General features: G+C 55.0%; 2 protein-coding genes and 1 long non-coding RNA gene across 3 annotated transcripts; 2 read left to right on the top strand and 1 right to left on the bottom strand.

The window, feature by feature from the left end:
• Nucleotides 1-42,228: 42,228 nt before the first annotated feature.
• On the top strand, nt 42,229-54,762 carry LOC136992132 (maestro heat-like repeat-containing protein family member 2B). The gene is made up of 28 exons (XM_067296990.1): nt 42,229-42,253; nt 44,089-44,231; nt 44,437-44,559; nt 44,824-44,989; nt 45,439-45,537; nt 45,638-45,792; nt 46,230-46,373; nt 46,913-47,005; nt 47,486-47,555; nt 47,669-47,782; nt 48,121-48,191; nt 48,469-48,588; nt 48,952-49,059; nt 49,251-49,410; nt 49,675-49,715; nt 49,856-49,997; nt 50,604-50,656; nt 50,917-51,024; nt 51,328-51,447; nt 51,651-51,773; nt 51,955-52,107; nt 52,519-52,545; nt 52,898-53,020; nt 53,370-53,449; nt 53,547-53,682; nt 53,815-53,910; nt 54,198-54,302; nt 54,529-54,762. Exons 1-28 carry the CDS (start codon nt 42,229-42,231, stop codon nt 54,760-54,762), a joined length of 3,132 nt encoding a protein of 1,043 aa, XP_067153091.1.
• Nucleotides 54,763-55,322: 560 nt separating this feature from the next.
• Nucleotides 55,323-60,754, top strand: LOC136992131 (maestro heat-like repeat-containing protein family member 2B). The gene is made up of 13 exons (XM_067296988.1): nt 55,323-55,331; nt 55,614-55,768; nt 56,010-56,172; nt 56,473-56,666; nt 57,098-57,235; nt 57,429-57,540; nt 58,158-58,304; nt 58,609-58,791; nt 59,060-59,215; nt 59,709-59,831; nt 60,071-60,173; nt 60,381-60,446; nt 60,632-60,754. The coding sequence occupies exons 2-13, from the start codon at nt 55,647-55,649 to the stop codon at nt 60,730-60,732; spliced, it is 1,608 nt and encodes a 535-aa protein (XP_067153089.1). The 5' UTR covers nt 55,323-55,331; nt 55,614-55,646; the 3' UTR covers nt 60,733-60,754.
• Nucleotides 60,755-62,859: 2,105 nt separating this feature from the next.
• On the bottom strand, nt 62,860-64,480 carry LOC136992167 (uncharacterized). The gene is made up of 2 exons (XR_010884231.1): nt 64,319-64,480; nt 62,860-63,622 (listed from the first exon to the last, which is right to left on the bottom strand). It is a non-coding gene; the product is annotated as an uncharacterized lncRNA (long non-coding RNA).
• Nucleotides 64,481-68,067: the final 3,587 nt, after the last annotated feature.

Genomic DNA, 68,067 nt, shown 5'->3' with positions numbered 1-68,067 from the left:
TGTCTTGGTCTCTTCTGCATCATGTGCACAAGTGCAATTCAGGACTCAGAATCTGCACTGCTGTATGGAATACCATTGTGAAAAGCCCATTGCGCTGTAAGTTTATTTGTATATAATTCAAGTTAAGGAATACAATTGCTTTATAAACAACAGACACTCTACAGATGCACACATCTAATTGCTGATTGCATGAAACGTGTCCTACTGCTACTTCTGCCTTTAAATATACATAAATATTTATAAATAAAATGGAAAACATTCAAAACCATTTTACAAAAAAAGGAACAAGCTGCTTTTGATTATGATCACATATGAAACACACACACACACACACACACACACACACAAATATATATAATGCTCAGTGCTCATCTGAACCATGGAAAGAAAAATCTACCCTTTGATATTGCTAAATGGTAGTTATTAGCTACAAGTGTACAGTCTGGAACACAAGCTTTTGCTCCACAATCTGCTCTCTCTTTTCACTCTCTATGGCCATCATCATTTTGCACAGGCTTTACTGGCTGCAAGTTTCCAAAAGAGTTTACAAGCAGGCAGGGAAACGAAACCAGCAAAACATGCTAGTGTCTTCCTCAAAGGGCTCAGTCCGGTTGTCATTCAGTTCAATGGAAAATCTTCTACTGCCTTTACTGGACTGAATGTCGTACAAAATATTGAAATTGATTTGCAGTCAAAGTGATGGCCATTCAGCAGTAAAAAATAACTGTAAACATGGAACAAATCAATTAGTCCACACAGGGTATCAAATCAGTTAAAGAATCTCCTTAGCTTGCTCCTTAGGATTATCTTATGGGAACATATTGTCAGTCTTCTGCCAGAAACTGCATCAAATTACTCTTTTACTGCAGCATATTCAGAGGCTTATCAAACACAGGTTATTTCAATGTGGAACAAATTCAAAAAAAAAAAAAAAAGAAAAAAAGGCAGCAGGCCTCCCTTGCTGTTCATGAAGGGAGTCCAGGCTGAGGGCCCAGGGCCGCCTCATTAAAGGCAAAGTGAGGCTTGGCACTGACCTCAGCGAGCAAAGGATCAAGTTCCTTCTCTCACCAGAACTGGGGAAAGAGCCACTCCCTAAGGCAGTCCATCCCTAGCCCAGCTGGGATGAGGCATGGCCAGCACCTTACCAGGCTCGCGGCAGGCGTGGGTATCCAAACCCTGAGCACACATTACAAGCTTCCCGGAAGGCTTCCCATCCAGCACGTGAAATGCAGTGTGCTTCAGTAGCTAAAGGATTTTTAGATCAGAACTTGTCTTAGTGAGAGCTGAAACAAGTCCTAGCAGGGGTTATAGATGCATTGAGCCCATGAGCCCAGCATGTCCATCAGAGACAGACTGGCAGTTCAGATGCCCGGGGCTATCTGAGGTAGCTAAGCAGGTATGGCACAAAACCTACAAGAGGCATAGCTCTTTACAGAGCGCCGGATGAAGGCCCTGTGCGATGATACTTCTAGGACATCTTAGTAGAATACTAGAGGCCTATGCTTTGGTAACTGAACTGGACTGTAAGGCTCCACTGACTACGTCAGGAGCTGAGCCATCCACATCTATCTAAACCTAGGTATCTTAACCCGATAAGTAAGTTAACCCTGAACCCGACAATGTAGTCACCAATGTGTACTATTTCACTCTCCAGTTTTACTGCACTGTTCCTCTCCTACGGCTGATCCAGCAGACGTGACAACATACACAAACCAGTTTACAAGGGTTCTCTAGGTTCTGCAAGTCACACTCTGTATGTCTTGCCAACCTGGGGACAAAGACTTGGCATGGACAAAATCGGCTTCTTTGCTGGCCTTGGACCATTAGAGCCGCTTACTCAGGGCAAACAAGGAGAATATTTCCGTCAAGATTCTCGCTGAGAGACCCGTCAGTAGGGAAGAAAGCCAGGCAAACTGATACCAAAAGGATGCTCTGTGTCAGGTTTCAGGTCATAAAGTTGCATAAAAGCTGCATTCCTGGCACAGTACTTTTAAACTGCTTGTGCAGTTGGGTTGTCTGGAGATCAGACCAGTGAAGAATAAGGGGGGGGGGGAAAAGGAAGAGTTGCATTTCAGTTAGCTTCATCATGATTTGGATTGCATTTTCAGTGCAGAGTGCTATACGGATTTTTTTGAAATGCTTTATTCTTAGTCTGCTGCTTTTGAGTTAGGTTTAAAAAAAAAATCTCAAAAAAACCTCCTCAAGAACCATGCAAAGGAGAATGACTATTTATCCTTCTCAGAATAACCAATTCCCAATAACCAATTTCTGTCAAGCTGTGGGTGGGAAAATTAATGTAGTTAGGCAAATAGTGCCTCTAGTGACGAAAATGAAAAATAAATCAGGAGATAGTGGGGATGGGGGACATTCATAGGAGGAAATCTGTGTGTTTGGCAGTGTTAGCGCTAATATTCAGCTGCTCTTTGAGGGCATGTGGCAGACCTGCCTGGACGTGCACGGGAAGGACGGTGTTTCCCCATCAGTTCACCATTGGAGGAGCTGGCCTCCTTGGCCTGCCTGGGCAGCCGCGTCTCCTCCGCCCAGGAGGGCTGGCACGGTCCCTCCTCGGCCCTCTGTGGAACAAGCAGCTTCGAGGCTCTTTGAGGAACTGTGGAAGCCACCGCCGTGACCTGCACGTGCCCCCTCGCGGCGGTGGCGCCAGCCGCGATGCAGCCGGCGCTGTCAGGAGGCAGGGGCGCCGGGCAGGAGGCGGCCGGAGCGGCGCTTGAGGGGGGAGCCCGGCCCCGGCCCCGGCCCCGGCCCCGGCCCCGGCCCCTCACAGGCGGCCGTTGGGCGCGGCGAGAATGCGGGAGAGCAGCCTCGTGCGCGGCCGTTGCGCCCAGCAGGGGGCGGTGTCGCGCGCGGCCGTTGGGCGGGGCTGGGGGGCGGTGTCGCGCGCGGCCGTTGGGGTGGGCGGGGCGGCGGGCGCGCGGCTGCCGTTGTACAGCGGCGCCGGGGCGGGGCGGCGTGTGTGAGGGCTGGGCGTGCGGTGGCGGCGCTTGGTGAGGAGCCCGTGCGGCCGCGGAGGCTGGAGGGCGGCGCCCGGGGGTGTCTGGGCAGTGTGCTGTGCCCTGCTGGCAGGGCCGCGCTCTGCCCTAGCTGCCGCGGCTGATGGCGTGTGCGAGGGGGTGCGGAGGGCAGCGGCGGCGGAGCGGGGAGGGAGGGTGTTTGGTGTGCAGCAAGGCGCCCAGTAGTCCGCCCTGGCTGGGTGCCCGTGGCCGTGTGCTCAGCAGCGCTGAGAGCTGTGCCCGGCGCCTTCAGGCCTCGGAGGTGCCCCGAGGCCTTGCGGTGCCCGAGCCTCGGCTGTCGCAGCCGCCTGAGGGAGCGGCACCAGCGGGGCCTGAAGACTGCCCGCGGGTGAGCGTGGGCTTTAGGGTGGGGGGTCCGGCTTCTGCCGCCGGGGTGTGGGGAGGCTGGGGGGGCTGCTCCCCACCTCACACAAATAATAACTGTGCATGGCAGGGCAGCTCTTTGTTCCTCTGGAGCGTGGTGGGGAGCAGCTAGGAGAACAGGTGGGCTTCGGCCTGCAGAAGCTGGAGCTGACAGTGTTTTATCTGGGCTCTGCAAAGGCCGTGACATTTTAGGCAGCAGGCTCCCTATGGCTGCCGCTTGGCGGAGGAGCATGCTGCGCACAGCGATGCGGGTAACCATGAGGTGGCTGCCAGTGGGCTGTGGTGCCATTGGAGAAGCATTGGTGAGGAATAATTCTCTTTCCCAAGCTGGTGACAAATGGAGTTCTCTCCCTGATTGGTTTTCAGCTTAGGGTGCTTCTGGCTACTTGAAAACCTCCCAGTGAGATGTGCTTTGTGTGGAGAGATGGCAGATCTGTAATGCAGAAGATCTCAAGAACAAAACATGTTTAGGAGTGTGCTGCCCCAGAAACTCTCTCCCCACCTTGTTGTGTCATGCTGTGTTACCTGCTGGCCCTTCAGCTGACTGTGGCAAATGGTTCACTCCAGTGTGTTCTGAGACATGATTTTAGAAAGTCCATGTGTTTAGGAATGGAGAGATTTGTACAAGGTTTGAGAGCGCCTTTTGCCTTAGTGGTATTGACACCTATCTGGCCTAGGCCTGTTGTGTTTGAAAGGCCTTCCCTGGTGCGTGGTTGGGTCTGTATAGCAAATGCTTTAGCTCCTGCTGTCTTTTGCCAGCACCGTGACTTCCTTCCTAGGTCATATGACCATTTCTGTTTGCCCATTTAAATCTGTCCCGATAGTTTTTGTGGGAGAGTGAAGCGTGTGAATCTGGAGAGAAGGCGGCCGGAGGGGAAACAAGAGGTGGTCCGTATGCTGCAGCTTTTTGGAAACGATCTTTCTGTCTTTGTGTCCTTGCAGAACGTGTGGCTGGGACCCATGATGTGGTGTAACTCTTGAAGGCTTTCAGGAATAAATTCTCCCTTTGAGCAGTATATCTTATCCCTTCTTATGCCGAGTTTCTTCGACTACCCACGGAAACATCTTGTCCCAGTTTGTCTTGATCAGGGTGCGGTTAGGTCAGATGACCGTAGCCTTCTTTGTGCAAGAGTTGTTAACGTTTGCCCTCAGAAGGAGCTGTGGTTCTTCCAAGCCCCGCGTGCGGTTCTTGGGACAGGCTGGGAATAGGGTGTTGTCAGCGAGGCTGCTGGGAGGGGAGGAGTGTCCAGCTAGAAGAGCAGTGGAGCCCAACCAGCTGGTCCAGAATGGGCTGCTTCTTTTGAGGCCCTTTGCCTCTAGAAGTTCCAGTGGTGAGAAGAGGTGTATGTGCTCCCTGAGGTGGGGGAAAGCCCTCTCTGCAGCCAAGCTGCTGAGGCAGCCTCTCCTGCCCTGTTATGGGTGGTGTCTGAGCTGCTGGGACACCAATGGAGGCTCTGGAGCTGGCAGTTGCTGTACTGCCAGGACAGGGAGGCGGCAGAGCGTTTCTCTGCAGCCCTGTGTCTTGGGGGGAAGGTGGTGGTGGGGTGCTCATGTCTGTAAGGAGCAGGCTGCTCTGTCAGAGGGGAGGTCACCTCTGTGAGAGCAGGGGGGTGAGGAATGCCTCCAGGCAAGTGAAGAGTTACACTGGCATGAAGTGAAAAGCTGACTCCATCCAAAGCAGCCAGGCTCCCAAAGGCAGCTGGCTTCAGTTTGTGTTAGTGTCAGTAGCCACCAAGTTACAGAGCCCTTCAGTTTTTATGGGTTCTGGCTCAGGTTATGCCCCTTTAGGTAGCTGGTCTGATGTATGTAAAAAAAAAAAAAAAAAACATTAATTTCCAGAATTACTTGCGTGGCCCAAGCAGAACAGTGCCCAGCTGGTGTAAATGTTTGTGTGCTTTTTGTTGTGAGACCGTTAGTGAAAAGACATGAACTGCCCCAGCGCTGGTCAGCCTCTCCCAGTTTTCCTATGAGCATTTTGCAGTGCTGAAGGTCTTCCTGCCGAGGGTGTCTCTAATTCCATTTCACAAGCTCAATGCCTTCGTTCAGCTATGCCATGCGCTGTCCAAGAATCTGCAGTGGAAATGCCAACCGCTATGGAAGGCCTGTGGAATGGAGCTGAAGGGTGTTTTGAGGGCTAAAGTAAGGTGAGAGAGTTGGTCATTTGGACAGGCAGCTGGTTAAAGAGGTGATGGGTGATAACAAAAAGAAGGCAAAAGGGAGCTCAGGTGAGAGGAAGGAATAGCAGGAGGGTTCTGGAGCTGGGTGAAGGTGGCAGTGCCTGCAGAGCAGGCTGAAAGACCTAAGCTGTTGCAGCAAAGGGTTTGTAGTGTGTGAATTAGCAACCCGGTTACAGGGCAACTGTCCAGTGTGAGGGGTCTTTTGGCTGTTGCCAGCTCTATCTGGTAGCAGACCCTGGCAGTATTAAAGGCTCAGAGTTTTAAATGTACAAGGATATTCTAAAGCCAGGGATTAGACCGTGGTTCTGGTGTGTGCACGTGCTGAGAGTTAATAGGGAATGAAAAGTTAAGGCTGTGCCAAATTTGTAGCGTTTGCACTAGCCCTTGGTGAGGCAGAAGCTGCTCATCGGGCCAGACTCCTGCGCAGGAAGCCAGATATCAGTGAGATGGGAGAGACGCACTGGCCTTATGGGGACAGGGAAAGGCAGGGTAAAAGCAGAAACGTCACCGCAGAGATGTGTGAAATGCAACTCTGTATCTACAAGTGGAAGTTATTTAGCATCAGACTTAGCCATGTGGTGTGACCCTTGTGCCCCTAGTCACAGCCTGTGCTTTCCAAATACAGGTCTCATACCGTGTGTTCTTGTAAAGGGTCACCTCACCTTCTTGCCCGCCCTTATTTTGGCCCAGTGTCTCAGTGCCCCTCAACCTGTGGAAGAGCGATAGAGGAAGAAGTGTGCAAAAGTTTGTTCCAGGCTTTTCAGATTGTGTGGCTCTAAGTCTAGATCCAAATGTTCTTGTCTGATCCTCTTCTGAGATCAAATAAGATGCCCTGTTGCATGCTACTTAAAAAACAACAGAAGGAGGTGACTTGTTTGTTTTATTTCCTGATTTGAGGGAAAAAAGAGAGACAAAATACTAGGAAGACAAGAAGAAGGTTTGTAATATTCCTGACATAATCAGGAAGCCAAAGCACTTGTAATGAGTGCAAGTGTTTTCAGGGGAATCCCAGTTCAATTTTGCCAACCCAAGTGCTTGTCATGGTGAATATAAGCATTTAGATCAGAATTTGGGTTTGTGAGCCTTTGAAATTCATTAGTCAGGAGGCTGCTTTTTGGCTAGTGTTGCTCCTGGTAATTCTGGAGAGCCTTCTGACTGTTTCTTGGTTTGATTTTGCCGCCCCAGCTCTGTTCCCATGACTTAATAGTTCAGGAGAGGGTGGTTTATTCCTCTTGCTACCAACTGTGAAGTTCAAATGTACATGTGAGCGTCGGGGGCCTTTGGCCAGTTTTCATCTTCTAATAGGCATGCAAGCACTTCTGACAGTTAATGAGAAGATTCCTGTATTAAGGACGCTTGTGTATTAACCAAAGTGTGCAACATTCCCTGTGGTAGGAAAGAAGGAAGTGCTGCCCAATTCCAGAGCACTAGCCCTGTATACGCAGGAAATGGCTGGCTTACTATTTTCAAGATCTTTGGCGACTTGTTGGTCACTTCTGGTGGTAGCTTTTGTTCTTAAAAGAAAATGGCCAAGGGCTTAGGGAGAAAAATGGCATTCGCATGTCCATGTGTTTGGAGGAAATGGAAGAGCCTGAAACCACTTCTTCTGGTAAATGTGTAAGCATGTGAGCATGCATGAAGCTCATTGCTGTAACGTTCTGGTACCAATCATGAATATTTTTGAATTATTTAAAAGGCATGTCTGTTTTTCCTGTAAGGAAAATATGATGGTATTTGCTACAGTATCTATCTGATTGCTGATTTGTCACGTAGTTGAATTCCACTTCCCTTTTTCACTTTTTTCTAGATGGATGATGGGACTTGTCTTCAGAGCAAGAGAAGGTCACGATCTCCAATGCTGGTGCTGCTTTACTGCTTACCTGTGGTAAGTTACTTAAATGCTGCCATGCACTTCTTGAGTCTGTTAAAATGGGGTTGTGAACCTCGCACTGAAACAAGTTCATGAGCTGTAGGGCTGTTCCAGCACAAAACAGTTCATGTTGGAGGCTTCCTGGTCTTGTGGAATTATATTTCTGCCCCTTCAAAACTCTCACAATAGATGGATCTATAAAATAAACTTAACCTAGTTTTTGTTTTGTTTTTTTATTAGGGCCCTATGGAGATTTTAGGCCCTCGTTTTCAGATATCTCCTTTACAACTTTTATAATTCATGGAAGATATATTTTTTTTCAGTTTGTCCGGCTCCTAAAGTGCTGTGGTAATACAATGTTTTCATACATCTGTGGCATTTCCCAAGGGGATCTTAAACCCAACCCAGACCACCTTATATATGGTTATATATGAGGGTCAGGTGCAAGGATGTTCCCCATGTCCTTTAAGTTAAAAATCATTGTAAGAGGTACACTTGAAGAACAGATTTACAATGAACTTGCAGTAAAACAAAGGTATCATGCACAGCTGTGAAACACGTGCAGCCACTTTTCTCCTCCTTGAAGCATATGGGAAGTGGTCTCTGCCTTTCCCAGTGTACATCAGAGCCTGCACAGAAATGCGTGCAGAGCCTGAGCTTCTCCCTGCTTCCTGAAGTTAATGGCAAAGCTCTCCAAGTGACTTCCACAGTGGGGGACCAGAGGCTGATGTGGAAGGATATTGGGAAAGATTGTTTACTTGAGGAGAAGTCTGTACAGAGCTGATAGCATCCCTCTCTTACTCCTGTCTAATCGCTCTGATCTGCTTAATGTCCCAGGTGCCATTTCTCAGCCCAGATTTTTGTGCAGTGTGACTATTTGTCAATGAAGCAGCAGATAATGTAGGTAGCAGTAATTGAAATCAGTTTGGGGTTAATGTTATGTCTTGTAGGATGATCTGTTATGATGTTTCCAAGGTAAATTTACTGAAAAAAGAAAGTTGCATCTAGAAAAAGGCAGGACCTGAAACCTTGATAGAAGATGCACAAAACTGCTGCAAACCATATATAGGTGTTAATCCACTCCTAATCCCCAATTTTCATAATACTCAGCCGTTGTAGCATTGATGCTGTATAGCAGAAACATGAACTGAGGGGCAAATGCAAAAAATAGTAGTTTAGCAACCAGCCAGACCCATTTCAGAGCACAGATTGTGGCGGATGAATGGCACGGACGCAGGGGGGTTTGCGTCCTGAGACCTTTATTATTTATTTCTGAGCATATTTAAAAAGTTAGCTGCTTCAGTGGTTTCACAGACACACTTTGCTAAGCCAATCATCATACAGATTATGTCACAGGTAGCCAATCATTGCACCGATCACGCACGCAGCGGTCATGCCTTGTACTCTGCTACTTGTTTGGAAAGGCTGTCTTGCCCTTAACCTTGGTTCCCACTGGCTTCTGCTAGTTCATCTGTACTTTCCCAGGATGTATCATTCCCACCTGCACCGGTGTCCTTGAGTATGTTTGTCTGAGGCTCCTGTTGCTTGCTACTTGCAACTTTCCACCAGTTCAACCCTGTCATGACCCTCCACACAGATGTGGGTTGTCAAGGCAGAAATTGCTGCCTTTGTCTGCCAGTGCAGAATGTAAGACTCAAGCGCTTGCAAAATATATCTGTGAGCTGCTGGCGTCATGTGCTGCTTTTCAAATGGGGTGAAGCTGAGAGCACGACTGAATTATCTTCCACATGCTAAACAGCATGGCGAAAAACAAAGCAAAACCAAGAAAAGCAGAAAGTTCATGCCAGCTCTGGTTAAAAAAAGAAAAAAAATCTACTTTGGTGTTTTTCAGTAGGTTATGATGCAGGTTGCTTCTGCAGTTTCCATTTTCTTACATGTCTGAGTGACACAACTTAACATTGGTGCTGAGGCAGTTTTCTCATTGCAAATGTCCTGTGCTGTCCATTGCTTGTGGGTTTTGCTGCATAGCTGTACTAGGAGTGCTGTGTGATGTGGGGAGAGTGGAACTTGCATTTTAGAAGAGCTGCTTTGTCCCTGAAGTGTTGGGAGCATCTCGCCTCGGTTCAGGTAGTTCCTGGTGCTGGCGGTGTCATGCTTCTCCTAAGGGTAAGGAGAGAGTTTGACTTTCTAGGGCTGTCTAAATAGCGCCTTCTGTCAACACTAAAGGGTGCAAAATGAGTGAATATCTCTGCGAGAATGCATTCTAGCCTGCCTCGCTCTAGGAGAGCATGTGAGAAATCCCCGAAGAGTCTGCTGTGACTACAACGCTTGGAACTGGAACTAATGATGTCTTTAGCAGAGAACAGAGAGGTTCTTCTGAATGATCTCCTATGCCCTCATGTAGGACATGTTCTATGGTGCTTTTGTTGGGCTATTGAGACTCCTTCCTGCAGCAGATGTTAGAAAATGAAACCCTTTGCAGATAAACTGCGTCCTGATTAGTTGTCATTGTGCTAAGGAAGTTGTCCTCTGATAAAACAGCTGTCCTTGTTGCCTCTGGTCTTCCCTGTTCACAGACCACAGGAGCTGACTTGGCAGAATTTGCTTCTGGGAACCACAGTAAAAGTACCAGCTTCATATCTGAAAGATGGAATTTGCTCACAGAAGTCTTTGAAATCAACAGTCAAATGTGGGAAGACAAAAAAAAAAAAAAAAAAAAAAAAGAGAGGTGACCAAAGAAAACCCAGAGAGTGATGGGAATGAAGAATCATGGTCAATTTATTCCTGAGGAATTCCTTTGGTATTGCTGCTTTATGATCTGCTCTGGACTCATCTGGCCACGATCTGTCTGATCAAAAAGACAGGTATGTTTTTAAATGTTTGAAAATACCCGGATTACCCGGAATTGCTAGAAATACATGTTACAGAGACTTCCTGACCAAGACAACAGTTAAGATGGTTTGAACTTTCTTTGAACTTCCTAAGCCAGTGCTAAAGGAATCGCAGAAAACAGAAAAACATAGAAGAACATGTGATGTGTCACACTGCTCAAGTGAGCTTTTGTTTTGGGTTTGTGAATGTAAAACTGTTTCTGCAGAAGGTCAGTGAGGTGAGTACCAAGGCCTGCTTGGGAGTAGCTTTCCTGCAGGATTGCTGTGTACTTGACGTCTTGATTGGTGATTTAATCGGTTTTTCTTTCTACTCTGAGCACTCAACAGGACTATGAAATGTCCTCTATTGATGCAGTCTGTCTGAGTGGTTTGGTAGGATTAGGAATAGTACAAGGTTCTGTTTGTTTTTTCTCTTTCACCATGTTTTTGGCATCCCCCCACCCCCCCGCCCTGGCTTCTCTTTTAATAGGCAAAGAATAAGTCAGCATGTTGCCTCCATAGCAGAGCCGTTCTTCTTCCTTGTCAGGTGATTGCCTAGGTCTGCCTCAACATGCCTCCTGGAATGCTGTGCTAAGGAGGGATAGGAATTCCAGAGCAACAGATTGCTGCAGACCCTAAAAGTGCCAGTGGTCACTGAAGTTACAGTAGAAATGATAACACTTTGGGAAGTGCAAATATCCTCTCCCCTCCTTTCTTTCTGAGAAGCCCAAAAGGTATGCAAGAAAAGAAGAGGCAGGGGACTAGTGGCAGACTGAGGTGTCCCTGGAGGGTCACTTTGGGTGGAAAGAGTGCCTGCTGTGAACTCCTCCTGGCTGTGAGAAGGAGGAGTAAAATGCACCTTGCTGCAGCAGGCAAGATTGATTGAAGCCGTTATTTGCAATACAGGAACTCTCTGAAGCTAACATTGCTTGGGGGTGTGCTGTTTGCTCTGCAGATGAAGTCCACAGCTCAAACGGCCTCCTCTCGCGCTCTGGACAGATAAGGATTTGCAGAAGTAACTGACAGTCTGTTGGGTGCATGACCCACAGTTTCCTCTAAACACTGAGGAGCAGCAGGTCCTTGAGGCATGAGGAGGGGAGAAGACGAGTGGTGAGGTGGAGGGAAAGCAAACAGGAAGATGCATCCTTGCTGCCCGGCACAGTTTGCTTTTCTACCACCAGGTGAAGGTGTGAGGAAAGACCCTGCATCCTCGATGAGATCCCTCTTTCCTTAGGCGACCATTTGACCTGGGGAGCATCCCTGGTCTGGGAGGGAGGGGGGCAGTGGACACTAGGTGACTGCTGGTTGTTTCTCTTTGTCAGAGCGCAGCACTACCCTCGTTCGGTTGCTGTTGCTGGCTCGAGCACCAGATGTGCGCACTGAGCAGGAAAGAGAAATGCAGCCCTGAGAAGAGGAGTTGTGGAAAGGAAAGGAGAAGAAAGCGGCAGGGAGGGGAAGTGCAAACAGACCTGGAAGGGCCTCTCTTGTCCAGCTCTCGATTCACAGTCCAGGGCTTTGTTCACACCATCCAAACTGGATGCTGAACTGTGGAGGTTCATCTCTGTGGAGAGTGGGAGGAGAAGGAGAGGTTCCTCCAGCTCTGGACATCCTTGGCGTAGGACTTGTGAGTGGGACGCATTTGACATGGGGCTTACAGGGCACCGCTTAGGGTTATTTAACGCTGCTGCTTGAAGGTGGCTGCCTGTGCCCTCTTTAGGGTGGCGCAGTGCAGAGGGGAGCGAAGCACTGGAGACTCAGGTTCTGTGGCACAGTGATGGTAGGTCGCAACTGAGGACCTGGACGGACAGAGAGCCTTGCCATGCAGCGCGCAGGTCCCCACGGCAGGTGTGGAGTTTCAGCGCTGTGGTGCCCTGGCTTGGGTGTAGCTGGTGCAGGTGTCTTTGTGCTCTGCTCCGCAGGTCTTCTAGTTCTAGAGTTAGCCTCCAGGCTTTGTTCTCTGGTCATTTGGTCTGAGAAGGTGAGGTTTAAAGCAGTCTGAGGACCCTGCTGACTGGACCAGAGAATCCAGTCAGGGTCTGGAATGCTGCATCAGTCTACAGCTTGCCACTGGCTTGTACGCTGAAAACAAATGGACCCTCATGGATCTTTCTTCCATTTCATGCCTTGCAGCACCACTCCAGTTTCCAAGGTGTGCCATAATTCCTTTGTTCTCCTTCTACCACTTCTTTCCACCTCTTTCTAATTCTGTGGTCCCTTTTTAAGGCCTTTCAGTGGAGAGGTAGCATGCCTGCTCCAAGCTTTCCTGCCTTGTGCATCTAAGAATGTGGCTCTACCAGATGTGTCAACACTGTGACCCATGGGCCCCGCCAGCCCTTTCATTTCCCCTGCTCTTGTCCTTCTCCCTTGATAGAGTTCATGGCAAATATACTTCATGCCTCTTCTGCTGCTTGCTTAAATCTTTCCTCATCCTCTCCTGTGAAATGCTTTCAAGATGTCAGAAGCTTTCTGGTTTTACTTTGGAATGAGCTCAAGACCTTCTGAGGCTTTCCATGAGCAAATGGACGCAGTTTACCGGAGTAACTCTGGATTTCACGTTCTCATCAGTGACATGGCAGGCTTGATGAAGCCCCTGCCTAACGAGCTTCAATGGGAGAGTGAAAGGTGCCTCTTTCCCCAGAAACCCTGGTGCCCAGAGGAGTAGTCTGGGATGGGGAAAATGGCAATGCCAGGATTTGTTGTTCAAGTGCTCCCCATGTTCCAAATCCGTGTTGTGAGTGTGAGGCTCTTTTGCAAATGTACTTTGCTCTCTGTGGCTCAGACTGAAAGAGCTTGTGGCCTTAAAAAAAAAAAAAAAAGCGCCTTTCCAAGGTTTCCTAAAATCAGTACATGCTCACAAAAAGCTTTACATTTGACAAGCTACATCAACCTGTGGAAAGAAAAACTCATTTTAGGGAAAAAGTAATATTAGTAGTAACACTAAAAAGAAACAAATTCGTTGCATTGCTTGTTGCCCTCTCTCAGTTGAGACACGGTACTGCTCTTTGGCTGCTGCTGGTGCTGTGCAGTGTGTGATGGGAAACACTTGCTGGGCACCCCTGCAGGGGCCAATGGCCTCGCCCAGCTCTGTTATCCCTAGCTGGACCCCCACATGTTGTGTTGTGTAAGTAGCCATGTAGCTTCTTCTTAAATTAGTCGCTGAGTATCACTGAGGACCCTAATGCTATGGAAGACCAAAGGCAGAGGAATGAAATCTGGAAGTGAAAGGAGGGGAAATGAAAAGGCCAGATTCTGCCTCCTTTTTGGTAGTATTGCCCACTGAAATCCGGGACCATCTGTGGAATTAAGCGTTGCTCGGGCTGAGTAGTGGTCTGAACACCTTGACCTCAAGGCACTAGCTGGAGCACTAGGAACCTTAAAAGCTGGGAGTGGGGGGAGAGAAGAGGAGCTGCTGGGGAATAAGAAAGTGAGCACTGACTCCAGAACCTAGCACCTGCCTCCTCTAGTTTTTAAAATGACAGTGGCAGTGAGCTGACTGTGTTGGTTCCTGGGTCTAGTGGGCTTGGATGTTAGCCTTTGCGCTGGAGTCTCTCATGCTGATGAAAGCAGATTGCAAGATGATATTAAGCAGTTTGGTTGAGTCCACTAGAACTGTGCTAGAGTTAAACTGATGTGAAACAAAACATGCCACCTAGAGATGCATCTCAGTGCAGTCAGGAGAGGTATAGACTTCTTGGGAGCTGGAAAGCTCTACAGCTTATACATCTGTTGGGCGTTCAGTGTAAATAACACTAACAGTAGAATGCAAGAGACCTATTTACCTTCCCTCGACACTGAGTGCATATTTCATGAAGAATCAAGTGTGGTGTAGTGATACAATATGCTTTGTTGGCATAACCCAGAGACGGGACCTCATTTCTGTTGCTTTCCTAAACCAATGGACAAAGCCAGGCAAGCCACTGGTGGTGAGGCTGAGTCCGTTAGTCCTTCAAATATAGTCGTGCATCTTTAGCTAAAGCTGTATGTTGGCTGTGGGAATTATTTGCCTCCTATCAAGCCTTACCAAGTGGCATTTTGGATGGTGCTGAACATCTGGTGCTTACTATGCATCATTATGTGTTTGTGGTAGGTACATAACATGCTATCAATGCAGTATGCTGGAAAGGCCTTCCTCAGCGGAGAAGAATTATTACTCACAGGACTGTTTAAACACATTCTTTGCAGCCTCCAAAGATATCAAATAAAGACTTGAAAAACTATTCAACAGTATTCTGTAGTCCTGGTCCAGAATATCAGAGCTTAAAGTAACATTGCTGCAATGTTTTGGGTTGATTGTTGTGCTTGCGTTAGGAAAATGTGATGGGAAGGGTGATGGACCACTAGAGGGGTGTCCGGGATTCTTTTGGATTCCAGGGTTAACTACACTGAACTCGAGAGAGCCTCATTTGTCAAGTATAAGAATTTATTAGAGCTCAGCAGTTGTGCACATATGACAGACGCTGGACTCGGATAAACAATTAACGCCAGAAAATCTACAAGTGTAGCAAAGCTAGAAAGAGTTGTAAAGCTAGAAATAAAACAGAACTAAAAACAGAATACACACGAGAGTTCTGTGGTTAAGCCATGGATGCAGAGTACAATGACCGTTCTTGCCCGTTCCTTGTCCTTATGTGTCACTGCTGCGGTGTACAGAGTAGTTGACGTGGATTATTCTCACAAGGCATGAGCCCTGCCAAGATGTTTCAGGTTCTCCCTGACAGTTGGTTTCGGGGGCATCCCCGCTGATAGGTGGGTGGTTGGGTTTGCAGGCCAGCTGACGATGAGTCCGAGTCCCCACCAGAGGTAGGTGGCTCACTCGCTTTTTATCCTTCCTGGGCTGTCAGAGTGGGGGGAACAGGCCCGGAGTAACGATGAGTCTCAATATGAGTATGGTCGTTCTCCCTTTATTAGAGCTTACACAAAGTATATATATCGACAAGCAATACGCATGCGCTAGCAATAGTTACATGATTGGTTACAGTTTCTGTCCACGCGCATAAAGCAGATATATGATTGGTGCAAGGTTGCTGTCCACGCTCCGTCGACATTTATGGAACCTAGTTCCGTCCAGACTTGTTTACCAGTTTTGTGAATACCTTCTTTTGTAGTGCTCAAGGCCGCTATACGGCCGCTTTCAGCAGGCTTCAGCAGGCTCGCTTGCCTTGGCCTAGATAAGGCCGCTTTCAGCAGGCTCGCTTGCCTTGGCCTAGATTCCTTCCTCTACCCCGAAGACGGGATTGCTCATCCCAATCAGAGCATGCCCTCTCTCACTTAACCATTCCCATAACCATTCCTCCACAATTCCCCCTTCTTGTTTATGAGCAATCCAAGCGTGGTGCACTACTTTTAGCAAAGCGTTCTTCAGGCAGCGTAGTACTACACATAAGCACAAGCGTACCTCTACAAGGACTAGTAAGATGCGTATGCCTTCAGTAAGCAACCCTATTATCCACTGTGGCAGATTTCCAAACAGGTTAGTTAGCCATCCGTCTAAGCATTAACAAGCGCGGCGCTACAATTACTAGCACGCATACTGCTGTTGCACCTCCCCCTGCTATACTCAGAAAATTCGCTTTTCTCATACTGCTGGGAATTCCTACTAGGCAGGTTCTAAAGGGTTGTGTAGCAGAAGCAAGTGACAGACGAAAGGCGTGTTGCCCTGTTCGCCCAGGTAACGCACAGATATTGTCTGTGTTCAATCTTGTGGAGAGTCGTTACCACTGGGAACAGCATTCCCAGAAGCAGGATCTCTGTCTGCTTGTTCGCTAGATGAGTCATGGTGAGTCAAGACAGGCTTCACGTTCTTGCTGGGTACCCACACTGGACCACGATCTGTGGAGACACACATATAACCTCGACCATTAAAAACAACAGGGGCGGGCCCAATCCATATTCCGGAGACTGGGTCCCGATACATTACTTTAAACTGTGGTAACGTTGTTGTATTATTAAACTTAAGATTTTGGTGGTGAATGATTACCGGGGGTTCCTCACGGTCGCCCATGAGACAAAGATAATTCAGGGTGAAGAGCGCACGGTGCAGCCTCTGCTGTGCGTCTGTCTCCTCACCTTTTTGCTTTCTGAGATAGTCTTTTAATACTAGATGGGTACGTTCTATGAGCCCTTGCCCAGTCGGTGAGTGTGGAATCCCGGTAACATGATCAACCCCCCATCGAGATAGAAACATCCTAAGCTTTTGACTGACATAGGCAGGTCCATTATCCGTTTTTATGCGCTCAGGCACGCCCAATATGGCAAAGCAGGCCAACAGGTGCTTGCACACATGATGTGCCTTTTCTCCGGGTAATGCAGTTGCCCATATCATTTTTGAAAAGGTATCAATGGTTACATGCACATACTTTAATTGGCCGAACTCGGGAATATGTGTGACATCCATCTGCCATAATTCTAGAGCTTTTAACCCTCTTGGATTTACTCCAAGCCCAATACCCGGGCCGTGGTTCCCACACCTTAGGCAAGCCTGCACAATACCTCGGGCCTCACTCTCTGTCAGGCCAAATTGCCTTTTTAAGCCCTTGGCATTGTGATGAAACATGTCGTGACTTTGCCTAGCCTGTTGAAACTTGTCCATAGGGGGTAGATGACACACTGAGCTAACCAGGCTGTCAGCGAGCTGATTGCCTTGGCCTAGCCCCACATCCAGCTGGTGACTACAAATGTGGATAACACAACAAGCTGCTGTTCGTTGACCCAGCACAGAGCGCAAGGTAATGAACAGACTTCCCAACCTCGGGTTAGATGTTTCCCTTATTAAGGCGTTCTCCAGTCGTGGTACTATCCCTGCTACATACAGCGAGTCAGTCACTACGTTTAGAGGGGTACTCAGCCAATTGGTTAGAGCCCAAACTACCGCAGTTAATTCCAAAGTCTGAAGGGAATCCCGAGGCTGTCCCTCCATAACGTGCTGTTTCCATTGTTCACCTTCTTTCCACACGCATGCGGCACGTCGCAAACGCTTACCCGCATCCGTGTAGACAGTAATGCCATCTGAAAGGGGTTCCCTACTTACTTTGGACTTTTCTATCCATTGATTTCGCTGTAGCACCTGCCATAACTTTCCCTGAGGCTGACACGAATGTACCTTACCACAGAAACCTAACAGAGCATTTTGTATGGCCACAGCATTTTGAAGCCACCACTCTAGGTCAGCCATGTTAACAGGTATACTGATATCGTTCGGCTCTTGACCACTGATCTCTAAGATTCTTGATCGCCCTTTGCGTATCAATTCACCGACTGCCTCGGTTCGGGTCTGGATACTCGTTTTTGGTTGTACACTCAAAAATACCCACTCCAAGATGTTAAATACATCCCTGTGACTTTTGCTTTTGTCAGTGGCATCTGGCAGAACTGGGGAAGGAGGCTCCTCGCTGCTATGTTGCCACTGACAAATGACTGCGTATGGTGAGTCTTTTCCATTACATACGAGTAAGGATATGGGCAGGCTTAGAAGGCGTCGCGAGGACCACGATAGATGTAGTTTGTCCGTAATGCGCTGCAATACCGCCTGTAGTTCAGGTGTCAGGGTAATCTTGTTAGCAGGATTTGTGCCTTGCAGCAAAGCCGTCAAGGGTGCAATGTCAGTGTTGGAGATACCAACACAATGCCGCACCCATTGGATATCACCAAGTAAGGTTTGAACGTCATGCAGGGTGCACAATTGAGTTGCGAGCTCCGTTTTCTGGGGTCGGATTTTTGACTCTGCAATGGACCATCCAAGATATTTCCATGGAGCCGTGCGCTGGATCTTTTCTGGTGCGATGACAAGTCCCTTTGTCGATAAGATGTCGCTTAATTGCTTTAATGACTGTTCTGTAAAAGGCTTTTCCTGGCAGCAGAGAATGTCATCCATATAGTGATAGATTATGGTGTCTGGCCATTGGTTTCGAAGTGGCTGCAATGCCCATGCGACATAAAGTTGGCACAATGTCGGTGAGTTTTTCATTCCCTGTGGCAAAACAACCCATTCATAACGCTCTGCGGGCTCGGCCTTGTTTATCGCTGGCACAGTAAAGGCAAAGCGTTGCGTATCTTCAGGATGTAACGGAATGGTAAAAAAGCAGTCCTTCAAGTCGACTATCAGTATGTGCCATCCGTCTGGTAGCATATTAGGTGATGGCATCCCGGGTTGCAACGCTCCCATAGATTGCATCTGTTCATTGACTTTGCGGAGGTCATGCAAGAGTCGCCACTTTCCGTTCTTCTTTGGGATGACAAAAATAGGTGTGTTCCATGGACTAACAGAAGGCTTGATGTGTCCGGAGGCAAGCTGTTCGGCGACCAGTTGCTTGGTGATTTGCAGTCGCTCCTCATTCATGGGCCACTGGTCAACCCACACGGGTTCATCGGTGTTCCAGGTTAATGGTGGGTTGGGCGACTGCTCCCCAGCGCCCAGGATTAAAAAGGTTTCGTGGTTAGCACTGCTCCAATCTGATTCAAAACATCCCGGCCAATTAAGGCCTCCAAAGTCCCAGGTAGAGGTGACACATACACCTTAAGACTGGCTTGCAAGTGGATTGGCTGTTTGCTAACACGAGGGGTAGAGTGTCCCCCAACGCCTGCAATGGATGTCGTCGGCCTTTCTACTGGCCATTGCATAGGCCATACAGTTCGATTGATGATGGTAACGTCAGCTCCGGTATCCAGCATGGCTTCGATTTGCTTGGATGTGCCATGTTGTGAGATGATGACACTCATGGTGGGACGCCGATCCATTTTGGTGGTAAAACAAACAGCAGGTCCGGTAGACCCGAAGCCACGGTCACCTCGATAGGGTTGGAGTTGCGGCGGATGGTCCAATAAGGTGCCAAGAGCGACGATTTGCGCGATCTTGCTGCCTTTAGGAATGAAAACAGGCGGGCAAACAGTATAGACCATGATATAAATGCGACCTGTGTAATCAGCATCGATTACGCCCGGCAATACAATAAGTCCTTGAATACCAGCTGAGGACCGCCCTAGCAGCAACCCTCCGACGGAGCTGTTCTGATGGAAGAGAGGCCCTGCTGCATTGCGCAGCTAACAGAGGCAGCGAACAGACGCAGCAGTTTGCGCAGCAGTGGTTGGGCTCTGACTAGAACTTGAGGATCTTGTGGAAGTTGTGGGCTTTCTGAGGACCCCCGAGGACCTAGAAGGTGATCGCTGTGAACAGGAAAGGGGAAGCTAGGCAAGGACAACTGCAGGAGGCCTTGACTTCTCCTGGGAAAAGCTCGTGGGAAAAGCTCCAGCTAGGAGTGGCTGCTGCTAACGAGCTCTCTGGGTTGCCCCTGACCAGAGGGGGTTGGGGCCTTTGATCCCAGTGGCCCTTGATTGGGCGGTCAAGCACCCTGTGAGTCAGTGCTAGGGAGAGGCCTATATAAGAGCCAGGCCTAGAGCGCAGCGAACAGAGGCAGCGAACAGAGGCAGCAGTTTGCGCAGCAGTTTGCGCAGCAGTTTGCGCAGAAGGGCGCGCGAAGGGACGTGCGAAGGGACCTTCATTTCTGTTCCCTGTGGTGTACACTTCCTCAAGTATGGTCGTGACACGCCGCACAGCGCGTTCCCCAGCGGCTGCTGGAGTTGCTGTGTCAGAGGCTTGGACCCAGACTGGCCCTCTGACAGTAGATGCAGCTCTACAGGTCTCAGGCTGCAGGGAGTGCTTGGGGCCTCTCCGGGAGGCCTGGGCTGGCAGTCAGCTCTCCTGCAGGAGGTGTGCTGCTGTTGACGAGTTGTGTCGTCAGGTAAGGGAGTTACGGGAGGAGGTCAGTAGGCTGCGCAGCATCCGAGAAGCAGAGCAAGAGATAGACAGGGTATTCTCGGAGACTGTACAGCTCCAGGAGTCCCAACCCCCTGCAGCAGTGGAGTTGCCAGAGGGCTCTGTGCTGTGTGAAACGGTACAACATAACATCATAGAAGAAGGCTGGAAACTGGTCACTGCTCGTGGGAGGAGAAAGGCTCCTACTCCTCCTGAAGACCTGAAGCTGAAGAACAGGTTTAGTGCCCTCCAGGATGAGGAGGAGATGGGCATGGCTGCCAGGGAAGTAACCGGGACAACAGACCCTGTGCCCTACCGGAACACCCGGAAAAAGCGGCGGGTGATTGTTGTGGGGGACTCCCTGCTACAGGGGACGGAGGCATCTATCTGCCGACCTGACCTCTTGTCTAGAGAGGTTTGTGGCCTGCCGGGGGCTCGTGTGAGAGATGTCATGCAAAGACTGCCAAGGCTCGTCCATTCTTCGGACTATTACCCACTGCTGCTCTTCCATGTGGGCGCCAATGACACCAAGGGCAAACTGCAGACCATCAAGCAGGATTTCAGAGCTCTGGGGATGGTGGTCAAGGGTCTGGGAGCCCAGGTCATCTTCTCCTCAATCCTGCCAGTGAGGGGGATGGATGAGAGGAGGAGGAGACGGACTTTCCAGGTTAACGACTGGCTGCGCCGCTGGTGTTGGCAACAGGGTTTTGGTTTCTACGACCATGGGACCCTGTTTGAAGATCGACAACTGATGGCGAGAGATGGGATCCACCTCACGAGGCGGGGCACGCGGGTCTTTGCCAACAGGTTGGCCAACCTGGTAAGGAGGGCTTTAAACTAGGAAAGATGGGGGAAGGGGAGAGTTATAGTGCCAGGGTAGTTGGCAAAAGACTGCTCAAGTCAGGATGCCTCCAGCAGGTGAATGCAGCCAGGGAAGTGCGCATGGGATGTGGCTATGGAGGACCCTCTTGTATCCCTCCTGGGAAACCTGCATGCTCGATCACCTCCCTGAAATGCCTGTACACCAATGCACGCAGCTTGGGGAACAAACAGGAAGAACTAGAGATGTGTGTGCGGTCGCAGGGCCATGATCTCATTGCCATTACAGAGACATGGTGGGATAGCTCGCATGACTGGAGTGCTGTCATGGATGGCTACGTACTTTTTAGGAAAGACAGGCCAGGAAAGCGAGGTGGTGGAGTTGCTCTTTATGTGAGAGAGCAACTGGAATGTATTGAGCTGTGCCTAGGGGTGGATGAAGAGCGAGTCGAGAGCTTATGGGTAAGGATCAAAGGGCAGGCTAATAGAGGTGACACTGTTGTGGGTGTTTACTACAGGCCACCTGATCAGGAAGAGGAAGTCGATGAGGCCTTCTACAGACAGCTGGAAGTAGCCTCACAATCCCAGGCCCTGGTTCTCATGGGGGACTTCAACCACCCCGATATCTGCTGGAAAGACAACACAGCTAGGCACAAACAGTCCTGGAGATTCCTGCAGAGCATTGGTGACAACTTCTTGACCCAGGTGGTGGAGGAGCCAACAAGGAGAGGTGTGCTGCTGGACCTCGTACTAACAAACAAAGAAGGACTGGTGGAAGATGTGAAGGTTGGGGGCTGCCTTGGCTGCAGTGACCATGAGATGGTGGAGTTCAGGATCCTGCAAGGAGGCAGCAGGGCACCAAGTAGGATCGCAACCCTGGATTTGAGGAGAGCAAACTTTGGCCTCTTCAGGGACCTACTTGGAGGAATCCCATGGGTGAGGGCCCTGGAAGGAAGGAGTGTTCAAGAGAGTTGGTTAATATTCAAACATCACTTCCTCCAGGCTCAAGAGCGGTGCATCCCTATGAGTAGGAAGTCAAGCAAAGGAGGTAGGAGACCTGCATGGATGAGCAAGGAGCTCCTGGCAAAACTCAACCAGAAGAAGGAAGTATACAGAAAGTGGAAAGGGAGACAGGCCACTTGGGAGGAATATAGGAATGTTGTCAGAGTATGCAGGGATGCGACGAGGAAGGCTAAGGCCCGTTTGGAATTAAATCTGGCTAGAGATGTCAAGGACAACAAGAAGGGCTTCTTCAAATACATCAGCAGCAAGAGGAAGACTAGGGAAAATGTGGGCCCTTTGCTGAATGGAGTGGGTGCCCTGGTGACGAAGGATGCAGAGAAGGCAGAGTTACTGAATGCCTTCTTTGCTTCAGTCTTTACTGGTCAGGCCAGCCCTCAGGAACCCCAGACCCTGGAGGCAAGAGAGAAAGTCTGGAGAGAGGAAGACTTTCCCTTGGTGGAGGAGGAGTGGGTTAGAGATCATTAAGCAAACTTGACACCCACAAATCCATGGGCCCTGATGGGATGCACCCACGAGTGCTGAGGGAGCTGGCGGATGTTATTGCTAAGCCACTCTCCATCATCTTTGAAAGGTCATGGAGAACAGGAGAGGTGCCCGAGGACTGGAAGAAAGCCAATGTCACCCCGGTCTTCAAAAAGGGCAAGAAGGAGGACCCAGGGAACTACAGGCCAGTCAGCCTCACCTGCATCCCTGGAAAGGTGATGGAGCAGCTCATCCTGGAAGCCATCTCCACGCATGTGGAGGAAAAGAAGGTGATCAGGAGTAGTCAGCATGGCTTCACCAAGGGGAAATCATGCCTAACCAATCTGATAGCCTTCTCTGATGGAATGACTGGCTGGGTAGATGAGGGGAGAGCAGTGGATGTTGTCTACCTAGACTTCAGCAAGGCTTTTGACACTGTCTCCCATAGCATCCTCATAGACAAGCTCAGGAAGTGTGGGTTAGATGAGTGGACAGTGAGGTGGATTGAGACCTGGCTGAATGGCAGAGCTCAGAGAGTTGTGATCAGTGGCACAGAGTCTAGTTGGAGGCCTGTAGCTAGCGGTGTCCCCCAGGGGTCAGTACTGGGTCCAGTCTTGTTCAACTTCTTCATCAATGACCTGGATGAAGGCACAGAGTGCACACTCAGCAAGTTTGCTGATGATACAAAACTGGGAGGAGTGGCCGATACGCCAGAGGGCTGTGCTGCCATTCAAAGAGACTTGGACAGGCTGGAGAGGTGGGCAGAGAGGAACCTCATGAAATTCAACAAAGGCAAGTGCAGGGTCCTGCACCTGGGGAAGAATAACCCCATGCACCAGTACAGGCTGGGGGTTGACCTGCTGGAAAGCAGCTCTGCTGAGAAGGACCTGGGAGTGCTGGTGGACACCAAGTTAAGTATGAGGCAGCAATGTGCCCTTGTGGCCAAGAAGGCCAATGCTATCCTGGGCTGCATCAGAAAGAGTGTTGCCAGCAGGTCGAGGGAAGTGATTCTCCCCCTCTACTCAGCCCTGGTGAGGCCACATCTGGAGTACTGCGTCCAGTTCTGGGCTCCCCAGTACAAGAGGGATGTGGCACTACTGGAGCAAGTCCAGCGAAGGGCCACAAAGATGATTAGGGGACTGGAGCATCTCTCTTATGAGGAAAGGCTGAGAGAGCTTGGCCTGTTTAGCTTGGAGAAGAGAAGGCTGAGAGGAGATCTTATCAATGTGTACAAGTATCTGAAGGGAGGGTGTCGAGAGGATGGGGCCAGACTCTTTTCAGTGGTGCCGAGCGACAGGATGCGTGGCAATGGGCACAAACTGAAACACAGACACTTCCATCTTAACATGAGGAAAAACTTTTTCACTGTGAGGGTGACAGAGCACTGGAACAGGTTGCCCCGAGAGGTGGTGGAGTCTCCTTCTCTGGAGATATTCAAAATGCGCCTGGATGCAATCCTGTGCAATGTGCTCTAGGTGACCCTGCTTGAGCAGGGGGGTTGGACTAGATGATCTCCAGAGGTCCCTTCCAACCTCAGTGATTCTGTGATTCTGTGATTCTGTGATTGCTGGGGACCTTTTGGACAGCGGAGTCAACGAGTGTGACGTCTACTGTGGTCTCCACGTCGATTCCCAGGCTCCCTCGGGTTGCAGGCTGGTGTTGCTGCAGAAAACCCCGGGTCTCGCAGATGGGTTCATTTGTGTCCGCGCGCGGCCCTTTCCCGCGCTCGCCCGGCCGTTTCCCGAGCACACTTTGGTGGCATGCGTGTCACTCTGGCAGTTGTCACACCACACTGCACTATGACAATTGGTGCGAGTGTGGCCCACCTCCCCACATCGATAGCATCGCCCCTTAAAGGGGGTGCCCAACACACGGCGCTTCGGGTTGGGTCGTCGGTCCTTCTGTACCATAGCAGCAACGGCGCCCTGGACAGCCGCAGCAACGGAGGCACCCTGCTTTTGTGCCTCCGCCCGCTCCACCCGCAGTAACATCTCCTCCACCCCAGCCTCTTTCGGCAGGCTGGCCAGAATCTGCTTTGTGACCTTGTTGGCGTTGTCAAAAGCGAGCACTTTGAACATTTGGCCTTTACCGTCCTCCGTAAGGTCAGGGTGTTGCATGATTGCCTCCCAGAGGCGGTCGACGAAGTTGCTGTACTTCTCAGTCGCACCTTGCACCAGGTTCCCGAATGATGGAGTGCCCCCTCCCCCCGGTAAGGAGAGGAAGGCATCAAAGGCAAGACGGGCCGACAGCTGGAGCATGGACGGGGGGTAGTTGGCCTGTTCCAGGTAGTTGGACCAGGCTCCCTCCCCACATAGCATTTCAGCTGTGACCCCGTGCAACGGGTCATCCTGGCCCAGGTGGCGCATGGCCTCCTCTGTGCTACGCTGTTGCCATGAGGCCACCCACAGTAGGTACTGGGTTGGCATAAGTAGAAGCCGCACCAGGTTTTTACAGTCATAGGGGCACATCAGATCTGCTGTGAAGATCCAGTTGACAATCTGCCGAGTCGCCTCGGACTTAATGCCGTAAGTAGACACCGTATTCCGGGCTTGCTGAAGGATCTTCCAATCATGTGGTGCCCAGTTTTTATCTCCCCCTCTGTAGACGATCGGGAAGGCCAAGGCCGATGGCTCGCCTCCTCCGGGGGCTGGCTGCCACTGTCCCTCTACAATGGCGTCCTTGATGATTCCACTCCACCGGGGCTCCCACGGGACGAACCCACCGGAGGTCCGCATACATGGGGGAAGATCCCTCCTCCTGTCCCTCAGTTCCAGTTTTTCCAGTTTTTCTGAGAGCTGTTCAAACATTTTTAATAGTTGAGCCGTGGACGGCTTTGTGCCCATGGGGGTGGTAGGCGAGGCTGTGCCTGACGACTCCGGAGATAACGATGTCAGGGGCTCCCGCCATAGCCTCGGCGGGGCTGTGCTGCCCTCCCCCGGTACGGGCGGCGACGAGGGCCCTGGACATGGCGCACTGCCGGCTCCCTCAGGAGCGGACGGAGGCAAGGGCTGCGGGGGGGGTGGTGGCGGAGGGACCGACGGTCGAGGCGGCCCCTCTGCGGGCGGCAGAGGCGGGGCACTAGGAACTGTCCCGCCCTCCCCCGGCTCCTGGCAGGCATCCTGTTGTACTTCCGCGTTCTCGTCAGGACTCGAGCCGACTGGCTTGGTGGTAACTTCCCCTTTTCCCGCAGAGCCGGCTGGACCCCCCCGTAGTTTTTGCAGCATCTCCGCCAGGGTGCGGTACGGTTTGCCCGTGGAAACGGTTCCCCTGATGGCGAACTGGGACCCGCCGCCACGACAGGAAGAGGCACTAGGTGGCGTAGGGCGCAGCATTGTTGCAGCAGCAGCCGCGACCTCTCCCTCAGCCTTCACGGCTGCTAGGGTCTCTAAGACCGTGCTCCACAGAGCTCGCACCGCCTAACCTCCTTCTTGTCCTTGTCTCCACCCTCGATGGTCTTATGCCACATTGTCTCTCCGAAATCTCGCCATTCTGATACGGAAAATAGCATATGAGTGTCAGGGAAATGTCCCCACTGTTGCCCTAGCCTGATCAACCGATGCAACTGCTTTACCGGGGCGTCAATCCCTCTCTTAGAGAGTATCTCGGCGAGCAAGGTGGCGGCAGCATCAGCTTCCATGCTGCTCCCTGAGAGGCGGGGTGCGACCCCGAGGCCTCAGTGTCTGGCCGGCTAGGGACGTACAACCAGCACTCCTCTCAGCCGTTCAATCCCCACTCCCGTCCTCTCACTGCTTACTGCAGGCTCGGAGCTCTTATCAGAAATCAACCATCCCCTCATCGGCAGGCTCGGAAATCAACCATCCTCTGCTACCAGATGTCGGAGTGGGGGGAACGGGCCCGGAGTAACGATGAGTCTCAATATGAGTATGGTCGTTCTCCCTTTATTAGAGCTTACACAAAGTATATATATCGACAAGCAATACGCATGCGCTAGCAATAGTTACATGATTGGTTACAGTTTCTGTCCACGCGCATAAAGCGGATATATGATTGGTGCAAGGTTGCTGTCCACGCTCCGTCGACATTTATGGAACCTAGTTCCGTCCAGACTTGTTTACCAGTTTTGTGAATACCTTCTTTTGTAGTGCTCAAGGCCGCTATACGGCCGCTTTCAGCAGGCTTCAGCAGGCTCGCTTGCCTTGGCCTAGATAAGGCCGCTTTCAGCAGGCTCGCTTGCCTTGGCCTAGATTCCTTCCTCTACCCCGAAGACGGGATTGCTCATCCCAATCAGAGCATGCCCTCTCTCACTTAACCATTCCCATAACCGTTCCTCCACACCGGGCTTAGTTCATTATCCAAACCAACAGTGCCAGACCATAGTTACACAAGAGAACCGGTGGCCTCAGCCGATAACAAGATGGTCAATAGGGTGGTCAACAGATACCAGTAGGGATGTTCACCAAATAACTCGGTGCAAAGTTCCACAGTACCTAGATGCTTACGGTGTGAGTCTGCAGTGTCACTTCTCTTTTGCTGGCTAAGTTTACTCAGCGCTTCTGGGGTCAGCGGAGGGCTACGGCAACCGCCCAGTGTGGTGACTCTGGCCATGGCGCACCTGAGGTTCCTAAACTCTTGGGGAGCACTCCTCAGGCAAGCTCTCTTCTGTGGGCTGCACCATGCTGAGTCGCACGCTTGCCTGTGTGGTGCCTCCAGGAAGCAACAGTAACACAAGAACTACTTTTATATTAGCAACCTATTGAACAGATGACACTGGAATAAACATGTATGACCTGCAAGTACTTTCTGTAGTCACTCGGCTTGGTCTAGTATTGCAAGTCAACGTCTCCTCCCTCTTGTTTGGTGCTTTCCTCAGCTTGGTTTGCTGGACTTGTAGTCTCCATTTAATGAACGGTTGTTGTTCTTGCTGCGTTCAGCAGTCCTGATGTGTTTCAGCTAAGGAGGCTGGCTACTAACTTGCTCTCCCTGTAGGCATCTATGCATGGATCTACATGGGTGTGTGCATGCCTGTGTGTGTGTGTGTGTGTATATTTTTTAAAATGTCAAAGTGAAATATTTAAAGAGAAAGAAGATCTATTTACAATCTGAAGTACTCTTGCATCTATAGTGTTTTAAGAGATGCTCTCAAATTTGTTGAATTAAGAAACTGACATTTCCCCCCCATAGCTAGAAATTTCCAGTGAAAAAGTGCTGCTGCTTTGTGCTTTGTCTGTTTGTGTGACCTCCTGTAGGACACAGATAGCTGACTGTGTGTCCTCATGGGTCAACCAAAGCACTTGTAGCTCGCCTTCCTCTATTGCTTCCTACCGTTTTTCTTTGGAGCTAACCCAGGGCTGTGATGCCCCAGAGAAAGGCAAGCAATGTATGGTTATAAGCAAGATTCAGTTTTGCTAACTGGAAGGAGCTGAGCTGGGCAAGAGGAAAGCAAGCTGACGTGGCAAGTGAACAATCCTTGTGGAAGACAGCCCAGCATCCTTTGTTTTGATCCCTTTCTTCTGGCTCTATGCGTGCCAGTCACCACAGCAAACGGTGCAAGAGCCTGCCTGGTGCGGTCAGGTTTGTCATCTCGTAGTCTGAAGAAACTCTGCAGCCTTCTCCAGTTCTGCTTCTGTATGGCTCAAACAGCAGCTCTTTAACATACCAGCAGAGGATGACAGAATCGCAGAATAGTTGAGGTTGGAAGGGGTCTCTAGAGATGCCCTAGTGCAGCCTCCCTGTTCCAAGCAGGCTCATGAGCATGTCAAGTCAGCTTTAGAATATTTTTAAGGGTGGAGACTCTACAGCCTCATTGGGCAGCCTTTTCCAGTGTTCAATCACCCTCCTCCTGAAGAAAGTTTTTTCTTCAATTGGAATGGAATGCCATATATTGCAATTGGTCTCCATTGCCTCGTGTGTGGTTTTGTGCCCTTTATTGCTTTATGCAGGCTGCCCCCATTTATGGTCTGTATATGAGCGAGTAGCAACTGCCTTTAGGCTGATGCTGCATTTCGCCTGGAGATGGGCAAGGAGCAGGCAGTTCAGAAGTTTGGTGTTGGCCCTCAAAGCGCTGAACAAAGCTGAAGAGTGGGCCCGGTCAGCAAAATCACATGTGTCCGACCGAGCACTGCTGCAGTTCATTGGTTTCCTGGATCTTGCACTGGCCCTGCTTGCGGTGTCCCTCCAATGTCAGTCGATGTGAGTGAGGGCGGTGGGACCTGGGGCCTTGGGGAGAGAAAGTTGCCATGCAGTAAAAGTGTTGGGGACGAAAAAGTGCTGGCCAAGTAGAAGCTAGCCTGAGGCGTGAACTGACGCTAAAAAAGGCAGTGTTCAAATGCTAATTGATTGTTTTGGGAGAAGGTGGTGAATAAACATCTCTTATTTTCAAGTGCCTGGTTTCTCTTTGAAGGTTCAGAAGCGATTCCATTGCCTCTTGTGCAGCCCCCTTCTCGTATGCCATGAACTTTTGTTATCATATCCATAGAAACTGATTGCTCGGGATGCTCTAACGTAATTCAGTCTGTTGATTAATTACAAAGACGAGCAATAAATTGTGGTGAACTTTGCCCGGTGATCTTTTTAGTGAAAGACTAAATCAGAGATTGAATAAAAACAGCGGGATGAGAAGCTGCCTTTGCTACAAGGCAGCAGGGGAGGATTCTTCTGGCAAAGGGTAACAGAAGGAAGAGCAGAGTACCTCTCTGGGTACCTGCTGCGCTCAGAACAACTGCTGCCTTGAGGCAATCTCCAGGCAAGAGTACAGACCAATGTCTTGCCCAAGAGAGGGGTGGGATGTGTCCTGTGTGATAGGGGGACCGCTGGCAGTGGTAGTGGGGCAGTGGGTGCTACAGCTGGGTGGTCACTGCCCTGCTGGATAGCTGTGGCCAAATCCCTCAATTTTTCTGCCATTGCCTTTGTCCCCTTTGGCCTTGCTCTGTCCTGTCTGCGTAGACTGCAAGGGTCTTTGGGAAGAGACATCTCTCTTGAACGACTTAAGGCCTGTTTACAAAGCTCTGAGCAGAAGTGAGCCTGCAAGTGGCTGAGGGCCTGTGGGAGGCTCCTGTAAGACAAATTAATGAATGGTGTCATTTGCTTTTTGAGTCTGGGGAATGCTGTTGTATTTTATGGTGTTACACCCTCACAAAGTGATGAAATGACTGTCTGTGCCCTGTGTACCAGGGCTCAATAAGTCCGGGACCGTTTGGCACCTCCCGGGACCATGTTGACTGTGGCCAGCTCTGCAACAAGCTTTATGTTGCATCTTCCTCTGAGAGCACCTGCTGGGATCATTTAATCCTTTTTGTCCCATCATGACCTGTCGGGATTCTGGGACTGAAAACAAGGAGAGGACTTGGTAGCAGTGGGTTCCCGAGGGTTTCTTTGTGTTCCCTGAAGCAGGGACTTAGGGAGCCAAGAAGAGCAGTGACATCTCTTTGCTCACACACAGGGCCCTGCAAAGCCTGTATTTTCCAGAGGGGAGTGTTTTGTGTATGGAAGGCACTGGGGAAAATGCTCCTGTTTCCTGACAAGAAGGCACGGCGATACCAATCCAAATTATTCTCTGACTTGACCAAGCAAATAAGTAAGAGCGGTAACTCCCTGATGTGCAATGGCTGTACGTGTCCTTTTTGTGCAGATTCTATTAGCTGAACATCACCCCACGTGTCCCAGCTTTGAATCTGCAGACGTATAGGCCCTGTCACGTGAAAGTCATCCAGCCTTGGAAGGAGATGATCGGGGTGGAAAAGGGTGGGCTCGAGTTGTTGCAAAGAAGGCATTTCACAGTCTGCATTTCCCTGTGCACAGCTACCAGGGAGGTGTCCTTGAATGGCATGTACCAGGTTTTCTCAAAGTGTGAATTAAGGAATAGCTGTTGCTGTTTGCTTTCAAAGCACGTGTTTTCATTGTTGATTGAAGCAAGTGTTTGTTGGAAGCATGGGTAGTCATCGCTTCACTAAGAAGACAGGTCTGGGCACTCTAAAAAACCCCCATGAACTTCAGTGCTGTTTTTGCTCCCATTAAATTTGGTGAAAGTTACAGCTGTAGACGTTGTAGAATTAGACGTGAGCTTAGGACAAGGGTTAGTTCAGAGGTCTGCTAATGTAGAGGATTTCTTTCTGTTATAGAAAGGATCAAAAGTTTGGAAAGAAAATCATTTTTTCTTTGAACACAAGGCCAGTTTATAAATAGCATTCAGAAGTGCGCTTTGCACAGAGCTTTTGTGAAATTCATGTCTGGTTTGCTGGAGGTGCAGGAAATTTCAAACATGTAAAAGTAAAACGATTGTGTGTGGGGGGGGGGGGGAATCCCTCCTACCTTTGTCATACAGCCTATTGCTTGGGCAATCTGTTCAACATGTGGCAGTATAAGCAATCTCCTCCAGTGCCTTGCGGCTCATGGAAACAAATTGTTGGAAACGAGAAACTGTCTTGGAAAGGGGAAAGTGTATGTTCTTCGTCTTGGGTAAACCTTTGGCAGTTGAAGCCACGTGGCTGGAGAGCTTTTGTGGTCAGATGTGAGGAGAAGTGAGAGCTTGATGGGGACCGGTTAGTGAGAAGCGCTAGAGCAAAATCCCCATAGCTGGGCTGTCAGGCAGCTGATGTTCACCCCTGTGCTGAGCTCAAAAGACACGAAGAGCACAGGACAAAGAGTTCAGTGTGCCTCGCTGCCCCGTTGCAGGCTTCGTGGTGTTGGGCATAAGGGACTCCCCTGCTGCCGAAAGCGTCCAGCTTGGAGTGCTCGCAGTAACAGAATTAAGCTCCTTGCAAAGGGCTGCTATTTTCTTTTCTTTTCTTTTTTTCTTTTTTGGGTTGCCCCCCGGTTGTTGAAATGTCTGAACTGGCCAAAGCACCTGCTGTCAGGTTGTCTCGCTTCCACTAGCTTTCTTGCTGCTGTCTGTGCATCTGCCCCTTTAGCCCATGGGTTTTGGTGGAGCACTGCTGGTGTGACCAGCCCCTCAGGGCAGAGCACGCGCCTTGAGGAGACCGGCAGCCTGGGGACTCCCTGGTGCTTGGCCGAATGTGTCTCAGCACGGCCTGGTGATAATTCGCTGGTGCTGATTAGCAGTCTGTTTGTAGCAGTTTTGCTAAAAGCTCATAAATGAACACCAAACTACAAATCTTGCTGTTGCCCATTTGGGCAATTTGCTGTTTTCAAAGATGTGAAGAGGAATAAAAGAGCTGAAAATAGGCCCTGAAGCCACTGATAGTTAAAGCACTGTGGCTGTGCTCACGGTTCAGTTGCCAGGGACCAAATGTTGTATTATTTCAAATGCAGGGGCATGATTTTTGTTTGTCATTATTTTGAGGCCAGACAGATAATAGCTGTACTGTGTGTGAACTATGTTTCTATGGGAAGTTTTGGCAAAGAGGAGATCGGAGGAAAATTGACTTTTCAATGTGGTATTTCCTCTAGATAGCATAAGTGCCTTTCATTTGACTAGGTCTTTCCCCTGACGAGGACTTTCTGCTTGAGTGAATGAGGCAGGGAGTTCAAGTGACCCAGCCCCTGGCATCAGTGATGATGCAGCAGGTATAAGTTTGACCCTTGCACTCCGATTTTCAGATTTTCAATGCTTTTTCATGATATCCGTAGAGCTTAGACAATTTACATCTGCTGTAGATCTGGAGCTAAATCATTTTTATTGTGGGTCTGCTCCAAAGGTTGCTGCTGTCAGAAGGTTTTGGATGAGCTTTAGGCTGAAGCTTTAGACTGGAGACCTTTCTGTTATTACAACAGGCGAATAAGAGTGTGCTTGTTTTTTCCCCAGAGGAGTGCATCTTTTTAGGTTACTGGCTTGGCCCGCTAGCCATCAAATGAAAAGCAACATTCTCTGAGAATACAAAGATATTTTCAGAAACAGGAAAGAAGTGGTAATGTTATTCCCAAATCCCTAGTTCTTTGATTCATATCTGCAAGGAAAAAGACTATTTTTGATACCATCAAGTTTATTCTACCTCCAAATACAAAGCCAACGCCAGCAAGGCAGAATAAGGGTAATAGGTTTCTGATCCACTTACCATTGCAAATGGAAAGGATAAAAGCAGGACCTTTCTGTGGTGCTTAGTAGGTTTATTAGTGCTCCAGAAGCTTGTGCATGTAAGAATGGGAATTATGGGCTATAGGGCTGGCGTAATAAGATTGGGCAGCTTTTTCTTTTAGTATGTGCTGTCCAGGACTGAAGGCAAATGAGAGGTGAGTTGTTTTCCAGAGTGATTTCAGCTCTGTCTGCCTTTTATTTGCGGAGGCTGGTTTGCGGGCACTGGAAAGCTTGTTATGTCTGTGTTCTCCCTGAGACGGGAAGACGCTGGTGCATCCCTTCTGCGCCTTGGTTGTTCTCTGTGCCATCTTGTGGCACAGCCCTCTGCAGAAGCTTGGAGGGGTGTTTGGGCAGCTTGAAGAAGTGTGTGAATACCAGCAGGCAGCCAGAGAGACTGCAGGGCTCTGAGGTGCTTTCAGAGTCCTCTCTTCAGGTGACTTTTGTGACCAGTTAGGCTGCTTCATGGCAAAGGCCCACTTAGACCTATGGGTCTGGCTGAAATGGCCTTTTCTTTCTTTTTCTGCGTGCACGCTTTCTGTGGTGGCCCTTGCCTTTGCCTTCTCAGCTGCCTTCACCAGGTCTCGCAGCTGCTTCCTGTGCAGTTATTGCTGCTGCAGGCAGCCAGGAGCTCCTTTGGGTAGGGTGCAGCCCCGTGCTTAGCGTCTGCAGTGCAGTTTTTGAGAAATCATGACCGACTGATAAATCGAACATACCGAGAGGCAGATCTGGAGCAGGGGTGAAATCTTCTGCTCGCTGGAGGTTGCAAAGCTGGTCCAGTTTGGGTTCTCAATGCAAGTGCGAGGGTTACACTATGGCGTTACTAATTTTTTTTTTTTTTTGTCTTGATCTGAAATAGCCAGGTCTCTTGGTGCTTCTGTAAAGGGAAAATCTGTGTTGAGGAAAATCTTCTTGCTTCCTTCTGAGTGAGACCATCTTTGAGCTGCGAATGCAATTATCAAGTAGTTAAATGTCTCTCCTGCCAAGAACCTGCTTCTGACTAAGATCATCTGCGAAAGGCTCTGATTTGTGTAGCTTCGCACGCTTACAGAACGTCATGATGACTGAAAAAGCCAACAACCTGGGATGCTGATCTCGAGCTCCTGCTTTTCCATCATTTTCCTTCTGTTGTGGAATATAAAGCTGTGTGATTCTGGGTGACTCTGAGTTGAGGGGAGTCACCTATAGCAGACCATGTGACAGTAGGGCAACCAGCTGCCAAATGCTGGACTGTAGTGCCCTCACACTGACCTGCTCAAACAGGGGCAAGAGAAAAAGATCATAAAATTAAGAGAATATAAAATGTAACGTTCCAGATTTTTGTGCTAATCAGTGATGACTAGAGTTGATCTTGAGTGTGGATTAAACAGAGCGTGCCTAGCTGTAAACCCACTCGTATTGCTGAACTGAAAGAGATGCTCTGAGAAAAAATGTCCTGCAGCACATCTCAGGAATTTATTGAATTGTGCAGTTTGGGATTGCCAGAAATATTACTGGCTCTGAGAACTCTGCAGTAATTCTGCACCAGACTAATTCTCTGCACTGTTTTATCTTCTGCCTTTCTTTTCAGAATCTGTTTTCAGCTTGCAGGTTCTCAGCCTGGCAGTAAACTGCTTCTGATATTATATGGAAAAATCTCTCGCAAGTTTTGACAATGTTGCTCTTTGACAACTGATTCCTGGGATATGCAGGTGCCTGAAATTCTGCCCAACGCCCAGGAGACTGTGGTCCCATGTCCCTTCCCGAGCTCTGCAACTCACTTCTGTGTGATCTTGGGCACCTTGCATAATTTCCCGGGAGTGGACTGTCTTGACAGAGAGCTGAGTATTACTCTTAATTAATTTCTTTTTTCCACAAAATCTCAATTTGAATCTTTTAATCATGCTTTGTTATCCAGATTTTTCTTACCCAAAATCATAGCTGGTAGCACCCTTATTATGTGAACTGTTCAGCTCCTTTAAATTCCAGGCTGCAGAATGAAAGTGCTATTGGAATCTGTAGCAATCTGTAATGTTCAGTGTGTTTTTTCCTAATGTAACAGTTTTCTAACACTGTATCTTCCCATGTGCTAGGAAGGGTAAAATCAGTAACAACTCAAGTGAAAACGAATGGCAACTCGGAGTCTGTGTTGCTTTCATTAGATTCAATGGGCTACATTTTGTTCGTGGATGTAAACACCCAGTAGCTGGGTTCCCTTCAGAAGAGTGACTGAGGTCAGAATTCTGCCCCTTGACCTCAGTGGAAATGGGACTTGTCCTTAAACCTGTATTAGTAATAGCTCTGCTGTAACCCGTACGAACGAGGAGTTTATCTGAGAGAGTAATTCCCATTGTCGTCGTGTGCTTTCTGATTTTTGGGCTGATGTTGATTCTTTCTGAAGGTTGCTGGTAGGCAAAGGGGGGAACCCGCTACCCTTTCCACTTCAGCAGCAGCGAGCGAGGCCCTGCACAGTCCCTGCCTTCCTGTAATTCGGGCGCATACTCTGCACTCCTGACCGCGTTTCTGATGGACCTTTGCAACAGGAAGAAACTGCCTCCCGCCTCGGGGAATCTGAGAGGATCTCCTCTTCCCAAGGCAGTTCAGTTTCAGAGAGTAAGCAATTGCTGAAAGGCGCTTTCTCATCACCTGCTTCTCCTATGATCACCATAACATGTGTTTTTTGAGGTGCTGAGTAGGCAGCGACATGCCTATGGCGAACATTTATTTTTAATTTTGTCTGTTGCAATTGAGAGCTACATTATAGGTAGCCCTCCTTAGACTGGTGCTGTTAGTCAGACTTGTTTATACGAGCAGCTTCATTTCCATCCTAGAGAGTGATTTTGTAAGTCATGCTGAATACTGAGGTCAGAGTTTGTTTGTATGAACAGCTTCATTTGCATCCTAGAGAGTGCTTGTGTCAGTCACGCTGAGCACTCAGGTCTGTTGAATTGAAAGGAGGCTTTATAGGCAGGCAAGCTGGTGCTGGCTTGCATGATGGAGTTCCTTGGAGTAATTTCTGAATATGCATTTATAGCGTTTTTTCAGTCGTGGCAGTGCCAGGAAATGCCCTGAGGAGGGATGCCAGCTATGAGTTTAGAGACAGCGTAAGAAGCACTGATGCTGGCGTTTCTCCTCCAGCGCTGGCAATTTTGGGTAGCAGTTTTAAGTTTGTGAGTTGGGAGAAGAAAGGATTTGACTGAATGTAAAAATGCTCTCAGAAGGAGAGGGCAAGTTTAGAGGAGAAAAGAGAGGAGATTTGAGAGGAGATTTTGCTATCAAATTAATATTGCATTAGGCAACGAGTGTTGCCTCTAAGGATTCCTCTTATGACCAGATGGAAGTTTTAACTGACTGCTTTTGTATACTGTTCAGACATTATATTCAGTGACCGCAGAGCTGAGCTTAATGCAGAGAGTAGATCTTTATTTTGTTTAAAGGCAAATGTGCACAGGATTAACTGTTTTACCTGTTTCTTTCTGCGGAGCTGCTAAGCGAAGCAGCTAAGTGAGCACAGAGTAGTCAAGAATCTTGTGGGAAACACTTTTAGGGAGTTCTTTAAGAGGAGAAAGGTCGTTTTCTCCCTAGGTCATGATCACCCCCCACTAGTTTTGATGATTTCCTTTTCTTTGACCTATCTGACCTAGTCTCTTACACCAATTCCTTGAAAAAGACCCCTTTATCTGCTGCAGTGTGAGGCTGAAGGTGACTGTTTTGCAGACCAGTTTTCACAAACCAGTGTGGGGACTTATTTCAGCCAGGGCATTGGCTCACCATCCTGCAGAGCATCCTTTTCAAGGTTTGTGTTGATAGGTATTTGTATGAGTTCCCACTATGATCTCTCACTATATTTGTTGGTAACAACCTGCCTTCTGCAGCTGTTGCTGCCTTTTCTTGCTCTCCTTAATTTTTTTCCTGATGTTACCAGGTCTTTGATGTTACTTCTTCCCAAATAAACCCAAGAGTCGCACAAGCCTTTAATTATCCAACTGTTCTTTATCTTTTCTTAGTGCCTCTAACTTTTTGCCAGGCTTTCCCCTGTAATAGATGAAAGGGGATACCATTTTTTGGCCTATTGATCTTTTCTGAGTGCTCCACCTCAGTCCTCTTCCTTCTGTACTTAACTGCCTGTCTTATGCTGATATTCCTCTCTTCTATTTCCTATATATTTCAGCATTGCGATGGAGATGGAACCAACATCTTTTAGCAGATGAGCTTGAAGTATTTTGTTGAATTTTGAAATATTTGTTTTGTTCTGCTGTCTATTCTGTGACCTCCTGCCTGTCCTCTCATGCAGTTTTCTTCCCATTTTATTTTTTTCTTGCTCCCTTTCTCCCCCTAGGAAAGTTTTCCTCTGTTGCATTTGCCTGTCATCTCAATGTAATCCATAATTACAAGTGTTTTGAAACACAAGTTGAAAAACGTTAAGATTTGTCATTTTCTGATGGCAGCAATGTAAAAGCAAGAGTTGCATCCATCGTGCTGCACTGAAATGTGGCATAGCTTTCGGAACAGGCCAGATATTTTCATTAGTAGGTCTTTATGAAAGCAGCCAGCGAACTTAAGGTTTCTGCAATTTGAGAAGTGGTCTCCTGAGGTGAAAGGTATGTCTGCGCTTTCCTTTTCACTCAGAGTGCTTTCAGCTTGGCTGATTGCTCACTGACAAGGTATAGCTCTTTTAATTGATTTTTTCCTGGGCAGAAGCAGGGTAAATGTTAGCTCTCCAAGGCCAAAACAAAGCCTAGCAAGGAACAGATGTGAAATGAAGGTTTGAAAGCTGCACACGAGCCTCTTGCTACAGCGCGTGGAAATTCAGAAGGAAAACATGACCGTAAACAGTACTCGAATGCGCAGCGCCACCAGCCCCAGCTGCCTTCTGGGGCTTTGCTTCCCGCTGTGCCGCTCGGTTGCCCCTGCGGGCGCTGGTGCACCCTGGTGGTGAGCAAGTGGAGGATGGTGTGGAGGAGCTGCTCAGGGTACGTGCACATTTTGGCACTGTATTATGTTTTTGATGAGCTGCATATTTCCGATTGTGGCAAAGAACTGGAAGTGTTGGTTTGAGAAATTCCTTTTAATCCTCTGATCTTTCCTTGTTGCCAATTGGCCTTATAACAGGTAAGGAAGACATTCAGAGAGTCGGTTTAGGGCAAGTCAAAGTAAATAGAGCAGCAGCGTGTAGTAATGCAGCAGCATAAGTGAGCATTAGGAGTGTGTGAGGCTAGTGAGCTCGCTGTGGCAGTGTGACCCGTGGTAATGAACTGGCCCTCTGACAGTCGTTCTCAGCATAATCATGGAGGCTGCGCAGGCAAATTCAGAGCTTAAAGATGGAGGGAGGAGAAGAAGGGGAGAAAGAGACAAGGGTTGCTGTTACCGTCGCTTGGTTTGAATTTGGTTGCCTGAAGGGCAAAGAAGTTGGGTCTATTTTAACCTCCTGTTTGGGGACTTGAAGCAGTCTTGTTAGTCTCCATCAGCTCAGGGAAGTCTGGAGGGTTGGCTGAGGAGGAACATGACAGAATGCAGCTGAAATGATTGCTGTAATATCTCCCTGCAAGGGAAGTAGCTGGCGTGGTGCCTGTTTCTTTATGCAGAGATGGGGTGGGGGCGGGGAGGGGGTGGGGCTGCAGGGCCACCTGCTGCTCTGGGGCGGGGCTGTGGGCGGGGCGCTCTTGGTCACCTCCTGGTGGCCGAAGGCGACACTGCCGTGCCGGAGCAGGCAGGGCCTCATTGGCCACAGGTGTCTGTGATGCAGGCATGTCCTGGGGCAGGCCCTCATTGGCTGGAAGCCCTCTGTGATGTGCACAGGCGTGTCCAGAGACAGGCCCTCATTGGCTGGCAGCCCTCTGTGATGTGCACAGGTGTGTCCCGGGACAAGCCTTCATTGGCTGGCAGCCCTCTGTGATGTGCACAGGCGTGTCCCAGGACAAGCCTTCATTGGCTGGCAGCCCTCTGTGATGTGCACAGGCGTGTCCTGGGGCAGGCCCTCATTGGCTGGAAGCCCTCTGTGATGCATGCGAATTTGCACAGTTGAGGGGAAAAGAAGACAAGAGCACCCAGAAGAAATGACCTGCGGCAGATGCAAAGGGCCAATTGTTCTCGATTGTTATTGCACACGAGACAGAACCATTAATAGAACAAGCAGGAAGTTTTTCAGACACGGCACTTGCTTCTGAGCTTTCCTTAGGATTTCAAGAGAGCGCAGTCTTCTGTGTAGTTGGGATGCGGGAAGAAGTTTGGGCAGATGGACACTAGAGGAGAGAGCGAATCTCTCTGCCCTGAGGGCGCTTAGAGGGAACCGGCGGTCCCTCTGTCCTTCCTGCTGTGGACTGCCTGTTTCTGTTCCTGCCCCAGCCCCTGCCTTGTGCAACTCACGTATTTGCACACTGAGTCTGCCCCAAAAGCTGATCCAGCTGAGAAGTAACCCAGCAGGTGTGGACACAAGGAAGAGAGCGAGAATCAAGTGTTGGCAAGGTGACAGAATTGTGTCTTTCAGCCGCAAAGCAACATCTGTAAAAATGGCAACTCTCCACGTTGCCCATAGGCTGACCATTTTGGCTGGTGACGTGGCAGTGCTAGGAACGGGCGCTCTCCAGCTGTGGTGTGCACAGTGCTTCGCATAACACAGTCACACTCCCAGCCAGGCGCTGAGTCCTGCTGCACTACACGGACTAAAATAAAGACCTGCAACATGTCACTCAAGTACCTCTCCGTTACAGGCACCATCTTTTCAAAGCTTGGAGGAGCTGATCCAGGGTTGCCTGACAAGTTACTAGAATGAGGATCTTGAATGCACTATTGATGCTCATAAAGAAAACAGATTTTTACCTAACAAGTCTCAGATGAACCTGTGCCAAGAAGTAGCAGGAGGGGGTGGTACCAGAGTTACTTTTCATTTGCTCACAATTAATCTTAGGCCTGCAGGAAAGAAGGGGTTTCCTTCCTCCTTTTCGTACCCATCTCTATATCAGGCAGTGTCAGTGAACAATCAGGAGAAAAAGCGGCCAACTACACCCCTCCCCCAAAAAAAGGAGAGAGAGAGAAAAATCCATCTGTATCATCTTATTTCATTCTCTCCTTCTGCTAACATTCAAAGAATTGAAATAGAAAACCAGAGTAAAACCCAGGCAGCGTATAACCTCAGTCTTTCAGGAATGTTGACTTGGTTTCTCCATTTAACAGCGCAGCGAACATGCGTTCTCGCGGTCCTATGCTCCTGTCCTTTCCACTCCTCTTCGGGGGGTTGGTCTCAGGGAACCAAAAGAAGCAATGGCCCTGACAAGCACATTTCCGGCAGTTTTCCCACCACCGCTGCCCTGCTGGAGCACTCTAAATGAGTTGGCAGAGAATCTGCCCCGCTTCTGGTTTTGGCACTCAGCCCCTTGATTCAAACAGCCCTTTGCTGGTCCTGCAGAAGGGCAGCAGAGGCAAGCAGAAATCAAATCCAGGGCAATAACCAAAGGGCAGCAACCTGTCCTCGGTCTGCAGGCAAAAGATCCTTTGGCCCCACCAAGACTTTTGCCTGCATGCCAAATGAAGAGAGCAGCTTCTTTTTCTTGCCCCTTCTGCTCTGCCGTGCATTGCTTTCCTTGCATTCGGCAGCTGGTGAAACACTTCTTGCAGGAGAAGTACGTGACGTCCTTCATGCTTAGGCTACTGATGCTTCCGAGGGACAGCAAGGTTGAGATAGCAAGCTTTCAAAAATACCAAGCTGGAAGAGAGAAGTCTGAAGGAGACCAAATCACATTCAACACAACACAACAGCAATTAGTTCAACTCAAAGGTATCACTCTGTGCTGAGGAGAAGGTGCAAGGTCTCCTTGTGCTAAACCTGTAGTGTGCCACGTGCCCTGAGCCAGCCAGAAGTCATCCCAATGCCCCTTCCACAGCCATCTACTCCTCCTCTTGCCCCAGGTCCAGCGTTTGTGCAGCTAGGTGGTGACCCGGCTGGGGAAACAGAGCCTGCACAGAGCTACATCAGCAAAGGGGAAAGAACTGGATGCCTTTTGAGATTAGTCACTTCCCTGATCCTGTTCTCTGCAAGGCTACGCAAGTTCTCTGCATGCCTAAAAGCAGCAAGTGCTGTCTTACCGCGTTTTCTACACAGCAGCTTAAGGTTTCATTAGTCACATACTGTCACTGTTATGTTTACTGCCACACGATGGAGACAGAGAGCTCAGGGAGGCTGTGGTCCTGGCCCCTCCACTTCTTTAACTGCTTGCTGGCCTTAAAGCGTAGCCATGGGGTTCCTCAAGGATGCACACAGCTGATCAGCTGCACCATTTACAGAATCAGTTGGCAGTGATCAGGGAATGGGAAAGTCCATAAAATCCAGGAGCTAGGGATGTGTGCTCCCCAGGCATATGTACCAGCCCCTGCCTGCTGCAGGGTGTCTTTGGGTCACTTGTGAATTACAGCACCTTGTATTTGTGCTCTTGAGAGACAAAGTCTTACATCTGGCTGCATATAAGAAACTCAATGGTACCAGTTGTCCAGAGAGCTTTTGCAGTCTCCATCCCTGCAAGTTTTCAAGAGCCAACTAGATGAAGCCCTGAGCAACCTGCTGTGATGCCATAGCTGACCCTGCTTTGAGCAAGAGCTTGGACTGCAGATCCACCAAGGTCCCTTCTAAGCTCAATTATCCTATGATCCTGATGTAGTTTTAGCTTCTTATGGTACCTGAGACCTTCGCTCCTGTTCTTTGCACGTTCTGGAGGAAAAACTCCTTTGGGCAACAGGCCATGCCTGAATAAGTACATGCTGACTTCAGAGATTCCCCCAGGCTGCTGTGTGCTCTTGGTGTCCCTGGCCCCCAGGCATTTACCTTGGCCCTGAAATGCTGCCAGGGCCTGTCAGTGTGGTGTAGCTCTGAGCGGTTGTGAGGAACAGGCGTCAGCTGCCCACGGAGAGAGAGACTCCAGTTCTGCCTTTGGTCAACAAAGATGCATTTAGCCCTTTCCCAACAGGATGTCTCTTATGTGGCACAGATTTAGGGAGAACAAGGCGTGGGAAAGGGATGTGATGCTGAGGCGCAGCAAAAGCAATGTGAATGGGGAGGTCACACTGTTATGCAGATCACAGCTTTCCACCAGCTGTCAGCTGGGGACACATAAGTATCTCCATTCACAAGACTCCTGTTTCAGGTTGTGGCTGGCCAACAAGGACAGAGGAGGTTTTTTCTGAGAAAATTCACAAAATCACAGGATGGTTGAAGTTGGAAGGCATCTCTGGAGATCATCTAGTCCAACCCCTTGCTCAGGCAGGGTAACCTAACACACATCGCCCAGGACCCTATCCAGATGGCAGCTTGCCCCAGAGCAAATCCAGGGCTGTTCAGTTACTCAGAGGAGACGCAGAGAATGACACATACAGACGCCTACACAGATGACAAGCCTGCAGAAGCCTTTTTTGGAGAAAGTCAGGCAAAAAGAGAAAAGGCCAAATCAGCCCCCTTGAGAGCAGGTCACCTCTGGCTCCGAGGGTAGGACCCAGAGCCGGGAGGGGCTGGGAGCCGCTGCTCAGGCCAAGTCGGTGACCAGACCCCTTCAAGGAAACTCAGGAGATTGGAGTGATTGAGGGGAATGGGGAAATTTGGCTTTGGGGCACTTTGGAGTCCTTTGCCTGCTGCCCTACCCGGTCCCCTGCCCTGAGTGGGCGTGGCCCTGGAGCACAGCCCTTATTGGCTGGCAGGTCTTTGTGATGTGCACGGGCAGGTCCCAGGGCGAGCCTTAATTGGCCAGCAGCCTTCTGTGATGCGCAGGGGCGTGTCCCCAAACAGGCCCTCATTGGCTGGAAGCCCTCTGTGATGCAGGCGGGCGTGTCTGGGGCAGGCCCTCATTGGCCGCAGCGCTCTGCGGCGGTGAAGGTGGCGCGTACGAGCGGGTCCCCACGGTCCCACTCTGTTCTCACGCAGGGCTGGCGCAGCAGCGCTGTCCCTGGCCCAGCGCCATGCGGAGACTCCGGGCACTCCGAGGTGAGGGGCTGGGGCCGGGGCCAGGGCCGGGGCTGGGGCCGGGCCAGGGCCAAGCTGCAGGAGATCCCGAGCACGAACCCTCAGCACCACTGAGCAGGGCTGGCCATTTCTGATGCTGCGGGAACTCCCCTGGACCCTACAAGTGCACCGGCTCCTCAGGAGAAAACCTCCTCCTTGCTCCCATGCAGCTCCCTCCAGGCCCTCGTTTCATGCACTTTCCACCCAAGGAGCTAATGTGCCCTGACCGTGAGGGAGATGGCAAATGGAGCAAACCGTGCAGAGCTGTTGGTCTGCTTTGCACTTCCACACAGCAGTGCAGGGGACTTAGAGGCTGCCTCATGAGGAGTCAGGCCTGATGGGCTTGGTGGCTCTGATAACATCCACCTTGTTTCGGTAGCAGAGGCCCCCTGCTTCCAAACCCAGCAGGCTCTGGGCGTTATGCTCGCACGATAACCAAGGGGGGATGGGACGTCTGTGCACTGGAGTCTAACCTGCCGCTCAAAGCAGGACCCACAGGGCCTTGTCCGGTCACGCTGTGAATATCTCTGAGGATGGAGATCCCACAGCCTCCCTGGGTGCCTGTTCCAGTGTTTGACCACCTTCACAGAATCACAGAACAGTTGAGGTTGGAAGGGACCTCTGCAGATCATCTAGTCCAACCCTGCTGCTCAAGCAGGGTCACCTAGAGCACATGGCCCAGCATTGTTTCCAGACTGCTTTGGAATATCTCCAAGGCTGGAGGCTCCATAACCTCGCTGGACAACCTGTTCCAGTGCTCTGTTACCCTTGCAGTGAAAAAGGTCTCCTTATGTTCAGATGGACCCTCCTGTGTTTCAGTCGGTGCCCGTCACCTCTCATCCTGTCCCTGGGCACCACTGAGAAGAGGCTGGCCCCAGCCTCTTGACACCTTCCCTTCAGATACTTATACACATTGAGAAGATCCCCCCTCAGGCCTCTCTTCTCCAGGCCAAACAGGCCCAGCTCTCTCAGCCTTTCCTCATAGGAGAGATGCTCCAGTCCCTTCATCATCTTAGTAACCTTCCGCTGGACTCGCTCCAGGAGCTCTTGCCTTGAGGAGCCCAGAACTGGACACAGTCCTCCAGATACAGCCTCACCAGGGCTGAGCAGAGAGGGAGGATCATCTCCCTCGACCTGCTGGCAATGCTCTGCCTAATGCAGCCCAGGATACCATTGCCCTTCTTGGCCACAAGGGCACGTTGCTGCCTCATGGTCAACTTGTCCACCAGGACCCTCAGGTCCTTCTCCGCAGAGCTGCTTTCCAGCAGCTCAGCCCCAAACCTTCATGGGAAATAGTTTTTGTCTAATATTTCATCAGAATTGCTCATGTTCCAACTTGTTCCTGTTGCCTCTCATCCTGTCCAGGTACATTTCTGAGAAGAGTTTTGCCCCATCTTCTCTGTATCCCCCGTTAGGTAGTTGCAGGCAGCAATACACTGTTCTCCCTTCCCCTTCTCCAGGCTGACCAAAGCCAGCTCTCTCAGCCTGCTCTCGCATATCATGTGCTCCAGCCCCCAGCCACCTTGAGGACTCTGTTCTGGGCCCACTCCATTATATCATACCATTATATCATCTCTATCTTTTAGTAAGGAGCCTGGACTGCACCAGTAGCCAGGGTGGTCTCACTGGTGCTGAAGAGAGGGGAGGAATCCCTCCCCTGGCCCTGCCGGCTGCCTGCCTGCTGATACAGCCCTGGCTGCAGAGTTAGCGCTGAGGGAAAGGATTTCTCTCCAGGCTGGGGAGCCGTTTGCCCCGAAACAGTGCAGGCAGCTGAGGCCAGCAGAGCTGACGCTCATCCTCTCCTCCTCTCTTTTCAGAGAGTCTCTTCTCTTGCGGAGGTTGCTGGTCCCGACCTCCCGTTCCCGAGGATGGAGGCAGGGCGACAGAGTCCGTCCCTGCAGCCGTGCCCACCTTGGCTGACCGGGTGACTTCTCTGTCAAACCGCCTGCAAGACGAGGAGGTGAGGCGGGGGCGTTGTGCTGTGCTGCGCGTGGGTTTGCAGGGGCCCAGCAGGGTCCCCGGTTTCCCAAGGGCGCCGCTGCCCTCCTGCGAACCGCACGTGCTGCGGATGTTGCCGCTGGCGGGGCCCGTGTCCCCAGCTCTGGGGCTCCCTGGTGATAAGGAGAAGCAAGGCCAAGCTCTTCCCTTCTGGGCTGTGTCCCCAGGGCGACAGAGCAGAGACGTACCGAGAGCTGGAGAGAGTCTTGCAGGGCGACGACGGCTGCTTGCAGAGCGCTGTCCTGAGCAGGGTGATCGCAGCGGCTTCGAAGGACATGAGAGCGGCCCAGGTGAGCTGCTCCTCTCCGAAGGCAGCCAGGGGCGGCTGGCTAGAGCGCGGTTTTGTAAACTGTAGGAGGGCTCTGAGGACCTGTCTCTAGCACTGAGACCTGTCAGAGGGTCCCAGACGCCCTGTGACAGCTCCTTCCCCGTGGATGCGCCTGCGCGCAAGAAAAGGCCGTATCCAGCCCCGCTGCAGAGGGCCCCGGCGCGTTCAGCCTGTCCGGCTGCCTCGGCCTTTCTCCCGCTGAGGGGGGATTCGTTGCTCTCGCCAGGGGGTGACGGAGGACGTGCGGACGGCCGCCAGCGACGTCCTGGTGGCCCTGGCCCGCTCCCACTTCGACAGCGTCATGTACGAGCTGCAGCGCCACATGCGGGCCCTGGGAGAGATCTCGGAGGACTTTGTGTTTGTCACCCTGGGCAAGCTGGCCAGCAGCTACGGTAGGGCCCTCGGCCTCCGGCTCGGGGCTACGCTCTGTGGTAACCGGCAGAAGGGATCCTGCCCGCTCCTCCCAAAATGCTCCGTGCTCAGCCGGAGGCTGCAAGGTTTCGGTGCCCCTTGCTGGCTGCTGGGGCCGGCCGGGGCCCGGCCATAGCCCCCATCCCAGTGAGCTACGGACGGGAGCAGCAGGAGAGCCAGCGTGGCGGGCTCTGCCCCCGCCGCCCTCCCAGGCCCCCGAAGGGCTGCCCCGCTGCCCACTTGGGGCAGGCACCAGCACCCCGTCAAGCCCCCTCCCACGAGCCCTCCCCACGCCAGCGCCTGCCCCAGCCCCTCGGGCAGCTCTGGCGCCCCCCGACCCCGCCGCGCGTCCCCGGGGTGTCCCCGCACGCTGCCCCGGCTCCCTCTGACGGCGGCCGCGCTCTGTGCCTCTGCCCTGCCCTCTCTGCAGCCCTGCGGTGCGTCCCCTTCGTGGGAATGACGCTCTTCGCCCTGCAGACGATGCTGAGCCAGGTGGGGAGCAGGCGGACCCTGCGCGCTGTCTGCGGCGGTGAGTGTCGGCCCCGCGGGGAGGGGAAGGGCCGGGGCGGCAGAGCGAGGTCTCCTCCCCGCCGCAGGCTCCTGACCCTCCTTCGCTCCTCTCGCTGCAGTGCTGGAGCAGTGGGCGAAGGCCGCAAACACCTACCTGCGCCACTGGGAGAAATGCCCCTTCCCGCGCATGAGGGAGGCGCAGTTCTGCAGCAGCGTTTCCCCGCTCTTCTGCCACGTGGTCGGCAGCTGGCTGGGCTGCGAGGAGGAGGAGGAGGTGAGAACGGCTGCCGTCCCAGCCCCGCGGCGGCAGCAGCGCCGTCGCGGTCCGTCTGTCTTTCCGCGTGAGGGCCGTGTGGGAGGAGAGGCGCCCGGGGAGGGTGCAGGGTGTCTGATGCAGCGCCCAAAGCCAGACCCTGCCGATGCGGTGGCAGTGTGGACGGTGGCAGGCGACAGCCAGCGTGCGGGACTGCAGCTTCAGGCGCTGCCCGTGCCCAGGAGCAGGGGGCCGGGGCCGCCGTGCCGGGAACCAGGTGAATCCGGGGGCCGTTGGGCAGGGCCGGGGGGCCAGGGCTGGGGATGTGCCCTGTGCTCAGGAGCAAGCCCTTCTCCTGCAGGGGAAGCAGGGAAATGCCTCTCTGTGGGGGGGCAGACCGTGTCGGGGTGGCAGGACCTTGGGCCCCGATGAAGAGCGTCTCGCTGCCCTCCCTGCAGGTCAAGCAGGCCATCCTGGGGGCGATGGCTGCCATGATGGGCCTCCTCCTGCACGAGGAGAAGCACCGCGGGCGCGTGTGGGAGCAGCTGCCCTGGCTCCTGGGCCAGTATCAGCAGGTCCAGGACACTTCCCGGGTGACCAAGGTGAGGCGTTATGTGGGGCACGGTGGGGCCGTGGGGTGTGTGCACGTGCTGCGAGGTGCTGTGGGGTGCCTGGAGGAGCCGGGACCCCTTGAGAAGAAAGGGAGAGAGCAGGGGAGGCTTGAGGCCTCCTGGGCTTCTCGGGCAGCACCAGAGCAGCCCAGGTGGGGCCGAGAGGGAGCTGAGCGTCCCCGAGGCCCGACCTCCTCGGGAAGGGAGGCCTTGAGCCCCGTCCCTGGGGCATCGTGCGCGCGAGAGGCTCTGCTCTAACGCCCGGGCGCCGTCCAGCCCCGTCTGGCGGGAAGGGGAGGTGTGAGGGGTGTGAAGTGCCGGGAAAGGTCATCAGACGGGCTCCGTCCAGAGGAGAGGCCCTCTAAGGCTGCTGCTGGGAGGGAAGGACACCCGAGAAGCCCCGTGCAGGAGGGCTGGGTTTTTTTCCTGGGGGCTGGAGTTAAGGACTTCCTCACAGAAATGCTGGGTTTCCTTTCTTAAGACGTTGCTTTAGGTGACAGCCCCACTCTTCTTCCCCCGTTCCCTTGCAGGGTCTCAGTTATTTTCTTGAGATTCTGGGGGAAGTGAAGATCCCCATCGGCAAGGAGAAGGTTCAGGCCATCGGCACCGCTGTGCACAGCCAGGTAAGGGCAGCCTGACCCTGCACCGCTTGCGCTGGGTGCCGCAGACCTGATGCACGCTGAGGGGAAAGTCCTGCTGGATGTCCGGGCAGAGCGTCCTTCCAGCGGGACCTGCCTTAAGGGCAGGTCTCTGCAGATACTTGGAGTCCTCTCCCATTCTGGGGTCTCGAGGATGTTGTAGAGCTGATCGTGGCTGCTGTGCGCAGGCTCAGGGGAGAGCACAGCTCAGCCAGCAACGTCCCTTTCAGCCACGTTGCAGCACTCTGGAGTCCAGAGACCCTGAGCACAGCCTTTGAACCTGCTCAGCTCGCGGCCCCTGGGCAGCGCGGCCGCCCCAAACCTCTGGAGGTGGCCAGCACCTCAGTGGGGTGGGGTGGGTTTTGGCTGTGGGTCCCATCCCAGGGCTCGGACTGCCTAGGGAGAGATGGAGGGGGAAGGCTGAACACTAGGCACCTAGTTGTAAAGCGCGCCTTGTTCCCACAGCTCAGTGATGAAAGCAAGCAGCCCAGCGAGGAGCACCGGTCAGAGCTGTCCTACTGCGTGCTGCTGCTGGGTGAGGGCAGGAGACTGCGCGGGACACCGCTGCGCCCTTGCTGCTCTCTCCCAAACCTCTGAAGTGGGGGAAGACCTGGGCGGCTAACGCAGAGCACGACTTTTCCCTCGCAGCCCGAGTTTGCCCTGAGCACACGGTGGCGTTTCTGCACTCGCAGCTGGGGAGCGGGAGCGAGGCCGCTCGCGTGGTGTCCCTGGATCTGCTCAGAGCCCTGGTGCGCTCTGCAGGTCAGTGCCGCGGGGCGCAGTGAGGCCAGCTGTGGGGACAGGGATGTGACGGGGCAGTTGTAAACAGCGATGCTCCAGTGACGATGCTCAGCACTCGGTGACAGGGCAGGGACCCATCGCGTTTCTGCAGTGCTCTGTGTTGTTATAACAGACGGTCCCGTCACACAGCTGTGTCTGTAAACGGAGTCACTGGGGGACTCTGCTGCTTCCTCGGCCGTCACAGTCTTGTGCCCGGTTTTCTGGGCCGCTCGTGTGTGAACGAGCTGGGAGCTTTGTCAGGTCCCTGCGGAAGCGAGGGCTCTGCCTCAGCGCACGCCTCTGCCCATCTTTTCCAGCAGCGGAGGGAGGCCAGAGCCTGCCGCTGCTTGTGCAGGCGGTGCGGACTGTGCTGCGAGACCCCAGCAGGAAGGTGAGCTGGCTGGCGAGGGGCGGCAGCGCGGTGGGCGTCAGAGAAACCTGTGGCTCGGGGCAGAGCCTGGCCAGCCCCCAGCGGGGCTGCTGCTGGGGGTCGAGCCTAGACGAGCGTTTCCCCGTGGAAATTCTCCTGCATGGCAGCGACGGCGGGAGCAGAGGGGTCTCCTGCACCCGCATGGTCTCCCCAGAGGGCACACGGGCTGGATCGGTGCGAAGGCGGGTGCCCCCGGGCTTTTGAGCAGAGGGGGTAACTGCAACCTCCTCCGTGGCAGGTGGCGAGGGCAGTTCTGCGCTTCACCAAGGAGCTGCTCAGCTGCAGCGTGCAGAGCTGCTCGGCCTGGGATCTGGTGGCCCACATCTTCGCCAGGTTCAGCCAGGCCTCCGTCAGACTGGTGAGGGCAGAGTGTGACGCTTGGGCTTTGCTCTGTGCCCAGGGTGTCCTGGGAGCCCCTGCGGGCGCCCTGGGAATGGGGAGCCCCCCACAGCAGGGCTGCAGTCAGCGGTGCAGAGGGCTGAGCGGCGTCCCCATCGCCGTTCCTCGGGGGGATCTCGGAGGATGCCGGGGGAGGGCTTTGGCCTGTTTAGTCCTTGCTTCACCTGGGACCTGGCCCCTCGTGTGGGACTTTCTGCTCTCTCCTGCCTCCCGAGGGGGGTGCTCCCAGGGGAGCATCACGGGAGCGCTGGGTGGTTGGTGCTTCAGCCTCCCATCTCAGGGACAGGGAGTGATGCTGGTGTTGCCCAAACTGTGTCTGCAGGCGCAGAGGAACCTTTCTCAGGCAGAAGCGCAGGAAGAAGCAGATCTTCAAGCCCTGTGCTTGGACATCCTGCGCTCTCTGGATGTCTCCGTCAGGGGGATGACCAAAGTAAGTCATCCGGCGCCCTGCTGCTGCCTCCCTGCCCCACTCTCCCCAAACTGCTCCCCAAGCAGGCCCTTACGCGCACAAGGCGAGTGGAAATGCACAGCGTTGTTCCCATCTCAGAGCTAAAATGGGCTCTTGAGCTGGCCCTGAGTTGGGAGCCCCGAGGTGCTGAACTGCCTCCTTCTTCCCTGCAGCTCTTGTGGCCACGGCTCCTCCAGTACGTGGTGCCAGCCCAGTACACGGGCACGCTGGTGCCACTCTCCCGATGCCTCCGAGAGCTGGCGGAGAGACGGGAGAGAGCAGGGCATGAGGACGGAGAGGAGGAGCCCGGTGTTGTGGCGTTCCGGGAGCGAGGTAGGAAGGCGAAACTCTTGCCGTGTGCTGTGCCGGGCTGTGCCGGGGGCCGGGGCAGCCCGTGTCACTCTGCTTCCCAGCGTTTCCCAGCCGCGCTGGAGCTGCCTGCGCCTCCGTCTGCCGAGCCCTTGGGAACGCCCGGGACAGGGCTGCGGCAGCGCAGCCGGTCACCAGCCCATGGGCCGCACGGGGGCTGCGCGACCCGGAAAGGGGCAGGGTATGGCAGGTGGCGCAGCTCTCAGCGGCCTTTCTTTCTCCTCGCAGCCAAGCTGCCGACGCCGCAGGCCCTGCTGGCTCGCCTGCTGGTGAGTAGGGGCCGCGGGGAGACGCTTTGGGGGCCTCGAGGGGACGGGAGAGGTCGGGGCCGAGCAACCGCCCTCCCTGCTGGGAGAAGCCGCGGCTCCTCCGGCCGCCCCGAGCCCAGGTCTCGCCTGCCCTCTGCCAGGTGGTGGCAGCGGCTCCTCACGCCGGCGGCGGCTGCGGCGTCGCTGCCCTGCGGCTGCTGCAGGCCCTGTGCGGAGAGATCCACGGCGCCGTGGGGACGGTGTGGGCCGTGAAGATCCCCTTCCTGCTGCAGTACCTGGAAGGTAAAGTGCCGTTGTCGTTGTCGGGGAGGAAGAGGCTGGAGAGGCCGTGGGGGAGGCAGGAAAAGGCAGCGTGCAGAAGGGTGAGGGAGGGCAATTGGCCCTGGGTTTCTCTGTGCTTGCTCTGCAGCCGTTCCCCTTCCAGGGAGTGAGCGCTGACGCCCCGGAGCAGTTTCTCCAGGGGAGGGGGCCTTTCTTGCCCGTCACTGCCACGAGCAGGTTTTGCAGCCCCCTGGCGTCCTTGCTGGGTGGGTGTTTGGGAGGGCCGGACGTGGCGCTCCTGGGGGTGGGTGAAACGTGGCCTGGTGCAAAGGTGTGTGCGTGGTCCGTGCCCTCGTGTGACGGCCTGGTCTGCTCTGGGAGCTGCAGCCGAGCGATGGGGATCGGGACTGGCGGGTCTGTGGCCGACCTGAGTCAGTGACGCTGGCCCCCGTCCCCAGGGTCCATCAGGTGTCTGGGGCCTGCAAAGAGTCGGGCGCTGGGGCTCGAGCCTCCCGGCTTTGGCCCCTTCTGGCGTGGGACCTGGCGGGTGTTTGAGTGCAGAGGAGAGCCCTGGGCTCTTCTCTGGTGCTAAGTAACACGGAGCGTTTTCTTGCTCTGGTGTTGCAGGGGAAAGCGAGAGCTGCCTGGACTCTGCCGAGTGGGAGCGCCTGCTGCTTAAGGTAGAGCGCTGCTGCGAGGGCAGCAAATGCCGGTGGGAAAGAGGGGGAAGGTGTGGGTGGAAACTTAACGAGGAGCAGGGGCAACCTGAGAAGGAAAATGCCAGTTCTGTTTAGAGAACAGGAAACACACGAAAGACAGCGGGCCGGTCACTCGGGCTCCCTGTTTGGAGGGAGGGAGAGAGCAGGAGCGCCGGGCGCTTGCCGAGCAGCCCTGGCCCAAGGGGCCGGGGAGAGGCTGCTGCAACTGGTGTTTCCCCTAGTTCCTGAGGACGTCACTGGAGACGATCAAGAGCCAGGCCTGGACCATGGGCCTGAGCTTCGAGCTGAGCCAGCAGATGGGCAGCTACCCCCGGCTGTCCCGGGAGCAGGTGGGTCCCTGCCGAGGCCTCGTTCCTGCTCCCGTTCCCGGTGGGCGCTGGCGGGAGAGCCCGGGACGCTGCCCGGGGCTGTGCCTGCAGCTCTTGCCCTCTGCGGACAGGCCGGGCTCCCCGGCTCCCCGGGCCTTCCCCAGACAGGCTTTGCTCTCCGCGCCGCTGGGCAGCGGGGCTGGGCTGAACAGCCGGGCGCCGCGGCCAGCTCAGCTGTGCCTGGTGTGGGCTGGTGCGTCACGGCCCGGCTCTGTGCCGCCACCTTGTGCGTGACCACGTCTGTGGTGGCCTCTTCTCTTCCAGGCCTTCCTGTATAAGGCCATCGGGATGTCGCTGGCAGCGTGTCAGCACGTGCCCTACGTCCGTGGGGAATTGAAGAAATATCTATTAGGAACCAATTATTTGGAGGAGTCGGAGAGAGAGGTGAGTTTCCTCTTGTCCCCTTGCTTTGCCCGGAGCCCCTCTGTGTTTCCAGGGAGCAGTGATGTCTCCCAGCAGAGCGCTCCAGGCTCTTCCGATGTCCTTGTCGCTGCGGTGTCTGTGGGACGATATCGCAAGTGTCGCTCGGAGCTTGCTGCAGCTGAGTGTGGGCCAGAGGCCGACTCACCCTTCCTCTTGTGTTGCAGGGAATGATTTCTGTTGTAGCTGGCGCTGCCGAGAGCCACTTCCACCTTGCCCTGGAGGTGGTGCAGGAGTTTGGGGCCTGCATGGAGGAAAGGCCAGTGTCTGGGGCTTTCAATCGCCTGAAGGTAAAGGATGCCGGGGGTCTTGGCTTGCCTTTCCTCTGCCTTGTTTTCACTTCTAAGCCAGCAGCAGCACAGTGGTGGCTGCTGCGTGGAAAGTGGGGCAGCTGCTTGGTGGGGAGGCAGTGGGAGCTGGGGTGCGACGGAGGTGCTGGGCTGACGTCTCGTGGCTTCTCCCACGGCGCAGGAATACCAGCAGGGGAAGAGAACGAGGATGCACACGGCGCTCGTGCTGGCCTACAGCTGGATCGCGCTCTGCGCCCCCCGGGAGCAGCTGCCGGCCCACGTGGAGAGAGAAATCGTGGGGCACATCCTGCAGCACTACCGCGCCAGCTGCCAGGTGGGTGCGCGGGCGCAGGGCCGGCCACACGGACGTGCCGCCTGCCCCAGCCCGGCTCCGAGCTGGAGCTCATCGCGACGGGCCGTCACTTAGGAAAGAGCCCCGAGGAGGGGTCTGTGCTGAAGGCCGAGTCGCAAACCCAGCCCGTATCCCTCTGCATGTCCCTGTCCCCGCGTTGCAGCTGCTCTGGGCGTTTTCTGGGTCTGAAACCCTGAAACTCCTGCGAGCCCCGAGTCCCCCCAGTGCCCCAGGGGCAACTGTGCCCTGCCTGTGCTGGTGGAGGGCGACGCAGCAGTGCTGGTCCGTCTCTGCTGTCCCGCAGCGCCTGTGCGCTCTGGGGCCGTTGCTGCGTGTCCTGCGTCTGTGCGCCGCACTTCCTTGCCTCTCACTCTGTGCCCTTTCCCCTTGCAGGTGCTGGGCTTCGCCTTCTCCACCAAGGTAAGTCCTGCCCCGTGGGGCCTTGCTTCCTGCCCTTCCCGCACACCTTTCCCATCGCAGGCGTGCCGGAGCGGCTCTCCCGCTCCCCAGGCCAGAGGTGGGGGGTCTCCTTGCGGTAGGTAGCGGGGAAAGCTCGTGCCTCCCCAGGGGGAGCTTCTTCCCGGGAGGGGAGAGGAGGCTTCCTTCCTCCGAGCCGTGTGCCGAGCCCAGGTCCCGGAGGCTCCTGGAAGCCGCAGTCGCCCTTCGGCGCTGTGCTCCGGGGCTGGACTCCCCGCCGTGCGCCTCTTTCCGCCTTTGGCGCTGTGAGGAGTTCCTCATCGGTGCCGCTGTGTTTCTCTCTGCCGGGCCGCAGGACGTGCAGCTCAAGCTGAGCCTGATCCGGAGCGTCGCCGAGGTCAGCCGGGCCGTGCAGGGGGCGGGGGGCTCCCGCCGCGGGGAGCTCTGCTACAAACGGGAGCTGCTGGGCACCCTGCTGGTGAGTGCCGGGCCGGGACTGTGCCCCCGGGGAGGTTGGGGCTGAGCCCCGAGGCCGGGCGCCCCCGAGGGGCGATGCTCTGCCTTGGCCGCGCGCGACCTCTCGAGCGCCCTGAGCCTTGTCCCCGGGCGCCGGGGCCCTTGGGTGCTGGTGCCCGGTGGCCGTCGCTGGGCAGAGCAGCGGGTCTGTCCGCGGTGGGGCGGCTGCCCGGCCCCGGTGCCGCTGTGGGAGCCGTGCGGGCGCCCAGCGCCTGTGCCTGGGGCAGGGCGAGCAGAAGAGCCTGTTGGCGGCGGGAGGGCTCTCGGTGGCTGCCCGCTGCCCACCGTGCGTGTGTCTCTGTGACCTCCAGGGCTTCGTGAAGGCAGAGCCCCGGGATTGCCTGGCGTCCCCGGTGCGGCAGGAGGCGTTTGTGGCCGTGGGGCGCTTGAGGTAGGGTCTTTCCGCCGGGGCTGTGGGGGGGGTGTCGTGTGACCCGCTCTGGGGAGTGGTAGGAAGACTCTTTTCTGGTCTCCTTTTTCTCTGTCAGCAAACTGAAGCCGTCGCTGACCCGGGAGGAAAACCGCGACCTCCTGGATCAGTGTTTGCAGAGCGTGATGCCTCTGCCTGCCCTGGAGCCCGCGGAAGAGGAAGGGGCGACAGCAGCAAACGCTCTGCCCGTGCAGGTACCTGGCGGCCCTTCTCTCCCAGCCTCTCCGGGGGATCCCCCCAGCAGCCCGCGCTGCGCTCTGCCCCCTCCGGCAGAGCCGGGCGTCTCCGTGTGCGGCCCAACGCCCGTCCTTCTCTCCCGCTCGCAGTGTCCGCACGTGCAGACCATGGGGGCTCTCGGCGAGCTGCTGACAGCCCTGCTGGAGGAAGAGCTCACCTCCAGCTGGCTCACGGAGATGCTGCACGTGAGTATCTGTGGGGGGACGGGGAAGGCGTCCCCAGGGTCGGGCGAAGGGTGTGCAGGAGAGCTGGGCCGTGGAGTCGGCAGGGTCAGCGCGAAGTGGCTGTGGGGCACGTCTGCGCCGGGGCCCTCCATGAGCGGCTGCCGGGGATGGGAAGGGGCCGCGCCGCCGGCTGCAGAGGCGCCAGCTCCTCGGCGGGACTCTGCGCGGGAGGGAGAGGTTTGGGGTGGCGCTGGGCAGGCCGGGCTCGCCGGGGCCGCCTGTTGTGAGACAGGTCTGCTCTTGCGCAGGTGCTGGAGTACTGGCTCACCTCGGCCAAGGAGTGGGAGCGGGAGAGGGCCCTGCAGGCCTGCGCCCAGCTGCTGGGCGCTTACGAGGAGCGATTCGAGCTCTCGGTGAGAAGAGACCCCCTGCGTGCTGTGTCCCCTCTCCCCGCTGGCTGCAGCCCGGCAGGGAGCTCTGCCCCAGGCTGGGAGCTGGGTTTTGGGTCTCCCGGGCTGTGGGGCTGCACCGCTGCCTGCCCCGATGCCCTGCCAGGGCTCAGGCGGCAGCACAGCCGGGAGAGGGAGATCGGCTGCCAGGGCCGCCTGCGACCTTCTCGTCGGCCTTCTGTCTCCGCAGGGAGAAAACTCTTTTGTGCCCTTTGGCTCCATGGTGGGACTGCTGGCGCCTTTGGTCTGCGACTCGCTGGCCACGTCCCGCCAGCGGGCAGGGGCCTGCCTCGGCCACCTCCTCCACATACGAGGTGAGGGCAGCCCCCTGCCAGCCTCGGCCAGCCGGGCCCCTGCTGCCCCCGCGCCCCACGACTGCGCGGGGCTGGGCTCCGTTCTTGCTTCCTCACAGCCCGTGGGCTGAGGTGGGGTCTCCGTGCCCCTCACTGCCCTTCCTTTCCTCCTGGTGCTCGCTGCAGGCAAGACGCTGGAGACGGGGGCCGAGGAGGACGAGGTGCAGCCTTTGTGCCAGCGGCTGGGAGCCCCAGACGCCGAGGCTCTGCTCCAGGCCTCCTCCAGACTCGCAAAGGTACCTGGCGCCGCCAGCGCAGGCAGGGTCCAGGCTCTGTGTATAAGCAAACAGCCCGCGGGGAGACACTTGCAGAGCTCTCGGCCGCCCAGAATACACCAGGCCCTGCCTGCGCCGCTGCACTGTAAAGCACTCGCACCCTGCAGGCCTAGCGAACTGCCCCACTGCCCGGGCGCTCGAGCTTCCTCTCCTTTGTGAAGAGCCGGAGCAGACCTGTGATGTGCTCTCTCCTGGTTGTGATTTCTGCCCAGATCGTCTGCAAACACATCCCCCCAGCGCAGGCCACGGATTTCCTTTCTGCCGCCCTGGACGGGATGCTGTCGGTCAGGCCCGCGTGTGCTCAGGCAGCTGGCGAGTGGCTGCTCACCTTCTTGGAGACGTGCGGGGGACAGCTATTCACCGAGGTGAGAGAGGCGCCTTTTCCCTGGGGCTTTGGCATTCCCGCCTCAGCCGTTGCCGTGCGCCTCGTGCAGGTGCCGGGGGCTACAGAGCCACCCCTTGTGCGCAGCACCGACAGCTCTATCGAATCCAAGTGCCGGCAGCCTGATCCCGGAGCCTCTGCTCACCTCCTCTGCTCGGGCTCTGCTGCGCTCGGGTTTGGCTCTGGGGCCACAGGCCCAGGGTGGGAGGCTGTGCGGGAGGACGAGGGAAGGCTGCAGAGGACGGCTCTTTTGGTCTGCGTTCAGGTGCCAGAAATCCTCAGCATCATTTACATCCGGATGCCGACCATGCAGCAGGACACCCTGCGACGCGTCCTCTTCGAGGCGGTGTCCCTGCTGGCCCGCTACCACCTTGGCTCCGTCATCGACAGCCTCCTGCAGAAGCGGCTGCCCATGGACAGGTACGTGCACTGGCCCGGCCCTGGGGGCAGGCAGGACCCACCGCTGAGGGGGCCAGGAGGAGCCAGCGGAGAAGGCGATCGTGCTGCTGCGGGGGGAGAAAGGCTGAGCGTGGCAAGAGCCGGTGCCCAGAGCCTGGCCCCCGCCAGCCCCTTCGAGGCCAGGAGAGCGTTTGGCCGCTGCCAAGGGCATCACAGGTAGCAGAGCCTGCGGGCTCACGGGGCAACTTCTGCTGCCTTGCAGTGACACCGTGGAGCTGTGGAGGGTCCTGGGGAGGAAATTCTTTGTGAACCAGCTCCTGAGGGTTTTGATGGAAAAACTGAAGCACTCAGGAAACGACCAAGCCAGGACCAGCTCTGCCAAGCCTGAGGCCGACGACCATGAGGCTGCGCTGGAGCCTCTCAAGGTACGTGCACTGGCAGACACATTGCTGCAGCTTCGCACCTGACGTCCTAAATAACCCTTCGGCCTGAGGGACGCTGTGCGCTGTGCACACTGTGAACACCCCTGAACCGCGCGGGGTGCCGTGCTGGGCCCTGGGCAGCGCTGGCAGCGGGGCAGCCGAGACCCTTTGCTGCTGCCAGGCAGCCTGCAGGGCTGCTGCCGAAAGCCAAACTGCAGACGGTAAAGGTGCCCGAGGCGGGCAGGGGAGAGGTGGGAAAAGGCCTTGTTTTCACAGGCCGCTTGTGGTTGAATTTCTCTGCAGATCACACGTGCCATCTTTGAGGTGGTGTCAACGCTGCAGACCTCAGAGGCTGTGCAGCGCTTGCTCCCGGAGCTGCTCCCGGTGCTGCTGAAGCAGATCAGCGCCACGCTGGGAAAGGAGATGCCATTTCCCCAATTCAGCAGCCAGCGAAAGCTGTTCCTCAAGGGACACACGAGCGATGACAATCCTTGCAGGTAGGAGGCAGCGGGACAGAGACGCAGGGTCCCCGTAACCAGGCCATGTTCGCTCATGGCCCCGAGGCAGCGCTTTGGCCTGCCTCGTCTCCGAGGTGGGGAAACCGATTCTGGTTGTTTTTGCTTCCATTTTTCTCCTGGAGGAACTTTGATTCCCAGGGAGGAAGGTGTGAGCGTGAAGTCTAGAAACTTGGGGTTTTCTAGTGCTGACAGTGCGTTTGGGGCATCAGGAAGGGTGAAAAGGCCAGTTTTCGTGCAGCTTGGCAGACCTCAGGGTTGCGAGATGTCATTTCAGGGGTATTTGCAGCTCCCTCGGCGAGGCTGAGCCTGAGTGAACGAAGGCCTCGCAGGCGGCGGCGGCGGCATTTCCCTTGCGCTGCCCGAGATGCCTGTTGCCGAGGTTCAGGCCTGGCTGCTCTTCTCTCCCCCAGGCTTTCCCTGGAGACCTTAGAGGCGGTGCTGCGCACGTGCCTCGACGGGAAATGGCTGTGGCTGCTGAGGAAGCAGGGAGCCTGGGCCGCCCTGGAAGACCCCCGGGCTCACCCCGACGGCGTCGGTCTCCTGACCGGGTGAGAGCCCCAGGAGGCGCCTCGCTGCTCTGGGGTGGCTGCGACCCCATTGGAGCTGGCGGGACCCTTCCCCTTGGCCTGGGCGTCTCCGAGTTGCCCACCAGAGCCTGCGCAGGAGCAGGTGAATTTTGGGGCCCGAGGCCAGGTGCCTGCCTGCGTAATTGTGTGTCGCCTGCCTGTGCTTTGTGCGCAGGGTGCTGCTCCGCGCCGGGACCATCTCGCTGCCCGTCGTGCTGGTGCTGACCCAGTGGCTGGACGCCCCCTCGGCCAACCTGCGGCTCATGGCTGCGGCTTTCTTTGCGGAGGTGAGCAAGAAGGTGGGAGAGGGAGGTTTGGGATGGGTTTTCTCCTGACGCTGCTCTTTGGGAAGGTGCTGGCGGAAAGTGTCGCAGTGGAGGCGGGAGCGGATCCCCCCTTGCAGGAGGCCTCCTGGGAGCTGCCCTTCCCTGCCCCCTTCCCCGTCCTTCCCCTGTGCTATTGCCAGGGATGCTATTGCCCCTCCAAACCGCTCAGTCCCGGTCCTCGTCACTGCTGCTGGTGGCGGAGGAAATACAGATGGGCTTTCTATCAGTGACCCCCTTTCCAGGGCCTCCCCCGACCCCAGCCAGGACGTGCTTCCAGGTTCGATTGATCTCAGCAGCTCTGCTGAGCGACCACCGGGACCCAATGCAAATCCTCTCCAGAGGCCAACTCCCCCCAAACACGGGCACAAGGCCTCCCCCGGGCACGGGGCAGTGCTGCCCCCAGCAGCTCGCCATCCCCGAAGCCACAGCCTGGGCCGGGCCCAAAGGAAAGCTGCTGGGCACCGGGGCAGTTAGCCCGGGCTTGTGGGGCTTCCTCGTGTCGAGCCCGGGGTGGTTGTTGTTCCCGGACCTGGTCTGCATCCGTCTCCGATGCTGACGGCCGGGTTGCTGTGCTGCAGCTGATGAAGGAGCCAGCGCTGCAGGAATGGAGGTGCTTTCAGCCGATCTTGGGGGCCTTGGCAGAGAAAACGCAGGACCCGAGCAGCACCGTGCGGCAGATGGCGGCGCGCGGCCTGGGCAATCTGGTCAGCGGAGCACCGGAGAAGGTGAGAGGGGCTTTCCTCCACGTGAAACGCAGCCCCTGCATGACCGGAGAGATGCAGGTGGAGAGCGCGGAGGGGTTAGAGAGAGTGGGCAGAGCAGCAGAGGCAAGTGTGAGTCTTTGCCCCGAAGGCGCTCTGTTCTTGGGCATCATCCGGGTTGCAAAGGGGACTGAGGTGCCAATGGGACCCTTGGGCTGCGATCTGCTCGGGGGCTGTTTCTGAAAGCTTCAGCCCCGGAGGCAACGGGAAAGATGAGCGGTCAGAGGCAGGAATAGCGAGAGGTACGTGTGTGTGTTACGCTTCACAGCTGCGCAAGCACAAGGGAGCCGTCCTGGAGGCGCTGCGGAGGGGCCTGGAGGACATGGCCTCGGCGGAGGTCGTGGCAGAGAGCCTGCTGGCGCTGGCGAAGGTGGTGGACGAGCTGAAGGGGAAGGCTGTGGGCTCCACCTTCAAAGACCTCGCCAAGGCCACAAGGTCCTTCTTTGATGCTGTAAGTGAGCGGTGTTGTCTAACGCCTGCTCGAAGGCTCCCTCGCGGGCTCGTCCAAGAGGGGCGGTGTGGGCAAGGGCAGCTCTGCACCGGGAGGGTTCAGGGAAGACACTTCTCTCTGGGGAAGACGGAGGAGGTGCTATTTGTGACCCCCTCTGGGGGTCCTTTCTCAGGACGTTGCGCTCGACTGGCAGTGCTCGGGTGTTACAGAAACAGTTGTCCGAGGTGTCCCAGTTGCCCACCTGACAGCTGGGGTTTCTCGGTTGCAGGAGCAGGCGTCGCTGCGCTCGGCGGCCTTCACCCTGTACGGGGTGCTGGCCGCCTCTGCCACGAGGAGGTGGAGGTCTTTCTTCACCGAAGAACTGGCAAATACGTGGGCCAGCCTCGTCCTCCACCTGCGGGACCCAGACCCGGGAGCCTCCATGGTCAGAGCCGCAGGAACTTGCTTGCAACACAAAAAGTGAAGCCGCGCGGTGCCCGTGGGGACACTTCTGCCGTTCCTGCCTGCTCGGCAGCTGCAGGGTCTCTGCAGAGCATCCCCGAGAGTGTCCCAGCAAGGTTGCCCCTGCGATGCCCAGGGCAGCCGCCCCAGCACCCTCGTGGTCCCGTCGCAGACCTCTGCCTCCCTTCCCTGGCCTGTCCCTGGCGCCCGTCCCTGCCCCAGGTCCCTGCTCCCCCTCAGGGACGGGCGTTCGCAGTGGCCTCATGGGCGCAGCCGCCCGGCAGTGGTGCTGTTTGCAGGGTGCCGGGACAAGGCCGGGGAAGTCTCCCTCCTGCCGGGACAACGCCCCCAGGGCGCCCCCTCTGCGGGCCCAGGGCCGGCACCGGCCGAGCGTGGCACGACGAGCTCCCTGGGAAGGGCTGGGAAGGGCCTGGCCATCCCAGGGCAGCCACGACAGGCTCCGCTCTCTTTGGCAGGCGTGCCAGGGCGCGCTGAGGCTGTGCGCCCCGTTTCTGGGGCTGAGGAGGGTGCGGCAGGGCATCGCCGTCAACACCTGGCTGAGCGCGGCCGAGCTGCAGGACGACATCTGCAGCCAGCTGGTGAGGAGCTGCGCACCCGGGCGCGACGGGGCTGCGGGGCCCTTCCCGGCCCCGAGGGAGGCAGCGGGCGACACGCCGAGGGCGGCAGGGCGCCGTCGCGGGGCTGGCGCCGGGCCCGGCCGTGCTTCCCGGCCCTGCTCCGGCTCCTCGGCGCCCCGCGATCCGTGTGCCCTGCTTGCCGCGGGTCAGCGGGGGCGTTTTTGGGCAGAGAAGGACAGTGTGTCCCCGTGTTGCCCCAGGCCCAGGAGAGCCCCGAGCACCAGCAGGCGCTGTACATCGCCACCCGGCGCTGCTTCCTGCGGAGCTGCGTGGATCTGCAGGCTGCGGCCCTCGACATCGCTGGTGAGCCCGAGCGGGCGTCTCTGCGGCTGCTGCCTCCCGCGTCGCCACTCTGCCCGTCTGCCCAGGGCTGGAGCTGCGTGGGGGCGGCCGGAGCGGGGTGCGGGGGCTGCAGGGGGCGGGAAAGGTGGAGCAGGTGCTCAGGGTGGGATGTGGCCGGGCTGGGAGGGAGAGAGCGCCCTGATGCCGGGTGTTGCCCTGTGCACGCAGGGGTCCTCGTGGAGCACGCGGGCACCGAGTGGCTGACGGGGGAGGAGGCGATGCTGCTCTCGGCAGGTAGGTGACGGGGCCGCGGCGCCCCGGGGGCTCGCAGCAGTTGGGGCCCAGCACCGCGGCGCTCGCTGAGCCAGCAAGCGGCTGCGGGGCAGCGGCGGGGCCGCGTCGCCCTTGCGGGGAGGCCGGGACTGGGGCCGGGGCTGGTGCCGGTGCCAGCACCAACGCCGCGGCCGGTGCCGTTGCAGCTCTGCGGGTGCTGCGGGGCGACGGGGACCCGCGGGTGCAGCAGGCGGCCGCTCGGCTCCTCCGCGCCACCGGCCTCGAGCAGCCTCCGAGGCGTCGCTGAAATAAACCTTGCTGGAGCCTCACGCAGCAGCGGGGGTGTTTCTGTGCCGGGGCCCCGCGAGTCGCTTCGCCCCCGCCGCCGCCGTTTGCGCCCGGGTCCCCGCGGCTCTGGGCCGCGGCCGTTGTCCCGGGGGCGGAGCCGGAGTCGGGGGCGGGGCAGGAGGGGTGGGGTGGTGCCGGAGGTGCGGGTGGGGCGGGGCCGGGGCGGGGCTGGGGCGGGAGCCGAGGACGATGTGGGGCGGGAGCACGTGGTGGGGCGGGGCTGGGGCAGGGGAGGGCCGGGGGCGGAGCCGGGGGCGGGGCGGTCCCGGGGCGGCCCCTTCCCGGCGCCTGCGCGGTCTCTCCGGCCCCCAGAGTCGCGGCGGGGCGGGGGGCGGGCGGCGGCAGCGCTCGGTGTGCGGGGCACCCGGGCCGGGCTGGCGCGGGGCTGCCGCTTCCCGGCTGGCGGCGGCGGCGGCGGCAGCGAGCGCTGCCCCGGCGGGGCCGCCCGGCCGCAGGTAAGCGGTGCGGAAGCGGCCGGGGCTGCCCGAACCGGGCCGGGGGGTCTGGACAGGGCCAGTGCCTGTGCCTGTGCCGGTGCCGGTGCCGGTGGGGGGGCGGGCGGTGCGGGGTCTGTGGGCGGCCGGGAGAGGCGGCTGCGGGGCGAGCGCAGGGCGGGAGGCAGCTGCGGGCCCCGGCGCGGTGGCGGCGCGTCTGTGCTGCCGCCGGGTGCTGCCCGGTGCCGGGAGCGGCGGGGCGCGGAGCAGCGGCGCTGGGGCGGGGTTGGGGCGGCGGCTGGCGGCGGAGTGAGCTAAAGGCGGAGGGGCCGGAGCCCAGCGGCCGCCCGGCCTGCCGGGGCTGCGCAGCGCCGCGGGGCTGTGCCCTCCGTGCAGGGAGGGTCCCCCCGGCGCAGTTCCCAAGCACGGCCCGACCCGCGCGGGGCTCCCCCCCAGCCCCAAAAAAACCCTTGCCCCGGGGCCGGGAGGGGAGGGCTGGTGCCTGGGGGCTGGGGAAGGGTCTGAGGGCGCTGTGGTGGGGCTCGGACACGGGGTGGTGCAGCCCTGGGAGGGGGGTGAAAGGAGGGTGAAGCAGAGGGCTGAGCCTCTGTGCCCAAGTGCTGCGGGTTTGGTGCTGCCAAAGAGGCTCCGGGGGCTGGTTTGGGGGCTCAGAAACGGAGGCCGAGTCCTGCGTTCCTGGCGCTCAAACGCGGGTTCCTGCAACTGGTGTGAGAGCTCAGAAAGGGGGGCTGAGTCCTGTTTTTTGGGGGGTTCAAAAACAGGTTCAGTGGGCTGTTTTGGGGGCTTGAGAAAGAGGATCAGGGTCTGCTCTGGGGCTTCGAAAGGGAAGCTAAACGCTGTGCTTTTGGGGCTGAAAGAGAGGCCCAGTGGGCTGCTTTGGGGGCTCATAATCCATTTCTGAGCCCCCAGAAGAGCCCCCAGACCTGTGTTTGAGCTGCAGGAATGCAGGATTTCGCTTCCCTTTCGCAGTCCTGCATTTTGGGGCCTCAAAAGCATGTTGATGGGGCTGTTTTGGGGCTCAAAAACAGAGGCTAAGTCCTGCGTTTTGGGGGCTTGAAAACTGGTTCAGTGGGCTGTTTTGGGGCTCAGTCTGCTTTTCTGAGCCCCCAAAACAGCCCCCTGGACCTGTTTCTGAGTCCCCAAGCTGCAGGATCTGGCCTCCATTGACAAGTGCTGTGTTTCTGGGCCTCAAAACACATGCTCATTGGGCACTTTGGGGGCTCAGAAAGGGAGGCTAAGTCCTGTGTTTTTGGAGACTGAAAACAGGTTTCTTAGGCTATTTTGGGGTTTCAAAGAGGCCAAGTCCTGCCTTTTTGAGCTCAGAAAGGGAGGCCAAGTCCTGTGTTTTCGGGCTCAAAACCAGAGGCAAGTGCTGTGTTTTTGGGGCTTGAAAACAGAGACTAAGTCATCTGTTTTCAGCCCCAAAATCAGAGGCCAAGGGGGCCCTTTTTGCGGGTGGTGGGAGGGCAAGAGGGGTGGGAGGGGGCCGCAGACCCTCACTGGAGGTGGGGGTTCATCGGCACGCGCCCTGACAGCAGGGAGGCTGGCATGCACCAGGCCAAACTTGGCGTCTGAGAGAGTTTCTGGCGCAGAAGGCCCTTTTGGGGGAGGAAACGCGAGCAGACACCGTCTTCCAGTTCCACTGTTTATTCACCCTTTGTACAAGACACAGAATATTTATTCAATGTGTGGACACTGTTCATAAACTAGTTGTGCAATGTGTGTGCAATATTAAAGATGATATTAATACGCAAGTTGTGACAGTGATTGATTTACGACCTTGTCAGTCCCCAAGATTGCTGTGAGGAGCCCGAGCTGGAGCTGAGCTGTCCCAAGCTGGCGCTGTACTCCCATCCCAGCAGGGTTTCTGCGGAGGCCGAGAGCCAGGCGGGCGCAGGCAGGTCGTCCCCAGCCAGGAGCGGGACCGCGCGCAGGGCAGGAGGGAGGCGAGTGGAGTCGTGCTGCTGGGAGCAGGGAGCCGGGCGCCTTCTGCCAGGGACGAACTAAACCTCACGTTGTCTCTCTGCATCGCGGCTCTGCTGGTTCCCTTTCCCAGCGCGGAAAGGAGGTGCGAGGCCATCGCACGGTGTCGGCACTCCTGGACGTGACGCAGAGGCAGGCAGTGAGGCTGGAGCTGTTCCTCAGCAGTGACACAAGCCCTGCAGGTGATATAGGGAGAAGGCAGCAGGGGAAAATGCCCCCGGGCTCCCCAGGAAGCGCCTCCGAGGCCCCGACGTCCCCGTGCGGGTGAGAGGGGCAGGGACGCAGCCCCTCCTGCTGGACACGCTGTCCCAGGCTCTGCACGCAGGCGGCAGTGTCGGAGATCCAGTGCTGGGGAATGCTGGGGCACTTGCAGCGGCTGTCTCTGATGGCACTGCTGGGGTTCCTCTCTCCCTGTAAAAGCAAGCCAACAAAAACCCAAGCAAACCTGAAGGGTCTTTCAGGAGAGGCCCAGCACCACAAGGAGCAACCCCAGGCTCGGCCGTGCCCACCCCGCTGGGTGCCCCACGGCCCCCCCACACTCAGCGCTGGGGCTGTGGGCACAGAAACCGTGGCCCTGCCCGCAGCCTCCCCAGGCAGAGCTGCCCTGCGGGGCTCGGCCTGAGCCCGGGCACAGCCTCAGCGAAGGGAGACACTGCTCCGCGTGGGCGCGCACCCCGGCTGCATTTAGTGCCAGGGAGCCCAGCGGCACCCACGCACCGACACCCGCCGTCCCCTGTCCCTCAAACTGCCTCGTGCACACCACAAAAGCCAGGTGCCACAAGCCCAAAAGGCTTTTTCCTCATCAGCAGCCGGGCACGGGCTCCTCAGCCCCAGCCTGCTGCTGCCTCTGCCCTGTCTCGGCCCCTGCCAGGTGCCCCCAGGCGCAGCCCTCCCTGCCACCACCTGCGCGGTGCAGCACCCTGCTCCCTTGCAGGGCCCCCCTGCTCCCAGCACTTCGGGGACCCTTCGGTTCCCGCGGGGCCCCGCCGGCAGCGACAGCTCCCCGCAGCCCCCGTGTGCTGGGCACGGCCGGCCCAGGGACGGGGCGCTCAGCCCCAGAGCCGGAGCGCGTCTCGGCGCTGCTCGGGCGCCGCTTCGGGCACTCACCGCACGCTGCCTCCCGCGTCGGCCTCCCCCGGCGCCCCGGCTCCGAGCCCTGCTCCTGCCGGTCTCCCCCAGGGAGGGCTCCGGCCCGGCCGCCGCCGCCCCCAGGGCTCCCCCCGCCGCGCCGGGGCCGGGGGCCGGGAGGAAGGGGGGCAGGGGCTCCCCGCACTCACCGCGCCGGGCCCGAGGCCGCCGCCGCCGCCGCCCGCAGCACCAGCAGCCGCCGCCGCCGCCGCCGCCGCAGCGGGGCCGGGCGGGGCGGGCGCGGGGCCCCGGCGCGGCGGCGCCGCCTGGCGGCCGTCGGGGCGGCAGCGCCGCCTGCGCGCTGCGCAGCGACCTCGGCGCCCGGGTGGCTGCAGTCGCGCGGGAAGGGGCGGCGGGGAGACAGCGGGGACACCCGCCCGTGGGGCAGGGCCGTGGTGCTCGATGCCATCACCCTGCAGATCCTGAGCTCTGGCGGCTCCACAGAGCGCTCTGCGCTGAAGGAAGCAGTGCCCGCGCTGAAAAGAGGAAAGGCACCATCCGAGCTGAGGGAGACTTGCTCCTCCAAGCAGATCCAATTCAGGATACTCCTTGCTCTAAACCTAGACTCTTTCCTTGCTCCCGATTGCTTGGCCAGCCCTGCAGTGGAAACAGCACAGCCACAGTATTTCCTTTTGGAGAGAATTTGACTCCAAATTCCCTGCCTTGAATGCTGCAACTCCTTGGCTGCAAATTCTGCTCTCCCACAGGCTTCCCCCTTGTCCTTTACATGACTGTATTAATTACATTCATCAACTATGTTGCTGTTACTCCTTCGACAAATTAGATCATCCTGGGCTGCAAAACCCTTTAAGACACAGCTTTATAGCTGAGAGGAGCAGAACTTTCTAAAGAAGCCACGCACTTACTTAAGAATCTCCTGCACCTACAACAAGAGGCCTTGAAGAAAAATTGCAGTATAACCAGACATTTTAACTCTATATTTTCAGGACAGAATCTGATTCTTCTCTGAAACACAACTCTCAAATATGGCTGAGCAAAAATGACAAGACGTACAGAAATGCACAAAAATTTTTTGTCCACACTTCTCCCACACTTCTGGCTTGTTGATAATGGATAGTGTGTACCACATGGGAAAGTCCTTTCCCACATTTCCCAATTAAGCCAGCAGACTTTTTTTCAGGACCCTGTAATGTGTTGCATAATGAGACCAAAAACTGGAAGGATTTGTTGAAATGGTTCTCTGTCTTTTAGCCCAAGGAAAGAAGAGGTGTCACCTAGGACAGCTGTAGTCTTACAATGAACAACCAAAAAATGATTAATGAAAACCAGCATCTTAACAGCTGTTAAATGCAAGTTTTTCTTTCTGTGGCTGAGGGGATAGGACGAGAACTTCGACCGCACCTGGGCGCATCCGAAGTTTCCGTCCTGTGCTGACTTAAAATCTTTTGCACACCAGAGTGAGAGACAAATAGGCTGGATTATTAGTGGTTTGTGGTTTGGCTTGGGTTTTTTGGCCTTTGGTTTGGATGACCGTTCATGTGATTCTATTAAGGCAAATCTGTTTTTCATTAACATTGTAAAGTTATCTTGAAACATAATCGTTCAGTTTGAGTCACTCAAAATATGAACCTTTGATGCCCATCACAAAGCTGAAAAATATCCCCAAACCTGAAATCCATTTCAAGTGTATTAAGGACAGACACCGTTTATAGTATATCCAGTTATACTCCAGCACCATTTCCTTCTTTGACTTAACTGCTCTGATTTATTTTTACGTATTAGAGTCAAAGGATGTTCAACCTCTGATTTCTGTGGCAGCTGTGTCAGGCTACAAGTACAATGTTGTGAGATATTTGTGGGATGACAGCAGCAGCCTTTGTCTTGCTTAGGCCAGGCTTCTCAGTGAGTTCTGCTTAAATAAAAATCCTCAAGTCGAGGATTTTTCTAGTCTTTGTCTGCAGGTACCACAATAGCGAGTGATTTCCCATCCCACGTGACTCTACAATGAAAGCTAAAAGAAGAACAGGCCAATACGTGAGTTATAGCTGAACATTTTCACACTGATGGTAAGCATAATGTTAAACGATGATCAAGTCTGTACATCAGTTTCTGCACAGCAATGTTCTTTTCTCCTGCCCTTTAGCAAAACCACTGGATGGCCAGATCTTCCGTTGGTAGAAATCTGCTTACCGCCAGTGCTTTCCGTAGAGGGGTGCGCATCTGCAGCTTCTGAGGCTCTGGACCTGGAGGAAAGATACAACCCGGAATAAATAAAACAGAGAGTGGAAAGAGAAAAGCCCACAATACAAGACTTTCAGTTGGCATTTCAAAATATTTTTAATCACAGCATCACTAAAAGAACATGTCTTGTAACTGAGCCAATTAAACTCAAGTTGAATTGGAGGGCCCCTCTAATGATGGTATAGTAAAGCTACACAGTCAGAAATTACTTTAAACTCCTTTCGATTGACTGGATTTCAATTAATTTTAGGTATCGCACCTGCCCCAGGCCAATCTTTGTGGTTTAAGAACTATGTTCTCCTCCTTTATAAGACACTTTTCTTTCCTTTGCTGCGGTATGAAATGCCCACGCAAGCAAGGGAAAGCAAGTCCTGCACAGGGAAAACAGCTGGTCGCTGACTGCCATCAGACTGAAAAACCAGCAGTAACATTAAGGCTCACTTGTAACCATGACTTTAAAAACATTGCGGTAGAAGACGATGAGGGGGTGGCTTTGGGCGTTTTGCTATACCTCCAGGAATAAAATTCAAGCAGCTGCATCCCCTAGGTTTTTGGCACAAGGAGCTTGAAAGGGGCTAAGCTACGGTTTAGGAAGGCTGGGCCCAACGCTGCAAACCTTCTGCTAAGGCAAATGGTCAGCAGAAAAGCTAGACAATGTACGTGCAAGTCAAACAGACTGACAAATGGGAAGAAAAAACCCTATGCTTTTCTTCTGACTGAAATGAAAGACAGTTGCAGACAACAAAGAGCTGTTCACTGCCCAGGACTCAGGAGACTGCTGTGCTGCCGGGTGTCTTGGTAATGAAAACAGCCTGTCTCTGTGGGGCTGAGCTGTGTGAGCTCATGTCGTGACTTTACAGACAGTCCCAAGCTGACGTACACCAGGCTGCCTGGGTTGCAGGGCTCACCTTGTCACCTTCTCGCCGTCGGCCCGCTCCTTGGCCTGCTATCGCTAGGACACTCGGAGGTTGCCACAGGCTAAGCCGGAGGCAGGCTTGGACGACCGGGGGCAGCAGGCCCTGCGAGCAAAAGCAGGTGCTGGTTTCTGAGAGTTCTCTGCTGTAATAGCTGTAAAGATAAATACATTCCTTATACAATTAAGCGTGACAATGGCTGCTAGTAAAAGAAAAAAAAAGCAAACTCAAACAACAGAGCTAACCAAATCGAATCTTCCCTTTGCAGAGAACTTGTCACAAAAGAGAATTCAAACAGCTTTACAAGGCAACCTTGGCTACATGACCACGCTTCCCATTTCTTTCTTCAGGGTGAAGTGGCTGGCGCTGAGTAACACTTTCTCGCCAAGATCACTTCCCTTGCAGTATTTTCGATGTCCAGTACAAGGCTAAATGCTCTCGAGGTAGACACCCCCTTGTCCTCAGCAGAAGGGTGGGAGCTGCTCAGCAATACTTCATTCAGGGCTGGATTGCTCCCCACATCGCCTTGTGTTAGGGTTACGACGTATTCCCTTTACAGAGCAGCAAAAGCCTACATCCTCCCAAAGGCAGCGCGGAACAGAAAGTACCTGG

Source organism: Apteryx mantelli, chromosome 5 (assembly GCF_036417845.1).
Source record: "Apteryx mantelli isolate bAptMan1 chromosome 5, bAptMan1.hap1, whole genome shotgun sequence".
NCBI classification, from domain to species: Eukaryota; Metazoa; Chordata; class Aves; order Apterygiformes; family Apterygidae; genus Apteryx; species Apteryx mantelli.
This window is presented reverse-complemented; position numbering and strand designations above follow the sequence as displayed.

What these genes read in the sequence shown, in the direction of transcription:
- LOC136992132 (XM_067296990.1), top strand. Translation starts at nt 42,229, where the DNA reads ATGCGGAGACTCCGGGCACTCCGAG. An exon ending in CTACTGCGTGCTGCTGCTGG is followed by an intron (nt 47,556 to 47,668) that starts GTGAGGGCAGGA and finishes TTTCCCTCGCAG; the next exon opens with CCCGAGTTTGCCCTGAGCAC. An exon ending in CAAACGCTCTGCCCGTGCAG is followed by an intron (nt 53,683 to 53,814) that starts GTACCTGGCGGC and finishes TCCCGCTCGCAG; the next exon opens with TGTCCGCACGTGCAGACCAT.
- LOC136992131 (XM_067296988.1), top strand. Translation starts at nt 55,647, where the DNA reads ATGCCGACCATGCAGCAGGACACCCTGCGACGCGTCCTCTTCGAGGCG. An exon ending in CAAGGTCCTTCTTTGATGCT is followed by an intron (nt 58,792 to 59,059) that starts GTAAGTGAGCGG and finishes TCTCGGTTGCAG; the next exon opens with GAGCAGGCGTCGCTGCGCTC. An exon ending in GGCGATGCTGCTCTCGGCAG is followed by an intron (nt 60,447 to 60,631) that starts GTAGGTGACGGG and finishes GTGCCGTTGCAG; the next exon opens with CTCTGCGGGTGCTGCGGGGC.